Source organism: Pseudophryne corroboree, chromosome 4 (genome assembly GCF_028390025.1).
Source record: "Pseudophryne corroboree isolate aPseCor3 chromosome 4, aPseCor3.hap2, whole genome shotgun sequence".
In the NCBI taxonomy this organism is placed as follows: Eukaryota; Metazoa; Chordata; class Amphibia; order Anura; family Myobatrachidae; genus Pseudophryne; species Pseudophryne corroboree.
Genome location: NC_086447.1, coordinates 805472331 through 805544419, shown reverse-complemented (window position 1 = coordinate 805544419; position 72089 = coordinate 805472331). Strand labels below are relative to the sequence as shown.

At 42.1% G+C, this 72089-nt stretch overlaps 1 non-coding gene and 1 pseudogene across 1 annotated transcript; one reads left to right on the top strand and one right to left on the bottom strand.

Moving 5' to 3' along the window:
- Positions 1–41380: 41380 nt before the first annotated feature.
- On the bottom strand, positions 41381–41499 carry LOC134912462 (5S ribosomal RNA; annotated as a pseudogene).
- A 17531-nt stretch (positions 41500–59030) lies between these two features.
- Positions 59031–59100, top strand: TRNAR-CCU (transfer RNA arginine (anticodon CCU)). Its single transcript has one exon. It is a non-coding gene; the product is annotated as a tRNA-Arg (tRNA).
- The last annotated feature ends 12989 nt before the right edge of the window (positions 59101–72089 follow it).

Here is a 72089-nt window from a genome sequence, read left to right as displayed (position 1 = left end):
TTGTGTCTGTCAACCATTTTTCTGCAGATATTCCAATACCCCTCTTAAAACTATGGTGAATGCTGTCATTTCATGGTCCTGGCTTTCTTAATAATAATAGTCGCTTTATCAGTATATGTTGTGATAAAATGGGGTCTAACATAATTATCGGACAATACATGTAGCCTCCTTGTGCGTTAAACAGCCCTACTAGTCGTGCCATGCCGTGGCTTGACTCGGTAGCACCAAGCGTTGTTTTGTGCGACTTTTTCCATTAAAATGCATCTTATTCGCATTGCAATGTGAATAAGATGCACAAGCACCTTGCTAATTAAAATGATATGCGGCATGCCTATATTCTGTGTGCAACTGCAGCTCTCTCTGCATACAAAATGCATAGCGATGCGAATAAGATGCATTCTCTGCATAAAAAGAGGCCTATCGTTAGCAGAGTTGCACGGGAACTGCCTACTCACGCCACACATCATGCTGTGCATGGCGTATTGAGGCTAGATGTATGAGGACGCATCTGTGTTTACCTAGTACTTTCTTTAGGAAAGTGTATACCTAGTAATAAAAGGACAAAATATATCCTCATTCTTATTTATCGCCTCCATATTTTTGAATTTTTTATTTTTACCCTGAGAAGACTCTTGTCTACAAGTGATCATGGATACCTCCATTCTTCAAATAATTGTTATTTCTATAATTTCTTATTAAATACTTAAGTATCTGTACAATTTTCTCATAATGCTTGCAAATTGGAAAAATTCCAACCAGTGGTGGAACTAACACCACAACAGGAGGAGCAACCGCTTTTGGGTGGTGAGATGACTGTGGCCTGTATTCACCACACTCTGTGAATGGTAGCAGTCCTGGCACTGCCTGCAGTAATACTGAAACTGAACTTCACTATATTTTCAGGCCCCCACACACACACTCAGCAGAGAAAGAGCAAGGGCCACGTAAACACAAATTGCATTACTCCCCCCCCCTCCCCCCCACACACACACAAAAAGAAAACTTTGTGGATTGGCCGACCGAACCAATTTGTTAGTATACAGTATGCACACCAATCTGCCGGCTGACGTGTCTGGTCCTAGGAAGCAATGGTGATGTCATTGTTGATGGTTCCTGCAGCAGCATATCGACTGGTCGGTCATCAGTACACACAGGCAGATGTACACAAGGTGCCGGATGTAATGACGCCCGGGGTTTCGGCGGCAGTGCGGCATGCCGGCCGAACTCGGACATTTTTTCAAAGGTGCAATCACAAGGTCAGTGTGATAGATCTGTGAACAGAAATATCGGGTGTACACACTGGCTGATGTTCTATGTGAAATATTGCTTTTCAGCTGTACGTACAATATATCGGCAAGTGTGTACCCAGTAGTAGACTATTGCAAATAACTATTGATATCCACTTCTTTAATGTGAGTAGATATTTATATGGCTGACAATCATCAAATACATGTCATTCAACATAGATAAGTAAGCGTATTGATAGATGCATTTGTACGTGTTAGTAAAAGTCACAATTTTAGGTTTAACTGTAAGTAAGGACATATGACTTAAATTGCACCCCTACTTCTGACCTTTATGTTTAGTGGGGGGTTGATACTAGCTGTAATGACAGCTAGTACTAACCCTTTTGGCTGTAAGTGTTGCAGGTCTCATTTCTACATTCCAGTAATGGCGACGTTGAGACTTTGGGGGTCATTCCGAGTTGATCGCTCGCTAGCAGTTTTAAGCAGTTGTGCAAACGCTAAGCCGCCGCCCTCTGGGAGTGTATCTTAGCTTAGCAGAAGTGCGAACGAAAGAATCGCAGTGCGACTACAAAAAATTTTGTGCAGTTTCAGAGTAGCTCCAGACCTACTCCTAGCTAGCGATCACTTCAGACTGTTCAGTTCCGGATTTGACGTCACAAACATGCCCTGCGTTTTTCCAGGCACGCCTGCGTTTTTTTCAAACACTCCCTGAAAAAGGTCAGTTGACACCCAGAAATGCCCCTTTCCTGTCAATCACTCTGTGGCTGCCATTGTGACTGAAAAGCTTCGCTAGACCTTGTGTAAAAATACTTTGCCCGTTGTGAAAGTACGTCGCGCATGCGCACTGCGCCGCATATGCATGCAAAGAAGTGCGGCTTTTTCACTTAATCGCTGCGCAGTGAACATTTTTATCTAGCGATTAACTCGGAATGACCGAGTACACCTCGGGTACACCTGAGGAGGCACCTTCAACAAGCAAGGGATGTACGAAGGTGTAAAACATAACTAAGACTTCATTCACAAAGGCATTTTTAAACCTGTGAAAGGTTCCTCACCATCGGTCAAGTACCTTTAGGAACAGCAAGATCTGTTCACATGTGCACACAACCTTACATTGGCAGATGACGTGCTCCAGTGTGCCGTCTGTATAGAAAACACTAGCATACGCAAAAATGTGTGTAGTCAGGCCATGGGCGGAGATTTGCCACTTACCCCTTGGGCCTACTCCGTTCTTCCAGATTACTAGGTCACCCCCAACCTTCCTCTATTTTTCTAAAAACACCATTGATTTGTTGCAATCTGGCATGTGCAAAATCCACTCCCAATTTTCCGCAAATCAGGACAAATTATTAAAATCGGCACTGTCCTGCTGAAGTCGAGATACTTGGTAAGTATGTACTGTATGACATGCCCACATTGTAGGGAACACAATCTGGCTCCATGTTTCCTGATTTGACCCATTATCTATTAGTATGGACCCCTGAATTCCTTTCACACACATTTTATTGTACACTAGAGGAAGTTCTACTGCACTAATTATTTTCCACATAAAGATATTTGTGTATGAGAAATAAACACATGCACACACTATATATGCAACAAGATAAAGATACATATTGAGTGTTCAATGTTAAAGGCTGTTGCAATAGTTATTTCTCCCTTTGCATACAGTATGCTTTACGTGAGGAAGAAGAAACCTTGAAATGCCATCAAAGCAAATGGTCTGTGAATGTTGTTTCAAAGCTTATCATTAGTTGCCTGGATATTTTGCCACAGAGCTTGTTAAAAGATTTCCTCTCTCTGAAGGGGAAGGTATGACAAAACGCACTTCTTGGCACAAAGAAATATGCTGAAACTGAAAGGCACATTAATTCTTTCTTGATACATAGAATTAATTACAGGATTAACATCCGTTAGGAATTTTTGCCAAAGATTTTTTTTTCTTTACCAGGAACAGACCCCGGGCTTTTTTATTTTTTTGTACACTAATGAAATTGCAAATTGAGTTCTGTTCAAATGATGCTTGACTAAAATGAACAATTAAAAATGTATTGGTCTCAATGAGATAGATCAACTGATCATTTTAAGGATTAATTAGTCTCAAGAATCATCTTCATTATGAAGCGTCCATGAGGCAAAATACTTAACATTGCCTTGTTTTTCAAATGAGCTGTTTATGCATTAAAGTGGAACACAGTCAAAAACGTGTATATACAGTATATATAAAGAGAGAGAGCGAGAACCCTGTGATACAGTTCAGATGACTTTCATTTATTTGGTGTCCACACCCTCCCACAACTTTTTCTATAGACTGTGCTATATTTTTCTGGTTCGATCTGAACTTTTCAGCCACGGTTTTACATACAGTATTCAGGTATGATTGTTTATTTCAATTGCCCTGTGATACGTCGTAAACATCTAGATGCAATATATTGGCCTGATTCAGAGATGGACGCAATGGTGATCTTGTATGCAGTAGAGCAATAGTTTTGCTACTGCTAGAAAGGTCGGAATAAGGGGGGGACAAGGTGGCAGCATGCTCCACCCCCAAACATGACAGAGGCGCAGGCGCTGGGGAGGGGAACTCTCACCCCCAGATCACCACGGATTCAAAACTCCGGCACCACAACGTGCTGACCCGTGTCCTGTCCAGCCAGCTCTTCACAGGGGCATTACTGTCCCAGCAGGCTCAGCATGGCCATGCCTTCTCCCAGTACCCAGTAATGCATCTGTGAGAGCCGGCTGGACAGGATTCGGGGCAGCATGCTGCGGCGCTGGAGTTTTGAAGTCAAAGTCTCCGCGGTGATCTGGGGGTAAGCGCTCCCCACATGGGGTGGGGGATTGTTTAATCGTGGGGGGAGCGCCAACATTTATTTTTATCTACGCCTCCCCCCAACCACAACACATTCTGGGGCCCCTGGCTACTGTGCATGAGTCCAAGTTGCAGTGCTCATGTGCTGCAACAATCTTGCAATGTTGGCCACAGTAGAATTTATATGCAAAGTGATTGACAATCAGGCAGAGTTTGTGGACGGTAATGGGTAGTGACACAGGCATATCGTGACCGTATTACAGCTTGCAACTGCAAGCCCATACGCAGTTACAATGGTTCCAGCACCTCATTTCAAACAGCCATGTAGTTAATCAGAAGGTCAGTTTTTGAGTGATTTGCAGCTGATGGTTGTGTCTTTGTACGGAAGCAGCGGTACAGAGATGCCGCTAGTGGACATCTGAATACAAATTGCCATGGCTGCAACATTTGCATATTTTTGCACAGCTGCTGCATACAAATTCACAGCTGTTAGTGTACATCTCTGAATCAAACCCCTATATACCGTGCAGAGTTTATTACATCTTTCTCCTTTTCCGAGAGCATGAATATAAATAATACTGCTTGATTGTGCAAATTATTGTCTGTAAAGCATGAAAAGAAGCTAGCCAGAAAACAGGTTAAGATATTTTTTTGTTCCCGTTTTTATCCATTATTTACTGTGAGCTGACATTATGGTCACTGTAAAGTAAAAGAGTAGTCCTGCACCCACTAGGCAACTTCATTTGTACAAGTGTCCCTAGATTTCTGTTGTGGTGTATGGGTTTAGGAAGCAAATAATATGGACAATTTTACAGATGAGCAGCAGTTTGTGAAGGGGAAGTATTGGGCACGGTACTTCTAGTGAAGTACGGAATAGGCGTGCTGGTGCAATTCACTAATGAGTTTCCGTTTTTGTACCAAAATTATTGAAATTAGATATTGGGGTGGAGAGACATCATTATCGGGGTGAGACTTGCCTTGCGGGTGCACAGACTGTTTTTTTTTTTTGTCCACGATTGGATTCCATTTATCAAACCTCCGTAAATGCAGTCCGGATTTTGGGGGTAATTTCAAGTTGATCACAGCAGGAAATTTTTTAGCAGTTGGGCAAAACCATGTGCACTGCAGGTGTGGCAGATATAACATGTGCAGAGAGAGTTAGATTTGGGTGGGTTATTTTGTTTCTGTGTAGGGTAAAACCTGGCTGCTTTATTTTTACACTGCAAATTAGATTGCAGATTGAACACACCACACCCAAATCTAACTCTCTCTGCACATGTTATATATGCCTCCCCTGCAGTGCACATGGTTTTGCCCAATTGCTAACAGAATTCCTGCTGCGATCAACTTGGAATTACCCCCTTTGTTTGGAATGTTCAATGTGGAATTTTTGCAGCTTCATATTACAGGGGCATGCAGTGCCGGATTACCAAATTGCCAGATTAGGCACCGGACTATGGGATGCACGCCTTTTAAGGGCCCCCCGACAGCGAATCAAAATAATATTGATTTGATCTTGAAAGAAATATACAATCAAGATTTTTTAAATTGTTTCCAGAAGATAGAAAAACGTAATCAAATCAAAGAAATGAAAACTCTACATTAATTACTAATAATTTTTTGTTTACTAACATATTATGTCAATTTGTTTAATCACATTAATGATTGTTAACTGTTGTTTTGGGTAATAAAATTGGTTTATTAAAATTGTTGGTTGATAAAATAAAAAATGTATTAGGAGATAATTTGCGAGAGGGCCCTGAGATTTCGTCGGCCTAGGGGCCTCCTCAGGGTTTCATCCAGCACTGTGGGCACGTCAAGCACTGTTGTAAAAAGGTTTACACAAAATTGCCACCTGGAATAAAAGCAACTATCAGGTCAAGCAGCAAGTTCAGCCCATGTGTGACCACTATCAAAGCTGGTGAGCCATTTGGAGCTCATCTTCAAAGCCTTTTATCTCAAAGTGAAAGATATAGAGTAACTGTACATGCTTGAACCCACCTCCAAGATGACTTGTCCAGTGGCTCAGCACCTTAGAATTCACAATGGGGCCTGGCCATGTCCACACTCACTTAGCTACGCCCCTCTTGGCACCAGTGCTTGAAAAGTCTCTTGGTGCATTTAAGTACTGATATTTTGTTAGTAGATTATATTACTTTACTTTAGAGTTATGAACCCCCATACATCAGGAATTAATTGCTGCAATGTCCTGATCCCCTGACGGCCAGGTTGGACAATCGGGAATATTAAAACATGTTTAAAGATCCCGAAACCTCTATCCCAACCATTTTTGGGGAATCAGGCACTTTACAATTGAAAACAACAGTGAAACAAAACTTGATAATAACATTCATAGAGGTAGGAAGGCCCTGCTCGCAAGCTTACAATCTATAGGAAAATAGGCATTGATACCCAAGGGTAAGTGTTATTAATTGCATAATGGTCCACCAGATTACAAAGATTCTTGGTGGGGTGTATGATATGGTCACACAACAATGTTGGCCAGGGGTCAGAAGGATGGGCGAGCGAAGAAATAGAAAATGTAAGGATATGAGTGGACTGTACAGTGGTGGATGCAATTGGATAGGAAAGTTTATGAAGGAAATGTGGATAGTTATTTAGCGTAATACAGGGTATTTCTCTGATATCTCCTACGTTAAACCCTATAAGTAGCCTCGAAACCTAAATAATGTGGAAACTGCCATTTCCACATGATGTTAAGGGGCTTGATAAATAGGCCTCTTAGACCTGACCTGTCTTGCACAGTGCAGTGCATGGGATTAGGTGGTAAGACTCACAAGTCTGTACATCAGTGCTAAATTAAAAGAACCTATGGAGCCCTGGGCGATAAACTGGTTTGGGTTCCAACAAATTATTTGTAAAGAAAAATAAAAACAATAAAAATACAGTAAGCAAGAACATTAGCTGAATAAATTTACTGGTATACTGATTTTTTGAGTTTACAACAGTTACTTACAAATCTACAGGACAGAGTAATTTAGATATGTGATTTCATGAACAGAAGGACAGTAAACACTTTTTTTTAAAATGTCCTTGTATATTTGACAGCTTTAATGGGAGCCAAAAGTAAGTCATACCGTTTTTACTGGCAGGAATTTTACATTTATTATGATAATCTCCTGTATTATAAAACTATGAAGTTAATGGGTATAATTATTTCTCTTTACTTATGTGCATTTATAAGGCTTATAGATGCTATTAAAAGAGTACAAAACTCCCCCCAGCCTTCAAGCAAATGGGGCGAGATAACAATGTATATCACTTATGGCTCCACTGTTGTGAGCTAGGTCGTGGTATAATTTCCTATAGTTGGGGATTAGGGTTTTTGTTTTTTTGGGTTTTTTTATTTGCAAATATTTGATGGATCTTGGGTGAGATATATCAAGCCTTCTTAAGAGTGGAGAAGATGCCCATAGCAACCAAACAGCATCTACCTATCATTTTTTATAATTGTTTTTTAATAAATGCTACCACAAAGCTGATCTTTTAGAAAGCTTAATACATCTTTCTGTAGATATGATATGCAAAGTAGAAATGTTTACATATACAGCATAATAATTATTTTATTTCTATAGTGCTTTTCTCCTACAGCAATCCTTTACATACATCAGAACATGGTACATTGGGGGTCATTCCGAGTTGATCGTAGCTGTGCTAAATTTACACAGAGATGTTCTCAAATATGGATTATAGAAGTATTGCTTTTATGCCATGATACAGAATTTGCTGGTGCTATATAAATAAATATTAATTAATGAAATAATCCATTTTCTTTTCCATGTACACAAAAGTTTCCATGGTTCCCAAAGTTTTTTGAGTAACGGTGCCCTAGAGCAGTGCGGTCCTCAAATACCCCCAACAGTTCATATTTTCCAGGTCTCCTTACGGGATTACAAGTGAAATAATTACCTCCACCTGTGGGTCTTTTAAAATGTGTCAGTGAGTAATGAGTAATAACCACTGCCCTAGGGTATCAACAATCTTTTTACTGCACCCAGAACCCAAAAGTTTGTTATTGAAAAACACGTGATGGTGGTTGACAGGGTTGCATTTCTATTGGCCCACATATTTTATGATTGGCAGCTACTACTCTGGTGTAAAGATGCAACGACATTCGCATATCAGTCAGTTATCAAACTTATGAGTAGCTTTATGGTGGCACAGCTTGGCCGCAAGAAGTAAGAAGCCAGAGATACTTTAACTATGTATGGGCTTGGAGTTATTGCAGGCTCAGAAATGCCCTGATATACCTGCGTTTTTGACGCCACTTCCCCGTTACCTCCCCCAAATGTTCCAGTTGCAAGACCATTGTGACATATGTGCATTGCAACACAGACGCATACGTAGTCGCCGATAATCACTCAACTGCAAGTAAAGTTGATTTTGCGTCCATCTGTGACTCAGTACTTATGTCTGAATGCTCAACTTAATCCATAAACCACTGGAGCCCACCAGGCTAGAACTATTGTTGCTTGTGATTCACTGGGAAACCAGTTTGAAAATAGTGTATCCATGGTTTTATGTAGAATGTAGGACATATAGACTCACACAGGGTCGTAAATACAAGAGACAATGGAAGGCATTTACCTCCGGACACTAGCCCTAAAGTTCTGTTTTATGTGCGCCAGAGCAGGAATAATCAGGGAGACCAGGGGGCATGTGCCACAGTCCTTTTTCTCCCTGTCTGGGTGGTGGAAGTGAATATGGAGAGTGAATGTGATCTGCAGGAGGCAGGGTCCCTCCCTCAGCAGCCGCACCCATGGCTGCACCCTTTCCCCTCTGTACAGAATGCAAAGGCAGCCGCACAGTAGGACCATGTACTCCTTAGCAGCTGACCCAGGCTGTGCCCCTGTAACAAGCCGGTGCCCAGGTAATTAATACTCACCCCTCATCTCAGCACACCAGGGAAGAGTGTGTGTCTGGGTGCTACTGGGACGGAGTGTTGGCAGTGAATGCAAGAGTGTATGTGTGTGGGGGGGCAACGACTATCTAGTGTCCAGGCTCCTGGTGGTCTAGGTACTAATCCTAAGGTTATAAAGTGGACGTAGATAAAGTACCAGTCACCCAGCTTCTAACTGCCATGTCACAGGCTGTGTTTGAAAAATGACAGGTACTGGTTGGCTGGTTGTTTATCACTCTCTACTTTATCACTTTTCAAGGCTTAGTACATCTGGCCCATATGATCTCATCTAGTTTCAGTTGCTGAGGAGTGAGGATGGGGGTTCCTGCATTTTATATCTTATTTTATATTCTTTCTGCTTTTCCCCTTTTTTGCTCTCTCCGTGCAAAGATTAACTTTCCCTTTAATAACAAGTATTCATCAAATAATATACAGTCAGAAAGATGAAAACGTAACAAAAATGCTTAAAAAGCAAATGCACCTTGGTTTTTATTCCTCAACAGTCTTGTACCTAAAAATAATTGTTTCTGACTCGTAATGTCAAAATGTGGTATGGCGCTGAAACTGATAATGACCCCTGCTTGTAATGATAAACTGGTTTGGGCATATCCCCTATTTCTAAAGGCACAAAATGTTATAAGTAGTGAAATATATCCACAGGTTCTCTGAAATACGCACAATTGCTGCCTTCCCACAAACCACATATCTCCAGCCAAAGATATTTGTGAAACGTCTGTCTAAGCATGTTAAATTGCCTTGCAAATCAGCACATTTACTCATTTCAGTGCTTTGGCTGATGTCACTTTCAACCTCCTTTTTCTGGGAACCCTTTGAATTTGAGGTAGGATTCAAACACAGGAATGCAAAGTTACAGCTCTGGAGCACGACCCACAAAACCACACTCCCTGTGCAAAGATGTGCACAGCCTCTTACTTTCCATAAATACCTATGTTTTCTTGTTGCATTGGTACCTAGCACAGAAAGCAGGTTAATCACTGAAGACCCACCCACTTTGCAAATCCATTTTGATATGTTTCAGTAGGTAGTTGTCATAAAACTCAAAAAGCGTCCTAAGCATTGCCAAGCTAAAAGAACATCAAGTACTGTCAAAGTTCTTATATTTTGCAACTACTAATCTTATGCTTTTACTGGTGAAACTGTTCAAATATGTTTTTGTTTCTTTATACAGGTTGAGTATCCCTTATCCAAAATGCTTGGGACCAGAGGTATTTTGGATATCAGATTTTTCCGTATTTTGGAATAATTGCCTACCATAATGAGATATCATGGTGATAGGACCTAAATCTAAGCACAGAATGCATTTATGTTTCATATACACTTTATACACACAGCCTAAAGGTCATTTTAGCCAATATTTTTTGTAACTTTGTGCATTGAACAAAGTGTGTCTACATTCACACAATTCATTTATGTTTCATATACACCTTATACACACAGCCTGAAGGTCATTTAATAAAATATTTTTAATAACTTTGTGTATTAAACAAAGTTTGTGTACATTGAGCCATCAAAAAACAAAGGTTTCACGATCTCACTCTCACTCAAAAAAGTCCGTATTTCGGAATATTCCGTATTTCGGAATATTTGGATATGGGATACTCAACCTGTACTGTATTTGGATAACTAGAAAGTGTACTTACACCTGTCATGGGTAGATATTTGTTTCTACCCCCTTGCTTACAAGTGTGTATCCCAGTGTGTAGTATATGTGCCATACAGCACTGTAGCTTGTGAAATGTGTGCACCTCCCCAAGTTCTTCAAGCAGTAGTTACTGACCTGATATCTAAATTTGTGTCGACTAAAAAAAAATAAACGTTACTCTTCAAGCTTGCTACCTAGATGTCTTTCTTGACTAGGGAGTAGAAACTGTCCAATTGTGAAGCGCAATGGGAATGGCTGCGCTAAATAAGAAACTGTTAATAACTGTCCTTTGCTCTCCACATTCAGGGAGACATTTACTAAGCAGTGATAAGAGCGGAGAAGTGAGCTAGTGGAGAAGTTGCCCATGGCAACCAATCAGCGCTGAAGTAACATCTGTAATTTGCATACTATACAATTATATAAAGCTGCTGATTGGTTGATGGGGCAATTTCTCCACTGACTCACTTTTCCGCTCTTATCACTGCTTAGTAAATGTCCCCCTTAATTTGTATGCAAATCACATTACATAGAGCTAAGAAACATAACCAGAATATGCACATATCTTACACAATATACAGGTTGAGTATCCCATATCCAAATATTCTGAAATACGGAATATTCCTAAATATGGAATTTTTTGAATGAGACTGAGATAGTGAACCCTATGTTTTCTGATGGCTCAGTGTCCACAAACTTTGTTTAATGCACAAAGTTATTAAAAATATTGTATTAAATGGCCTTCAGGCTGTGTGTATTAAGGTGTATATGAAACATAAATTTATTCTGTGCTTAGACATGGGTCCCATCGCCATGATATCTCATTATGGTATGCAATTATTCCAAAGTATGGAAAAAAATCCGATATCCAAAATACTTCTGGTCCAAAGCATTTTGGATATGGGATACTCAACCTGTACTGCAACACCTTTATTTCAAGCAGTCATTATCTCAAACCTTCAAGCATTCACTGAAAACTCACCTCTTCTGATGATCTTATCAATTTCCAGAACCAACCACTTGACCTCCTTGCACTAATCTACCCTGCTAGCTTCCCTTTATCCAGTCCACACATAACTTTACCTACAGTATGTTCTCACTTGCACTGACCACCAACATTGTGTTTCAGTTGGAGAGAACTACTTTGCATACTCAATATTCAGGTTCCTACAGGGAGGCTTCAAATCCTTAACCAAGATGGACACCGACCTTATTATTGCACATGAGCGGCACCATCTTATCACTGTGTGAGATGGACGTCTTCCACTTAGCTCCAGAGAGATTTGCGATTACTGCCATTCCACAATGCCAGAGAGCTGCTTCAACCGCCAGAATGCCTGGTACCTCCTGCATTCTGCATCCCTACCCAGATTCCTTCACCGGCTGGTGACCTGTATCCTCCACTCAAGCTCCACTCCATGCAACAAGTCTGTGTATTGCATAACTATGAGTATGGCTAGACAATCACATTGCTACTAAATAAATAACTCCAATGGTTAAGTACCGGGCCGTTCATTGTCCAAGGGCATCTGCTGGGGTGTCCAGTATACTCAATCTGCCATACCACCGTAATCTGTACACACATATTCCAACACATTGCTCCCGCCAAGAACCTTTGTATCAAATGCCCTATAGATTGTAACTTTGTGGGCAGACTTACCTCTCTGTGGGTGGTAAGCATTACATTTAAAAATTCAGTCAAACTTCTAAAAATGCCATTTTAGAAGGTTTGTCGACATTTCTCATAAGCACCAAGCTATAAAATGTGATACATTCCGGAGCTTGGACCCGGTAGGCAATGCCATCTGTAGATGGCGTTGCCTAATAAAAGTCTATAGGCGTCTCTTCGCATTGCTCACTATTCACCAATCGGATCCCTCCCCGTTTGAGCCATGTGGGATGTGTGTCATTTTACACATGCACAGAAGAACTCCTGGATCATAAATCCGAAGTCCTAGCATCGCAAAAACAGGTGCTATTATGAGGGGTTGGGTATGATATGCCGGCTGCAGGATCCCGGCAGTCAGCATACCGACACTGGGATCCCTGCAGCAGATCCCGGTGTGGGGGGCGAGCACAGCAAAGCATCTTGCAGGCTTGCTGCGCTCACCATGCAGCAGGATCGGTGGCTCGCTGTGCTTGCAACAGGTTTTATTCCTACTCTATGGGTGTGTCGTGGACACCCACGAGTAGGAATAGACCCTGTGGGTCGGCATTCTGACTGAAGGCATTTTTAGCGTTCGGGATCGCGGCGTCGGCATGCTGACTGTCGGGATCCCGAGTGCCGTTAACATTACCACATCATATCGTGAGAGCTGTCCTTTTAGATTTTTTTCAAGCATACAGTGTTACTAAACTCCGCTGTACTTGTGATGAGTGGACAGATGCATCTCATGCAAAATGTGGTGCTTGATGCTTGCTGCCCTCTCTGTCTGTTATTACCCAGCCTTGTATTATTACTCTACACAAATTTCCAAGGAGACCATTTGGGTGCGCTATCCTATATACTGAACTTTTTATTGGCTGTAAATTGATTTTTTGTTATTGTGAAAATAAGCATGGTAAAACTTTTTACATTATTTTGCCAACATTATCTTTCATATGTATTGACCTTACAATCATATATAAGACTCTGCACTATGAAACAAGAGCCAGAGTTACACTCAAGGGAAGTGATTTTTTGTTGTTTTTCTTTATACATATTTTGTTTCAGATCTGGTGATAGGATAGTGTCGCCAAATCTGGTCTCCTTTGAAATTTGTGCACTTTACTGGTTATAGTGTGTAATTTAGCCCAGATTAAGGCTGCTGCTTCATAAATCGCCAGTGGTTAACCCTCCGCCTCTGAATATAGACTTGTATTACAGTATTACTGTGTTTGCTGCCAATTGTAAAGTGCTGTGAAATATGTTGTTGCTATAAGTAACTGTGAATAATAAATGCATTTTGCCTTTAAAATTCTGGGTGGATGCAAAATATTCGTCAGTTACTATCCACCCAAAACTTATCCTTTACCTGCGATATCTGTGATACAGTAAGTGAGTGCACGTTTTAAAATATTATACGTTCTTTAGCCCACAAGATGGGTTACCACTTACTAAGAGACTAACAGCACCAGATTGAGAGAGGGCCAATGTTTTACTACTAATTTCTAGTGGAATGGCAAGTCTGTGGGAGAAAATCTGTACACTGTAGTTAATCCTTCCTCAGGCTTTCATATTAATGATATTAAATCCTAATGATATATTTTCCAGATCTACATGTCAAGAACATTTCGGAAACATACATTATCACAAAATTATAGCATTAACTCATAACTTAAAAAAATAACACCCCATTTCTCTGAAAATGCAGTTATTAAAACTATGACTGTACATTTCAGAAAATTGGAGCTGAGTTAAACTTACCTCCCAACAGTCCTGCTGTGGAGACCTCAGATGTTGGGAGCTACTGTATGGTTAAAGCAATAACTGAATGGCTGCTAGAAGCTACAGTACTTTTTTCCTCAATACTTATTTTTAGAAAAGCTCCTGTTTTATCAGCCAACGAATCACAAAGTGATCCTGAATTTTGTGCATTTCATCTACGGTTTCCCGACAGTGAGGATGCCGGCGTTCAGAATACCGACAGCGGCATCTCAGCGGTCAGAGTCCCAACATTTTTTCAGCAAGTACAGTGTGCTAACTCTATCCCTCACCCTACACCTAACCCTCCCTACCCGCAGCCTAACCCTAAGCCTCCCCTCCTGCAGCCTAACCCTCCCCTCCTGTAACCTAATCCCATCCCTCCCGCAGCCTAACCCTCCAGTCTCGCAGCCTAACCCTAACCCCCTACACAGCCTAAACTTAGCCCTCCCCTAGTGCCTAACTCTAACTCCCCCTTCCCCCGCAGCCTAACCCTAACCGCCACCACCCGTCCCCAACCCTCCCCAGCATACTTACATTCGGGATGCTGATTGTCTGGATTCCGTCTTCAGGATTCTTAGCATTGTTGGTATTCCATCGCCAGTCTTCTGATCGCTGGCATCCTAACCGCCAGGATGCCAACTACATCCCGAACCAACTGGGGACAGCAGTTTAATTAATACTTTGCCATTCTGACACTAGAAAGCACTGTTCATACATAGGGGGTCATTCCGAGTTGTTCGCTCGTTATTTTTTTGTCGCAACGGAGCGATTAGTCGCTAATGCGCATGCGCAATGTCCGCAGTGCGACTGCGCCAAGTAAATTTGCTATGCAGTTAGGTATTTTACTCACGACATTACGAGGTTTTTTCTTTGTTCTGATGATCGTAATGTGATTGACAGGAAGTGGGTGTTTCTGGGCGGAAACTGGCCGTTTTATGGGTGTGTGCGAAAAACGCTGCCGTTTCTGGGAAAAACGCGGGAGTGTCTGAAGAAACGGGGGGAGTGTCTGGGTGAACGCTGGGTGTGTTTGTGACGTCAAACCAGGAACGAAACTGACTGAACTGATCGCAGATGCCAAGTAAGTGTGGAGCTACTCAGAAACTGCTAAGAAGTGTCTATTCGCAATTTTTCTAATCTTTCGTTCGCAATTTTGATAAGCTAAGATTCACTCCCAGTAGGCGGCGGCTTAGCGTGTGCAAAGCTGCTAAAAGCAGCTTGCGAGCGAACAACTCGGAATCATTTACACTTTTACAGATATCCCGTTGAATAAAGTCCATTTCATATGTATTATTGTAGTATGATAAAAATGTGCTGGATTAAAATAAAATAATGCAAAAAGCTTTGTAGACTCACTGTACAACTTCTCTAGGTTATTTACTCTCCCTGCATGCTACAGAAAATGCTTGTAAAACAAAAGTGGAAATGTTGATGATTTTTCTTAATTCCATCATTAAAGTCTGTCTGGTTCCATCAAACTCGCGCCCAACAGGAAATAAAACCCGGAATTACATTTTCGTCACGTCTTCCATTAGACAGCTAGGCGCAATCACTGTAAACACTCCGAGGTTATGGGGCATTGTTTATCACTGAGCAGAGATGACAACTGTTATATAAAAATGCAGATTGATCTGTTCTGCATATTTTAAAGATTTTTTTTGCAATGCTTACAAAACCTTTTAACTAATATTCTTGTCTAGAATATCATTTTCTATTTGAAAAGCTTTTATGATTCATAATGAGACTTTGCTTGTAAATCCATAGCTATGATTACCCCATGTGTTAATGCTTTCATTGTATTTAGTCCAATGTTTAGCATCTGGAATTGTGCGGTACTTATGTGTTGATTCATTTCTTGTATAACTTATATAATAAAAAATCCCGTACAATGGGGGTAATTCTGAGTTGATCGCAGCAGGATCTTTGTTAGCAGTTGGGCAAAACCATGTGCACTGCAGGGGAGGCAGATATAACATGTGCAGAGATAGTTAGATTTGGGTGTGGTGTGTTCAATCTGCAATCTAAATTGCAGTGTAAAATAAAGCAGCCAGTATTTACCCTGCACAGAAACAAAATAACCCACCCAAATCTAACTCTCTATGCACATGTTATATCTGCCTCCCCTGCAGTGCACATGGTTTTGCCCAACTGCTAACAAAAATCCTGCTGCAATCAACTCAGAATTACCCCCATTGTACGGGAATTTTTATTAAGGTTGTTGTTGGACCTATCACAAATTTAACATAGTGACTGTTCAATAAGCTAAAAAGGAACTCTGCTGGACATTCCAAGTTGATCGCTAGCTGCATTCAGGAGGCAAAAAAAGTCACTTCTGCGCAAGCGTATGTGGCGCAATGCGCACGCGCGATGTACTATTACATCAAACGTTGTAGTTTCACACAGGGTCTAGCGATGCTTTTCAGGCGCACTGGCTGCCGCAGAGTGATTGACATGAAGTGGGCGTTTCTGGGTGGCAACTGACCGTTTTCAGGGAGTGTTCGGAAAAATGCAGGTGTGCCAGAAAAAACGCAGGCGTGGCTGGGCGAACGCAGGGCGTGTTTGTAACGTCAAAACAGGAACTGAATGGTCTGAAGTGATCGCAAGCGCTGAGTAGGTTTTGAGCTACTCTAAAACTGCACGAAAAAAAGTTGTAGCCGCTCTGCGATCCTTTCGTTCGCACTTCTGCTAAGCTAAAATACACTCCCAGTGGGAGGCGGCATAGCATTTGCACGGCTGCTAAAAACTGCTAGCGAGCGAACAACTCGGATGACCACCTCTGTGCATGACTGTCTTAAAGTCAGATGAATTCATTATCTGTAGCATATAGGGGTCATAGCATTTACATCAGGAGCCCACAATGAGCTGAGTTTACTGGACAGCATCATGTAAAATGGTAGCAACTGCGGTGTCACAAGCCAATAGCCCTTGGGATTCTCTTACTTCAATTAATTCCAACAGCTAAACTCCACATTTGAGAACATTAAGACAAATCACAACAAAGTCACTTCTGGGAATTTACACCCATGATTTACATGCAACTCAGTTTGCTCAACAAGTGGTTCCAGAAATGTATCTTTAAGTAAACCAGGCTAAGTTGGAATAAATGTGGTTCTTACTGTACATAAAATCACATTGTATTTTAGAGAAACAAATGATTCTCTCGTAGAGCAAGCAATTAATAATAAATCAACTAACACTAATGAGCTGCATACCCTCTTACAAGGGCAAAGCTACCACGGACTGCAGCTGGTTTGGGGCCCAGACCTGAGAGGGCCCCACCTTCTCTGTCACAGTTACATTTTTCACCATTAGTAGATACAAACTTTTACCATGGGGTCTACAATATATCTAGTTATGCCCTTTAACCTTCTCATTGTGATGTGGTATAAAATGAAATGCAGGGCATTATAATGTTACATAATATGAACTTGGGACACTGTAATGTGGCACAATATGAAGTGGAGGCACTATAGTGTGGAATATTATGAACCGAGGACACTGACGTAATGTGGATTGGGGATACTATGTGGCATAATGTGTACCAGCAGCCCTATAATGTGACATAATGTGAGCTAGGACACTACCGTGGTTCATAAAATAAACTAGGGCACTACTATAGAGCATATCATTAACTAGGAAAATACTATAGTTCAGGAAATGAACTAGGGCACTATTATGGGGCATAAAATTAACATGAACTGCAGCGAGGTGTTTCTCTAGAAGCATTTGGACAGGTCACCTTCAAGTGTTGCTATAGGACCCACAGAGTTCTGGCTATGCCCATGAGATAGGTATCAATTCAAAGGTTCACTTGGTAATATAATATGATATTGGTTTTATTATTTCCTATAGGAATGCATTCAATGTAACCTCCATAGTGCCCCTGAACATGTGGCATCATAATGTCACAACGGGCATGCAGGGCAGCTGGACCAGAGAGAAGTTGAGATCATCCAGAGTGTTCTAAGGATGCTGCGGCAGCACCATAGACAGATGTACAACAATTTAAAAGACCACGGGCTGTTGTAGTTTCTGAGATCAAGCAACCAGGAATATACCTCTTTGCCATCAAAGTCCTGGGTCCGACCCAGGATTTTAAACACAGTTCCAATCCAGCACCGTGTGCTTATGGGGAGGGGCCGACACAAGGTGCTTCTGAGCCCTGTTATGCTTCTGATCATTTGTGTAGCTATAATGGGTGTAAGGTGTGCGATGCACATGGGCCCCTGACTCTGCACCCAAATAATTATACCTACCACTTGGAAATCCTGTGTTGGCCACTGGGAAAGTGGTGGCCATTTTCTCTGAAAAATTTGTGCATGCGCAATAGAAAAGTCTCAAGGAACATAACGTGGGCGCCATGTTCCTGGAGACATGTGCATGTGCAGTAGTCTCTAGCACAAAGTCAGAGAGGAGGTGTCCCATCTTGCCGCTGATACTGTATACCTTTAGGATCCAAAACAATATTGGCAAGCCCCTTCACACTAATGTAGCTAACAGCGCTGGTTGGACTTGTACGGTTCCTGAAATATCATCTTTGAAATGTATTTGTTATATTCTATGTGCCGCAGCTATTTTCTGATGCAGCAATAATTTCCACTTCAAATACAACTTAGTCACATCAAGCAAATAGCTTTGTAGGAATGAAAAGAACGGCCAATCAGGACACAAGTACAATTACTTTTGGGGAAAAGGCATCTTGTGAACCTTTGCCATGCAAAATCTTAGCTTTAATTTTCTTTTCAGCTGCTCTTGTAATTAAATCTATAAATAATGTGTTTTCTTGAAAGGCTGTATCCAGCATTACCTTGACAATGCCTAAGCTCCGAGCAGTCACTATCTACAGTGCAAAATATATTCTGAAATTAATTATCCGTCAATAAAATATACTCTCACCCTCATTAATTTCCCTCTGCTTAGTCTCAACTAATGTGCATTGTGCCATAATCCCAAGCCAATACAAATATGTTAGTCTCAGTTTGTGACTATGAACTATTATTATTTTCAGCCCTCTAATTTTCTTTCTGTTTTTTCCAATTGGCACAGACAAACAGCTAAAGAATATAATTGTCTGTTTTATTTTCCAGTGTCTAGTCTTATTTTATGTCTTCATTTTACGTTTCTCAACTGTATCCTTTCCCCATTAAGTTACTTCCAAACTTTCAACCGATACCCCTTATGGGACTTCATACCGTGGTCATACTAATTCTTTTATTCTGTTTCCTATTGCTCTCTTCTCTAACTGAATTATTACATTTGACTTCTTTTACCAAACAAAACACAGACCTGGAGAGGATCACTGCACTGTAAAGTGAGATATCCTTTTTGTTTTTCTTGGACTCATTAACCTTTAATTTGCGCGGACTTCAACACCTTTCGCGTACACACCTCTAAGCAGAGAGTTGGAAATTAAATAGTGAGGTGTGAAGCAAAGACATTTACATTTAAGCCAGTTTCATGTGTTATAGTTTAAAAGTGCTATAATTTGTGAACCTACTGAGCCATAAACTCACATTTTGTGGCGTCACGTATATAATTGTTAAGTTATTTATATAACGCATACATTATTATATTCTTTACAGATATTATGTAGTCATTTACATTGGTCCCTGCCCCATTGGAGCTTACCAACTAAATTCTACATGTACGCACATACAAATAAATACAGTAGGGGTCATTTTATTGTCATAATCTTATTAACCTACTGTACCAGTATGTTTTTGGCTTGTGGAAGGAAACCAGAGTACCCTGAGTAAACCCACGCAAACCCGAAGAGAAGATACAAACCCCACAGCCTTGATGGGAACCGAACCTAGGACCTCAGTGTTATGAGCAGTGGCGTTTCTATCATGGGTGCAATGTGTGCGGTGCACACAGGCCCCTGGGTCCAGGGGGCAGGCCTGGCGACAGGGGGGGATAAAGGGGACACCTGTATTGGGCCCCAACATTCACTGGGGCCCCAGGGTACAGGAGCACAAAAACTGAGTCACAGTGCCTAACAACGTATTATTCCAGAGTCTGGCCACCCATGTAATGAAGTGAAAAAAAAATACTGACAATCGCACAAACTTGGAAGGGCCCCCTACCCCCCCTACCTCGTCACTTGGTTCAGTCTACATAGTCAGTGCTGCGCTACTCCGTCATGCCGCTGGAGGCGCCGCCAGAACCCCACACATGGATGGTATCCCATGCATTTGGCCTGGGCAGGTACCGCATGACAGATAGGAGGTACTGGCGTACTGCATCACGGGTGGGACAGCGGGAGAAGTGGCTGTGCACCGATGCTCCACTCTGCTTGTTTCCCCTCCTTCCACCCCCGGCACCCGCAACAACCAAGCTGAAGCAGAGTGCCCTTAGGGGAGATGCGGATCCTATAAGTCTGGCAATGGAGGCAGAGCGGGAGGAGGATCAGGAGGACCAGTGCTGCAGAGAAACCCTGTTGCTAATGCCGGTAAGAGAGTCTTTCTCTCCAGTGCTGATGTGCTGCATTGTTACATTAGATGTGCCCCACCCCTGCAATCGTATATAAGGGATAGTGTCAGTGTGTGTGTGTGTGTGTGTGTGTGTGTGTGTGTGTGTGTGTGTGTGTATGGACCCCTGTAGAGTGTCAATGTGTGTGTGTGTGTGTGTGTGTGTATGAACCCTTGTATAGTGTCAGTGTGTGTGTGTGTGTGTGTGTGTGTGTGTGTGTGTGTGTGTATGGACCCCTGTATAGTGTCAGTGTATGTGTGTACGGACCCATGTATAGTGTCAGTGTATGCGTGTGTGTATGGACCCCTGTATAGTGTCAGTATGTGTGCGTACGTACCCCTGTATAGTGTCAGTGTGTGTGTGTATGGACCCCTGTATAGTGTCAGTGTATGTGTGTACGGACCCATGTATAGTGTCAGTGTGTGTGTGTGTGTGTGTATGGACCCCTGTATAGTGTCAGTGTATGTGTGTATGGACCCTAGTGTCAGTATGTGTGGTGTGTATGGACCCCCGTATAGTGTCAGTGTGTGTGTGTGTGTGTGTGTGTGTGTGTATATGGACCCCTGTATAGTCTGTGTGTGTATGTGTGTATGGACCCCTGTATAGTCTGTGTGTGTACATGGCCCCGTGTATAGGGCGCGAGTGTGTGTGTATGGACCCCTATATAGTGTCAGTGTGTGTGTGTGTGTGTGTGTGTGTATGGACCCCTGTATAGTGTCAGTGTAGGTGTGTATGAACCCATGTATAGTGTCAGTGTGTGTGTGTGTGTGTGTGTGTGTGTGTGTGTGTGTGTGGACCCCTGTATAGTGTCAGTGTATGTGTGTACAGACCCATGTATAGTGTCAGTGTATGTGTGCACAAACCCCTGTATAGTGTCAGTGTATGTGTGTGTATGGACTCCTGTATAGTGTCAGTATGTGTGCGTACGTACCCCTGTATAGTGTCAGTGTGTGTGTGTGTGTATGGACCCCTGTATAGTGTCAGTGTATGTGTGCACGGACCCATGTATAGTGTCAGTGTGTGTGTATGGACCCCTGTATAGTGTCAGTGTATGTGTGTATGGACCCTAGTGTCAGTATGTGTGGTGTGTATGGACCCCCGTATAGTGTCAGTGTGTGTGTGTGTGTGTATATGGACCCCTGTATAGTCTGTGTGTGTACATGGCCCCGTGTATAGGGCGCGAGTGTGTGTGTATGGACCCCTATATAGTGTCAGTGTGTGTGTATGTGTGTGTGTATGGACCCCTGTACAGTGTCAGTGTAGGTGTGTATGGACCCATGTATAGTGTCAGTGTGTGTGTGTGTGTGTGTGTGTGTGTGTGTGTGGACCCCTGTATAGTGTCAGTGTATGTGTGTACAGACCCATGTATAGTGTCAGTGTATGTGTGCACAAACCCCTGTATAGTGTCAGTGTATGTGTGTGTATGGACTCCTGTATAGTGTCAGTATGTGTGTGTACGGACCCCTGTATAGTGTGTGTGTGTGTGTGTGTGTGAGTGTACATGGACCCCTGTATAGTGTCAGAGTGTGTGTATGGACCCCTATATAGTGTCAGTGTGTGTGTGTGTGTGTGTGTGTGTGTGTGTGTGTGTATGGACCCCTGTATAGTGTCAGTGTATGTGTGTACGGACCCATGTATAGTGTCAGTGTGTGTGCGTGTGTATATGGACCCCTGTATAGTGTCAGTGTATGTGTGTATGGACCCATGTATAGTGTCAGTGTATGTGTGTGTACGGAACCCTCTATAGTGTCAGTGTTTGTGTGTATGGACCCCTGTATAGTGTCAGTATGTGTGGTGTGTATGGACCCTTGTATAGTGTCAGTGTGTGTGTGTGTATATGGACCCCTGTATAGTGTGTTTGTGTACATGGACCCCTGTATAGTGTCAGTGTGTGTGTATGGACCCCTATATAGTGTCAGTGTGTGTGTGTGTGTGTGTGTGTGTGTGTGTGTGTGTGTGTGTATGGTCCCCTGTATAGTGTCAGTATACTGTATGTGTGTATGAGAATTCAGACAGAATTTTAAATGGCAATTTAAGGGGCACCATTATTTTTTTTAATTTGCCCTGGGCGCCTTTAACACTAGTTATGCCTTTGCCCTCTTCCTGTCACCCACTATCTCCCTGTCACCCTCTATCACACTGTCACCCAATGTCTCTCTGTCACCCACTATCTCCATGTCTCCTCTGCCTCCCAATCATCCACTAACTCCCTGTCACTTACTATCTCTCTCACCCACTATCTCCCTGTCACCCCTGCATCCCCAGTCGCCCACTATCTCCCTGTCACCCTTTCCCAGTCACTTCTATCTCTACGGGGGATGGGAGGGGGGGGAGCACCCACCAGAGTATTGCCTAGGGCATCAAAATAGTTAGGGCCGGAGGTGCAGACCAGATTTAGATCTGATTTTCTGTTTGGGCGTTATCGTTCACGCAACGCAAGCCATGCATCGGTAATGATGTCATTATGTCAACCCCCTTTTCAGCCCCTTAGGGAAGGTTGATTAAAATTCTGATTACGTAGTTTTCCTATTTCCCACCTGAAGAATACCTACAGTATGTTACATTTCAACTTCCTAACATATCGAGTCGTAAGAGAATTAGTGATGAGTCAGTCAGTGAGAGAGTGAGGGCTTTCGTGTATATATATATATATATATATATATATATATACACACACACACACATAGGGGGTAATTCTGAGTTCATCGCAGCAGCAATTTTGTTAGCAATTGGGCAAAACCATGTGCACTGCAGGGGGGGCAGATATAACATTTGCAGAGAGAGTTAGATTTGGGTAGGTTATTTTATTTCTGTGCAGGGTAAATACTGGCTGCTTTATTTTTACATTGCAATTTAGATTTCAGTTTGAACACATCCCACCCAAATCTAACTCTCTCTGCACATGTTATATCTGCCCCTCCTGCAGTGCACATGGTTTTGCCCAACTGCTAAAAAATTTCGTGCTGCGATCAACTTGGAATTACCCCCATAATTAGAGTGTTTAGGTGTAAGTATAAATGTTATTCATGTGCACTTTGTATTCACTATGCTGTCCCTGACGACGGGGTATGGACCTCGAAACGTAGGACCTGATATAGGACTTTCTTTGACACGTTGATACAAGACTTGTGAGTGCCGCTTATTTGCCTATACTTTATATATACACACATATATGTATATATATATATTTATTTATTTACAGTATATTGGGGGTATTTCCAAGTTGATCGCAGCAGGAATTCTGTTAGCAACTGGGCAAAACCATGTGCACTTCAGGGGAGGCAGATATAACATGTGCAGAGAGAGTTATAGGCCCTACACACATGCCGATTTGTGTGAAAGATATGAACGATCTCGTTCATAAATGAACGAGAACTCGTTCATATCTTTCAGTGTGGAGGCTCCAGCGATGAACGATGCGCGGCCCCGTGCTCGTTCATCGCTGGTGCCCCGTCGGCTGTACATGTAGGCCAATATGGACGATCTCGTCCATATTTGCCTGCACTTCAATGTAGCCGCGTGACGGGGGGAGTGAAGAGACTTCACTCCCCCCGTCACTGCCCCCCCTGCCGCCGGGTCGCCCGTCGGCCGTATCCGCCGTCGGGCAGCTCGGCGGCGGATCGGCATGTCTGTAGGACCCTTTAGATTTGGGTGTGGTGTGTTATAACCCACCCAAATCTAACTCTCTCTGCAAATGTTATATCTGCCACACCTGCAGTGCACATGGTTTTGTCCAACTGCTAAAAAATTTCCTGCTGCGATCAACTTGGAATTACCCCCATTGTACACACACACACACACACACACACACACACACACACACACACACACACACACACACACTTTTTTTTTTCAAATATACCCTCTGCTTTAAAAGTGCAGGATCATTGGGGATTGAGGGGGCCCCAGAGATATCAGTGTACCGGGCCCCAAAATTTTTATTGCCGGCCCTGCCAGGTGGGCCCACACCGCACCCATGTTGTTTTAATATCTACCGTTCCGGAGTCCCGCAACGGGCGCTGCAGCCACAGTATCCTCAGCAAAATTCTTACCCAACATAGCTGCTGGGCATGTGCAGTGTGAAATTTGTCTCCGGACCATGGCGGGCGACATGTTTCCGGACATCTGCGCATGCTCAGTAAACTCTGGCACAATGCCGGAGCCTACAGCACCCTGGAGAGGAGCAAGCCCACCCGTAGCTCCTCTCTTAAAACGCCCCTGGTTGTGAGGCAGTGATGCTAATCACTACACCAATTGTGCTGCTCAAACTTTCTTTGTAAACAGGTAATTTGTCTTAAAAGCAATACTGTCTTAGGACCATATTCAGTAAGGTTTGCAATTTCTGCTAAAAAGCAGTTGCTGCGATCAAATATTTGCCGCCCAGAAAAAAGAGAAATACGCCCATTGCAGAAATTGCGAATTCATCGCAATATGCGGGCTGATTGCAAAACCATACACAATTTCCGGAACAGCAAAGATTTTTACTATCTGCTCCAGGCAGGGTCATCCACAATTCTTGCAACACAAGAGGCTGGAAGTGGTCATCGCTGACGTCAGAGGCCCTCCTTAAAAACGCCTGGGCATGCCTGTGTGTTTTCAGACACACCCAGAAAACGGTAGATTTACACCCAGGAACGATGTCTTTCTGTCATTCAAACAGCGGATGCATTGCGATCACGATGTGTACGCAATTTCTGTTGCTATTTTTACTCATACGTGCGCAATGCAAATCGTCCGGATTGCGATTCGCAAATTTTGGAATCCTTACTGAATGAGGACCTAAATCATCACAGACTTCAAATTTTCATATCCATTATTTAAAAATTGCAGTTAGCATTCGTATTTGTTATGACTGCAGGTGATGCTATAGTAATCACTGTATATGGAGAATACTAATATATTCCTCAATCAGGCAACATGACAGCTCTTATCCCTATATAACAAACACTTGAGATATGTTCTCTCCAGAAAGTTTTTGGAAATGAAAAAAATAAGGAGATTTTAAAGAATAGGGGTCTACAAGTTTATAAAATACTCGCTGTCCATGTATAAATAAAAAAATAGATCTTAAGTCTTGGAATAGCGAAGATGGATCAGATCAGATATACATGCCTTTAGCAATGTTACATAGTTACATAGTGAGTGAGGTTGAAAAGAGGCAAACTGCCCATCGGGTTCAACCTGTATTCTGTGTTAATCTATTCATATTATTATGTGCCTGCTGAAGTAATGGCTTAGTACCAAATGAAAACAATGATTCTTACCACTCCCGCATTATGTAATGTCCATATGTTAAATTCTATAGCTCTGGATACATTTACCAGTTAGGAATTTGTCCATTCCGCTTTTAAATACATTTACAGAGTCTGCCATTATTACCCTCTCCGGCAGGGAGTTCCAAATCTTTATTGCCCTTACCGTGAAGAACCCTTTCCTACTGTATGTTGTGTATGGAATTTCCTCTCCTCTGACCTAAGCGAGTGTCCACGCATCCTATATAGAGTTCTTTTAATAAACAAATCTACTGCTAGCTCCTTGTAATTACCCTTTACATATTTGAAGATATTAATAATGTCTCCTCTTAGACGCCTCTTTTCTAGTGTATACATATTTAACCTATCAAGCCATTCCTCGTACTCCAAAGATTCGAACCCTTTTATCAATTTAGTAGCTCTTCTTTGAACTCTTTCTAGTTCCCCGATATCTTTTTTTATAATACGGTGCCCAGAACTGAACACAATATTCCAGGTGTGGACGTACCAATGATTTGTACAGTGGCAGTGTTACATCCTCGTCCCTTGTCTCTCCGTTTAATGCACGCAAGCACCTTACTTGCCTTCTTTACTGCACTTTGACTTTGTGTACTGTTATTAAGCCTATTATCTATGAGCACCCCCAAATCTTTTTCCACCATAGTTACCCCTATATTTTCCCCATCTAGAGTGTAGGATGCATGTGTGTTTTTTTCTCCAAACTGCATAACTTTGCATTTGTCTATATTAAACCTCATTCCCCATTTAGACGCCCGGGTTTCCAGTTTAACTAAGTCATTCTGTAAAGACTCCACATCGCCTACTGAATTAATTACCTTACACAGTTTAGTATCATCTGCCAAGATTGATACTGTGCTTTCCAGGCCTATTCCTAGATCATTGATAAATATAGTGAAGAGCAGTGGTCCAAGAACTGACCCTTGTGGTATTCCGCTGACTACTGGTGCCCAGCTGGAGAACATCACATTGACCACTACTCGTTGCACTCTGTTATCCAGCCAATTACTTATCCATGTACAAATAATATAAACTAGACCAAATACCCGTAATGTGTTTACATGTGTAGAGCTGACATTATTTTGGTTATTATTATCCGTTATTTATATAACGCTGATCATTATGATACCTACAACAATCGGTTTCGACTCCATGCTGCACAGGAGATCTTGCAATAATACCGAGATGCCGTGCATGTGTAGTGGAGCCAACCTGGCAGAGAGACACAGCACATCAGTACTAAGCTGATGTGCTGTGTGCTCAGACAGCCATCGCCGGAGGGGGGCGTTTCCACTCTCCCGCTACGGCAGACAAGATGATAATACATTATTACCAAGGTAACAGCGCACCTGGGGGTTAGAGGAGATACTAATATAAGTAAGTAGTAAGGTTGATAATGCAAATAAAAACCTTGATTGTAAGAAAGATGACAGTCACTCTGGTAATATACTAGTATGGAAATATACCTGGTCAGGGCTGTAGCAAGACACTTCCATGCTCATAGTGTTTCTTGTTCTTTTAAATACAGTACATTCCAGAATACAGCCAAGAGACACTTGGCCTTAAGAACACAACATGTAGCAAAATCTTTAATAATAGGTAGGAGGGAGGGAGACTATCTGACAACTAACTATTGATTTGTGGTAGGACTGCTTATTCTGCATGAAGTTCTAGCACTGCTTCATTTGTACAAGACTGCACTGGTTGGTGATGGCAGCAGCAGCACTACTGTGAGACGGGAAAGGAGGGACATGATAGAAAATTTCAAATATATCAATGATTTCAACAAAGTCCAGGAGGAAAACATTCTTCAAATGAAGAGAAGTATTAGAACACGAGGACATGCACTGAAACTGGAGGGGGGGTTCAGGGGAAATATGAGGAAACATTGCTTCACAGATAGGGTAGTGAACAAGTGGAATAGCCTACCATCAGTGGTGGTAGAGGCTAAGACAGTAGAGTAAACATGCATGGGATAGACATAAGGATATCCTTACAAAGAAATAAGGATCAAATAAGGTTTGAGGTAAAAATATGGTAAAAAAGGGGCAGACTAGATGGGCCAAGTGGTTTTTATCTGCCGTCAATTTCTATGTTTCTATGTAAGCCATGAGCTATGGTCTGTTGCCTAGCAACTGGTCTTCAGTTGATGGACTAATGTGTGTAAAAAAAAGTGATAATGTAGCAGTGTATAGGCCGTAATGGTATGCAGTTAACATACCGCTGCACAGGATCCCGGTGATCACAATGCCGACACTGGGATCCCGCACAGCGGTACAATGCCGGCGCCACATGCTTTTCTCCCACTATGGGTGTCCACGACACCCATAGAGGGAGAATATAACATGTGGCGAGTGCAGCGATCCACCGTGCCTGCAGCGTGGTGACTGCAGAGTGGCGACCGCAGAGATCCAACAAGGGGCTTACTAGCGCTTGCCACTCTACCGAAATCCTAGTGGCCACGATGCCAGCGTTGGTATAATGACGGCCGGCATCCCAGCCATCGGTAACTCATACTGATGCGGTTACAATGGCTGACACATCTCAAGATGGCTTTAGCTCTTGTGGGATCAGTAGGCCCCTTAGTGAGAAAAAAAAGGAGAATGGAGAGGCAAGGAACTCAATATTATGAATGCTGACTAACATCCCACTGAAAGTTTATGCCAGACAGCACCATGGCCTGAGAAGCAGAAATCCAGCATAATAATCAGATTATAATGGAGTAAACAGAGGACATTACGTATGGTTACAGTTGTGACACCGTATGGCACTGGCTTATCTATTACTACTATTGAGCTTGTTCATTGCCGCTATTGGTAAATATCCTTTACGTTCAGCCACATTCCCAGAGCCGGGCTGTCCCCGCCTGCCTCTACCCTAAAGACATTTCTACCAAATCATAGTTTCTTTGGAAACTTTTGCTGCCAAATTACCTCACAGTGAACTTCCCTCACCCTAAAATGTCTGCTAGGAGCTTTTTTTATAAGAGCATTCTTCTCCCCTATTGTCTTCTGCACTCTTACCCATCGTCCTGGGAATCTCTCTCTTTCCATCTATAGGTCTCTCTTGGCTCTTTTTTTTTTTATCCACGGATAGCTGCAATAGGCTTTGTGAGTGTAAGCCTGTGTGTGAAGAGGCAACACTATGTGGTATCTGTATGGTGTAATCCCATGTAAAGAAGATGATAAACAGACTGGAGGATGAGGCACCTGGGTATTGTATGCTGAGGGGCAAAGAGAGGCAGAGTGTAAAATGATCCCCTGTGAAGAGTTGTACATAGTTATTTTCACACTGCCGCCTAAGTCATGTGAAAGTGGAAATGTAGTGAAATGAAGTAATGATGGGGATTATGGTAGTGCACTGTATTAATCAAAAGCTGGGTAAACAATACAGTATATGATATATTGGAAGAGGTGATCAGCGACAGATCACAATGACCATCCACCCAAATCCACACAATTCATCACCTGATGTGCTACACATCAGATAGGAGGATGCCACAGACAATGTGGTGTTGTTACATTACGCATGTAACAATATATTGCTTTGTGGTGTGCAGTATATCGCAACCAGCTTAACAGACAGAATGTTCGGTGGGCATGTTGGTATCAGTGACTATGTCTAAAGACTCAGTTCCACTGACACCGGAGGCCATGGTTTGTCAGACATTCTATGAATGCCATAGACAGGTACAATGGCCAATGGCATGACTGATGGTCCTCGTATACTGCGTCTTTGTGCGTACATCAGCAGAATCTCACCACAGCCTGTGAGCATCTCAATAGGATGTCCATAACCCATTCATTAACATTAACATGCAGTTACAGCTGTGACAAAAGTTGCAGTCGCTCCTGCAACTGTGCCCACCTCTGAATCATCCCCTTTGTGTCTACATTACAGCCACTGTTTACATGGCTGCAGGGAGGCATACAGTACCTACCTATTATTTCATGCTAGCATCCAGTAGTTCTACAGGTGCTATATCCATGTTGGAGAAGCTGGGGATGTGGGCCAACGTTGCAGCTCAACCCTCGCTGTTTAATGCATTGGGTAGTGTGGCCATGATGACATGACTGACAGTGAAGCGGGCGGTATCTGGGAGGGTTATCTACTGTGCTGGGAGCCAAGGAGAATTTCCCAAAATGTGTGAGTCTGCAAGAAATTCCAGGAGTTAAGGCAAGTATGCTTGAAGGCAGGACCAGAATTAGTTTTGTGAGGTCCCAACCAATAAAATTGTCTGAATGATATATTGGTGATGTTGGTAATGGTGGTGCTGGACATCCCTCCCGCTTGCACGTTTTCTAATGCGATATGGTTTCTTTAATTACTTACTGCTTTGCCCTCTCCTTTCTTCCCCTATATATTATTCTAGAGCTTCCATCAGGGCTCATTAAAGCACCCATTGCAGATAATGACAGGTAGGGACAACCGGTAGCTTGGTATTTTTCCTGACTGGCTATGTATGGCGACCTCCCGACAGGTAACCTGGTACTGCTTGAAGGATGTTTTTTATTTTGTTCAGTATGTGTACCACTGCATTAAAACTTTACACAGCAGCAACTTTTATTTGGATACACATTTTCAAAAACAATAAAAAACAATATAGTAATAGTGGTGGCCATATAAGTGGCTCCGTGTCCCTACCAACCACCACCATTCCAAGATGCAACTTTATATGCTTATTTGAATTGTGCTAGGTAACCTGCAACTTTATTTATAATTAGTTATTCCTAGCCACTACTAAAGTAGGAAATCACTGTGTACTAGTGGGGGATGTACTGGTCTGTTGATGTTCACACCTCGTGCTAACCTTTTGTTGTGGGCGGAGTTTCAGAGGGTGGGTGCTGTTAGCAATCAAGCCTGTATCCATATGTGCATTTATATTTAATCAGTACATATTTGGCTGCAAAGCCACTGGCTACAAAGCATCGTAGCTGCTAAATATTTTAGTGTTAAGTGTGAGGATATGAATTTTGGAGATACACGGAGATAAACAGGAGAGAAACAGAAGGACAGCAGACTATCTTTCCCACCTCCAAATAATAACTGCAAACAAAATACTACAGAGAGTTACCTAATCCACTACCACCAACGCCTGCAGTCTGCACAGCCTGGACACTGAACTACCTGTCTGATTAAGTAACAGCCCTACTGCTCTCACACGCTTTCTGCACCTCATTTATACTGTCTACAACCACTGTGTAACATTCTCAGCCTTTCCGTTCCTTCCATTATTTACCAAAAATCCTGTTTGCACTGTCTCTGCTTTTACTACACCCCCCTTCTCATTGTTCATTCTATATTACACCCACTCCATTCTGTATAATTCCTCTGAACAACACTACTGTACTGGAATTATGTCTCCTTGATCCTGTCCCATACCAATCCTCACTGCTAGGTCACCCCCCCCCCCCCCAATTTCCAGACCACCCACACGCATACAGAACCCAACCAACCTGATCTCCAACTCCCCTGTCCCTTCCCTTCCTTTCTCCTGTGCACTCTGGAACGCTAGATAATTCTGCAACAAGCTGCCAACTATCCACGACCTCTTTATCTCCAACTCTTTTAACCTTCTTGCCATCACTGAAACCAGGCTCTCCCCCTCTGACACCACCTCCCCTGCTTCCCTCTCCTATGGAGGCCTCTCCTTCACCCACATGGTCAGACCTGATGACCACCAGGGTGGAGGCGTGGGCATCCTTCTCTCCCCAAACTGCACCTTTCGTGTCATTCCACCTGAGCCCTCCCTCACCTTCTCCACCTTTGAGGTCCACACTATCTGCCTCTTCTACCCCATTCACCTTCATGTGGCAGTGATCTACCGCCCCCTTGGCCATTGTTCACCTTTCCTTGACAACTTTGCTGCCTGGCTTCCCCACTTTCTCTTCTCCGACCTCCCCTCTATCATCCTTGGTGACTTTAACATCCCTATTGACATCACTAATGCAGCTTCCACTAATCTTCTTGCTCTTTCCACCTCATTTGGACTTACCCAATGGACCTCCACCCCTACTCACAATCTCGGCCACTCCCTTGACCTTGTCTTCACCCACCGATGTGATCTCTCTGATTTCTCAAACTCTTCTTTCCCTCTCTGACCACCATCTGCTTTCTTTCATCCTCTCATCTTCCCCTCTACTCTCCACGCCCAGACCCACCATCACCAGATGCAATCTTGGGTTACTCGACCTCGCTATCCTGTCCTCCCTCAAGACATTCCTCTCTCCTCTTTCCACTATGACTTGCCCCAACCAGGCAGCCTCCTTCTATAACTTTTCCCTTACTGCTGCTCTTGACTATGTGGCCCCCCTCTCCTCTGTCCCCCTCCACCGCTTCAAACCCCAACCCTGGCACACCAAACTAACACGATTCCTACAAAACTGTTCATGCTCCGCAGCACACTCCTGGAGGAAATCTCACTTTCTGGTGGACTTCCTCCATTTCAAGTTTATTCTCTCCTCCGACAGCTCTGCTCTTTCTCTCGCCAAGCAATCCTTTTTCCAAGTACTCATCTCTTCTCAGTCCTCCAGTCCATGCCGTCTCTTTGAAACTTTCAACACTCTCCTTCGCCCCCTCCTCCTCCCCTCCCATCCTCCCTCACTGCCACTGACTTTGCCTCCTTCTTCATCTCCAAAATTGAGGATATCAAACATGACATCTCCTCCCATCACACCTCTGCTGCCCCCCTGCCCCCATCATCTCTCCCCTCCATCTATCCCACCCTGTACTGCTTCCGTTCCTCCTCAGACAAGGAAGTCCACTCCCTCATCTTATCCTCCCCCCCCTCAACCTGCCCCCTGGACCGCCTCCCCTCCCATCTTCCCCCCCCCCCCCTCCCAACTTCTGTAATGTGAGTAGCAGGAAAGTTAAATCCTATATCTTATGGACATTTTTTAATGTACGTTCTATCAATTAATATTGTTTTTATTTAGATTTTTTCTTTTTTTTTTCTTTTTAGTCATTGAAACTTTGAGTATTTTGTATATCCATCCTACCTATGTATCGTATTTTTAATATTAAATGAACCCGTTGGACAGATGGAAACTTATCCCCCCTTTTTTATACCGATGAATGAATTTGAGACGTATTTGCATAAAATGAAAGGTGGAGCTTTCTTTGTCAGCAGAGAACAGTCTAAAGATACCTTTATAGGAGTCAATATTACTTTATTTCGTGTGAGTTGGGGTACGCAATATTATTCACCCGTGGCTATTAAGTGTAAAGGTACCTTTATAAGAGTTCCTATTCTAGCCTCGATGCGAGTGTTGGGTACGCATAGTTGCCTTCTCTTATTATATCCGCTTGGGAGTGTTGAGACTGATATGAATGCATAAAGGCCCATTGGCGTGCATAGCAAATATACCATGATGTGTTTATACTTACCTATCTTTTTGTGAGTGGGGTATGCCCATATATCACCTTTCTAGGATTACATCTGTATTTATTTTGTCTATTTGCTACAAAACAGGACTGCACATTGTTTGTTTGCTTTTTGTTTCTTCTATATGAGTCTAACAGGGTTCCTTGGACCAATGAAAAATTGAGAGAAATCATCTACAGTATATCTACTATCAAATCTCTACGAAGGACTGTACCATCTCTTTCCTTGAATACAAAAGGAACGTAATATTACTTGTGATTTATATATTTTACATTTATTTGTGTCTATTTATTTAATGTCTACATTTCTATTTTCCAATTTGCTATAAATGTGGTAACATTTATTTTGACACCTCAGTTTACAGGGCTGCATTGCGCCAAATAGGTGAACCCTCCACTCTTCTGTTGTTTCACTCCCCCACTGCCTGCTCCCACCTTGCTCACCTCTTTGACCTATTGCTCTCTACCGGCATCTTTCCCTCACCATACAAACATCCTCTGGTCTCACCTATTCTCAAAAAACCAACCTCGACCCTTCATCACTCACTAGCTATCACCCCATCTCTCTTCTCCCATTCGCCTCCAAACTACTTGAACGACTTGTCTACAGCCGTCTCACAAGCTACCTCTCTGACAACTCCATCCTTGATCCACTACAATCTGGCATTCGCCCACTCCACTCCACCGAGACTGCCCTGGTGAAAGTCACCAAGCCTTTATCATGATGCCTTACTGTAGACACATCACATGGTCCTATGTGGGCACTGCTATTATGTAGTGTTAGGACTGCTGATATCTGAGAAGCCTTGGCGCGGCTTAGCAGCTAAAAATGTCTTTGCAAATACGTGTGACCAATTCTCTGAAATTCTATTACTAGATAGGTTCAGGTATGGTTACAGGTAATTTTTTAGTGTGCTGGGGGGATTCCAGGGGGGGAAGCACCCCCTCTCTGTCTGCTGTTTGTCTGTGACTCCTCCCCCTTTCTACCACCTGATATATAGTTATCTCCAGGAATGATAGAGCAACTGCCACTGTTTGTCTGCATGTGAGAAAGGCACTGAATAGGAGCAGTATTTGGAAGGCATGCTGTTCCTTGTAGTGCTAATGGGAGATCCTGGAGGTGGCTCCCGGGTAAGTTAGCTCTCTGTCTGGATGTGTTTTAGTTTGAGCCTTTATCATGAGGCCTTACTGTAGACAAATCAAATGGCCCTATGTGGGCACTGCTATTATATAGTGTTAGGACTGCTGATATAGGATGTCTTTGCAAACACGTGTGACCATTTCTCTGAAATTCTATTACCAGATAGGTTCAGGTATGGTTACAGGTAATTTTTTTAGTGTGCTGGGGGGATACCGGGGGGGGGGAGCACCCCCCTCTCTGTCTGCTGTTTGTCTGTGACCCCTCCCCCTTTCTAGCACCTGATATATAATTATCTCCAGGAATGATGGAGCAGCTGCCGCTGTTTGTCTGAAAGTCACCAATGACCTGCTTTCAGCCAAATCCAGGGGCCACTTCTCTCTGCTCATCCTTCTGGACCTTTCTGCTGCCTTTGAGACCATGGATCATCCTCTCCTCCTCCGCACACTACAAAACGTTGGCCTCTCTAGCACCATCCTTGACTGGTTTACCTCTTACCTCAGTAACCGCTCCTTCTCTGTTTTTGCCTCCGGCACCACCTCACATCCTTCCTGTTGTTCTACCTCAGGGTTCTGTCCTAGGCCCCTTCTGTTCTCCCTGTACACCTCTTCCCTGGGTGCACTCATTAACTCCTTTGGCCTTCAATACCACCTCTATGCTAATGACACACAACTCTACCTCTCATCTCCTGATCTGACCCCCTCCGTCCTCTCTCAGGTTTCCAGCTACCTCTCCGCCATCTCCTCCTGGATGTCTGAGCACTCTTTGAAGCTCAACATGGACAAAACTGAACTCATTATATTTCCCCCAGCCCGAGCAACATCCCCTACCAATATCTCTACCACTGTTGACAACACCATCATCTCCCCCGTTCCCCAACTCCGCTGCCTGGGCGTCACTCTTGACTCCTCCCTCTCCTTTGCACCCCACATCCAAGCTCTGGCACAATCCTGTTGTTTCCAGCTACGCAACATTGCTCGAATCAGGCCATTTCTCTCTCAGAGTGCAACTAAACTTATCATCCACTCGTCATCTCATGACTTGACTACTGCAATGTTCTCCTCACTGACCTCATTTGCTCCCATCTCGCTCCCCTCCAATCTGTCCTCAACTCCGCAGCTAGGCTTATCTTCCTCTCCCACTGCTCCACATCTGCCACTCCCCTTCGACAAAACCTACACTGGCTCCCATTCCCCTACAGAATCCTCTTCAAACTCCTCACCCTCACATACAAGGCCATCTCTAATTCCACTGCTACCTACATCTCTAACCTCCTCTCCCTTCATACTCCCTCCTGCCAACTATGGTCGGCCAATGACCATCGCCTCTCCTCTGCCCTGGTCACTGCTTCCCATGCACGAGTTCAAGATTTTGCCCATGCTGCACCCCTTCCATTAGACTCTCCCTGACCTTGCAAAGCTTCAAACTGGCACTTAAAACCCACCTATTCATCAAAGCCTACCCTTCCGATGCATAACCTAGTCCTGAGGCTGCTCCTCCATCCCCCTGCCTCATGCCTTGAACATCTCTGCTTTGCTTACATACTGCCATCAGGCTACCTCCCTCTTGCTTGCACCTCATGTGATCTGTCTGTCGCCCCTTCCCACTAGATTGTTAGCTCTCCAGAGTAGGACCCTCTTTCCTCTTGTTGTCAAAGCTCTCTTCTCAACATTTTACTCGCAGCTCTCTCCTACTCAGTGACCATCTTTACCCGCTTTTTCTCCTGCTGGTAAAGGCTCATCTCCATCTATGGCCACCAGCCCCAAGTAGTACGATGATTACTGCCTCACTTCTTACATCTTAGCTGTATTATGTTATGAGACTTGTGGTGCTCTTTGTTACTTGTACTTTATTTTTGTTATTTATTTACTGTAATGCTAAGTTTTGTCTCCCTGTACTGACCTTTGTACGGCGCTGCAAAACACTTGTGGTGCCCTATAAATAGAATGTAATAATAATAACAATAATAATAATAATAATAATAATAATAACAACAACAATCTACTACTCTAGTCCTCTGTTATTGAATGCATATGGTGGAACAATGTGATGAGTTCTTAGGCAGCATCTCAGCAATGGGTAACCTGCCCTCTACTGGTTAAAACATTTTCCTTGTTTTTTCAGTTTTTTTTTGTATTTTATAATTTATTGTCTTTGTTGTTGTATCATGTACACCAGTTTATTTATTATGTATAACAGAAGATTTAAATACAAACATTAAAGTCTGAGATGTGTGACTTGAAATGATGTCAGTGTTGGGTATTTGCTGCTCCATAAGAATACTTGTACGATACTTACAAGATGTAAAAGATTCCTACACCTCTTTGATCATAATGACTTTTAACAATGAATATAGTTCTTTTTTTACTGCTGGAACCAGGATGACAGGTCACAGGATGTGAGTGTAATCTGACTCTGAACAACTGACTCTAGAGATCACTGTAGAGTTCATTAAGGTTAGGTTGTCCTCGCAGATATATTGCTGCATTTGTTGACCTCATTTAAAGTAGAGCACAATTTGGGGCTAACTTTAAACTTTAATTGCTCTTTCGGATAGTATTTCAGCTGTGGTGCCCTTTATAATATCCTACTCGTCATCGTTGAAATAGTTTCTGTATTGCTTTGCAAATAACACAGAAATATACATTTTCATTGCTAGTTACTGCATTTATCAGGGTGATATATTGTAAGTGTTTAAGTTCAGAATGATTTAAGTACCTTCAGGTGCAGTGATGAGGGGCAATCATTTATGCTGATTTGTTTGTAACAATGTGCTTAAAAACTGTCCACACCCACTTGTGACATCATTCATTCAAATTTATGTTTGGCATACGGAATTAGTGAAGACGCGAATACCTTGACTGCTAGGAATCCTTAGTCTATAATTAACTTATATATCATTGGTGGAAATTGCTTCCAACTAATAAAATAGTCAATAAAACTAAAACATTTGAACAAAAATCATTGTGAGGCTCGTGTGTAGGAGTTTATTGGTAAAACTTGTAGTCTTACACAGTACTTAACTGACAATGGGGGTCATTCCGAGTTGATCACACATAGCAACTTTTTGCTGCCCGTGCGATCAACTGGACGCCGCCTATGGGAGAGTGTATTTTTGCATAGCAAGGCTGCGATCGCTTGTGCAGCCCTGCTATGCAAAAAATGTTTTGTGTAAAACAAGACCAGGGTAAGAGTTACTTACCCTGTGCGATGAATTCAGCGTTGCAGGTCCTGGAATTGAGGTCAGACATCCGCCCTCCAAACGCCTCAACACGCCTGCGTTCGGATCTTCACGCCCAGAAAATGGTGAGTTGACGCCCCAGAACACCTTCCTCCTGTCAACATTCTTGCGGTCGCCACTGCGTCCGCTTTCTTCGCTAGCGGCGTCGCTGCCCGGCGACGACCATTGCCAGGCAATGACGTGATGCGGGCGCAGCACATGCACAGTTCCGACCTGATTTCACGGCTGCAATGAAGAGCAGCGTGCGATCGGGTTGGAATGACCCCCCCATTGATATGGAGGAGCTAAATGCAGGATAATGCCTGCAGAGGTCAAAAGCACATCATCTTCTACGCATCATTTTATAGGGTGTACCGGATAGATGCTAATTCAAAGCTGATTGGTTGCTATGGGCAAAAATAGGCAAACATCCATAAATTACAATAATTTATAAAGTTTACCGGACATTATGTATTTTTGCCTATTTTGCCCTTTAATTAAATGCTATTTGTTAGGAAATATAGACCCCGAATTATTTTTAAGTGGAGGTAAATATAGATGGGTCCTGTATTGTGCCAGGTATGGAAAAGTGTGGGTGAAGACACTACTCCCAGAGTGTAATGCTATGCTCCCATGGAGTTTATCTTTCCACACTTTGGCCCAAATGTATTAAGCTTTAACAAGAGATTAAGTGGAGATGGATAAAGAGTGATAAATGACCAGCCAACCAGCTCCTAACGGTCATGTCACAGGCTGTGTTTGAAAAATGACAGTTAGGAGCTGATTGGCTAGTTACTTATCACGCTTTATCCATCTCCACTTTATCTAATGTTAAGGCTTAATACATTTGGCCCTTTATCTTCTATCTAGAATTTTATAAATACTAAAGTTACAGTATGTAATTCATACCCAATATGGTATGTCTATGTCTGGAGAATGTTGTTAATAAATATATACAAATGTAAATTACATTTAAATCCAACATTAAATACATGATACTTATGAACACTAATTAAGCTCAATCAAATTAAAACATCTGCCCCTTTAGAAGATCAAATGCAAATCTGCTTTAATGCTGCAGACTGATTGCAAATATCAATTAAATTATGGACAGAGAAGAGAGCATCCACACACTAATAATAGTAATAATAGTATCAGGGTTAGGACGCACTCAGCCAATCAGAAGCGTACGCTGATTATCATCACCACTGTGTGTTTTGCAACAGGACTCAAGTCACGCCCTAACTGTACTTTGCCAGCACTTACAGCCCCCCTTCCCCGTCCATCCTTGTAATGGGACATAAGAGCAAAATGGGACTGATTCAAAGGTGGCCAGTGTGCATGGGCAGGAGCTGCACTGCCCATGTGCAGATCTGGAGATGCGATTTTGCTAGCAGTACCCCAAACATCACAACAAGATTAACATGTTGCTGGCAGCATCAGGGCGACATCAGGAGGCATTCCAGAAAAAAACAGGGGCATGGTGGCCTCATTTTATGGGCACAATGAAGCCAATTGTTGCTTCCTCGATGCAGCTTCACTGGCCCAGGCAGCGTGATTTCACCAAACATCCTGAGGAACCTCATTGTTACTCAGCTTTCCCATTTTCACACTGATTGTCTGAAGCCTCCATTTCCATAGAGGTCTATGGTGATGCGGGCAAAATTTCATAATCTCTAATTTAATAATAATATTATCATGCTTTTGTAGGCAACATAATTTATATTAATTTAAAACGGAACTGTTGGCCTTGAAATCGAACAACTAGGCCGGGATTTACTAAGCTGTGGTTTTGTATGTGGTTTCTAAGTGCCTGACTTGGGATGCGGTTTGAAACTTAAAATTGTGGTATTTATGATACCACAGTATGTATGCCATCTCAAGCAATGTATAGTGAACTGTAAACACCCAAATCCCAGATTACATGTCACTTGCCAGTATAACAGTCCAGATTGGTTTCTTCCCCAAGGAAAAAATAATAATAATAATAATTAGAAAATGTAAATAAATTGTGTGTCATGGTCCACCACCAAAAATCCTCAACCAGTATCTGCTCTAATTGGCTGATTTTCATTTCAACAGGGGGACCACAAGCATGATCTTCCCCAGAGTCTTCAGGCAGGTCAGTGTAGGACTGGTTCCTCTTTGGAAAGAGAAGGTCACAGACTATGTGATTACTCTAATAAAGTTAACCAGTACCATGCACACAAATGTTTTAGCAAAGTGGAAAAGGAAATAATCTTTAGAATGTAAGCTTTCACAAGTAGGGCCCTCTTCTCTCATGTGCTTATCCTTTTTCTTACTTTAATAGTCTTCAACTGCACCAAATCCAGCAATCTTCTGCCATCTGATACTTATTCCAGTGTTATCTGCTGATGTAGTTATGTTTATTTACCCTGTACTTGTCCTATATTGTCGTCAACTGTAAGTTTTCGGTTTTCCTGTTTTGATTATTTGTTTATGTATTCTGTAATTGGGTGCTGCGGAACCCTTGTGGCACCATATAAATACAGGATAATAATAACCAGTATTTCTATTTTCAGGTGCTAAGTAGGGTTGCGTTTTCTCTGCAGCTGTTTGTTGTCAGGGGCAGTCACTCCCCAAAATGCACATAAAGACACAATACAGTAGAAACAACGCTTGTGGGGAAAGGATAATCTCATACACCAGATAGAATGGATCAATAACACCTGTATTTAATATATATGTTCATATTATAAAAACACATAGAACTGTAGAAAAATTAATAACAACATATTGATGAAATTATATATATACAGTATATATATATATATATATATATATATGGCCAATGGTGTCTATAATAGCATAAAATATCAATGTAGATATAATAAATCATTTTAATCACAGATTTAACAATACAATTCTCTTTTTTTTTTTAAATGGGATAAAAAGTAAATACACAATAAAATAACAGTAAAAGTGTAAGATAAAAAAGAGGTAGTTCTTATCTGGATCAGAGGTCAGTATCAATTGACCAATGCGTTTCGTCACACAGACTTCATCAAGGGGTAAAGGCAGACTGGGACTGGGCATCCATTTATACTAATACTGCTCAAACACTTAATTATGACATTATATCCTGCATAGGTAAAACCAATTAGTACTGAACTATGTTAATATGATTAAAATGATCATTCACCTCAGTGGGCAAATAGTGCACCTATATGTACGTATTCCCTCTGTGCGCGTGCTCGTCACTTCCGCCCCACTTCTGGGACACTGCCGCGCATGTGCTCGCTGTCATCTCTGGTGGTGGACATGTAGAGCCCGGACTCCTGCAGCGATATGTCTCCTATTGCAGCTGCCATTTTCTAATAGTCTCTCATATAGTATTCAGAGCGGTGCCCATTTTACTGGAGGCCATAGTACAGGACAAACTTCTTTTTCCACAGTTTCCATGGAAAGGAACAACAAAGAAAAACAAAATGTAAATAATCGGAGCACAGAGAATTGCTAATATAATCATTCTGCAACTAATAGAAAATCAATGAATAATACTATTAGGTGTATTAATTGTATAACCTGCGCTGACATTCATCTAGAAAGGGGTATTCAACAGTGAAAATACTGGTGTTAATAAAGCTTATTAGTATTATTAAATAACAGACCAGTGAATATTGATAAAGATATTTAAAATCTGTGCCATTATTACTACTTAAGTGTATTAAGATTAAAGATATTATGAGCCTTATGGGCCAGTGATATTGTGAACCTTATGGGCCAGTGAATATTAATAATAATAAAATGATCGTGCACTATAAAATGCAATTAACTAGTAAGTTACTTGGGTGTATTATATTGGCACACTTATGAGAGCACTTGGTACTTTCTAAAATACAGTACATGATCTTCCCAGGAGGTCCCCCTTTCTGGTACTGATCAGGCCCAACACTGCTTCGCTTCCAAGATCGACCGAGATTGGGCCTTTCCAGTGTGGTTTGACTGTAGAAATTTGTTACTGTGCTTGTGTCAGATTATGCTAAGTGAATAAAAACGTGATGTATTGTATGGAGTACAGGGCTGTGGGATTGGAGTGAGGATCAGGAGTGGGGAATGGGAAGGGTAGGGTATGGTGTGAAAGGGGGGAAAGTTAGAAAAAGGGGTGAAGGGTATAAATGATGCAGTTAATTCTTTGGTAAGATGTATCTTCTCAAAAAAGGGGCAATTTCATAGTTCTTGTTGAACCCCATTGGATGTAGGGTCCGTAATTGAAAGATCCAGAACATTTCATGGCGTCAAAGTTTGTTGGCTAAGTCTCCACCTCTCTCTCCAAGCTTAACCAATTAAATTGCTTTAAAAGTCAGTGATTCTGGATTGGAATTGTGTTTGATGTTGAAGTGTTTGGACACCGCATGATTTTCCACCTTGTTCTTTATATTCCGGACATGTTCTTGTATCCTCATTTTAAGTGGTCTTTTGGTTTTCCCAATATACTGTTTTCCACAATCACATTCCAATAAATAAATAACAGATTGATTGTTACAATTAATGAAGTCTTTTATTTTATACTCCTTCTTTTTCTCTGAATCCGTGAACATCTTCCTGACCGGGTGTAAATATCTGCAGATGTTACATCGGCCGCATTTATACAACCCTGTGCATTTCGGCAGCAGTCGACCCTCATCATATTCAGTGGTTAGCAAGCTCGGTGCAAGGATGTCCTTGAGGTTTCGTTGTGATTTTTCTAAAAATGATTTCAGGGCGTGGAGGTAAAATTTCTTTAAGAATTGGATCCATCAGTAGAATTCCCCAGTGGTTCCTAAGTGAATTTCTAATGGACATCTCATGTTGATTGTTTGTTGTGATGAATGCTGTGGAGTCTTTTTTATTCTCTCTGGTTTTGTATTCTAGCAATTTCGATCTCTCCAAGGCTTTGGCTTTAATAACGGCTTCTTCTAGGATTGGCTCTGGATATTCTTTTTCTTTAAACCTGTTTTTATACATTTCCAGTTGGGTTTCGCATTCTTCCTGGTTACTGTAGTTCCTTTTTATCCTATTAAATTGGGGGAAAGGGATGTCGTTTTTCTATCTCTTCAAGTGATTGCTTTAATAATGAAGGTAGCTATTTGTGTCTACTTGTTTCACAAAGTTCTTAGTCACGATTTTTCCATCACCACCCGTTAGGACCAAATCCAAAAATTCTATCAATTCTTTGTTGATATTGGATGTGAACATAAGATTACTAAGGTATTCTAAAAACTTGTAAAAACGCTCAACTGTTCCATCCCAAATTATTAAAATATCATCTATGTAACGTCGATAAAAAACAATGTGGTTGTTAAAATCGTGGTGATCATATATAAAAGTTTTCTCCCAACATCCCATGAACAAGTTTGCGAAACTGGGTGCAAAAATTGTACCCATTGCTGTTCCACAGCGTTGTAAGTAAAATTGATCTAAAAATGTAAAATAGTTGTGCTGAAGCATAAAATACATACTACAGATAAAATCCTTATGAGTAGCCATTAGTGATACATCCTTGTCCAAAAATTCCCTACATGCTGTGACGCCTTTCACATGTTCTATACGGGTATATAAAGATTGTACATCTATCGTTACCCACATGTATGTATCCTTCCATTCCAAATCTTTCAATAAATTTAATACTGATGTGGTATCTTTCAAGTAGGATGGTAGTTCTTTCACATAAACTTTCAAAAAGACGTCAGCATATTCTGATAAATTCGAAGTAAGTGAATCAATGCCTGCCACTATAGGTCTTCCGGGCGGGTTAGACTGATTTTTATGGATTTGGGGCAAAAAGTAGAAAATGGGGTAGTGGGGTCTGATCTCATTTAATACTGGAATTCTCCTTTAGTGATAATGTCCGTACGTAGGCCATGCAATAATAATGTTCTCAAATCTTTAACATATGAGTCCTTTGGGTCGCCTGCTAATTTGGTGTATTTGGTGTCATCTCCCAATAGTCTCAAGGCTTCCTTAGTATATTTATCACGGTCCATGATTACCAGACCCCCCCCCCTTCCTTGTCAGCTTGTTCTTCTGTAAGTTTTTTAGGGCCTCACTTTCTCAATTAGTAATGTTTCTTTCCTTTATCATCTCCTAATTAGTTTCACAGTGGTCCTTTTTGATCAGTTCATAAAAGATGTTAAGATTGCTCCTTTTGGATTCTAGTGGGTAATATCTGGAGGTCGGTTTTAGACCCGATTTGGGTTGATTTTCATAATTATTGATAATGGCATCTTCCTTTCTTAAAAAATGTCTTTTAAGCGTTAATTTTCTTACAAATTTGTTCAGGTCAATGAAGGTCTCAAACTTTTTGAGACCTCCCGTAGGTGCAAAAGTTAGGCCCTTGGTGAATAAGGATACTTCTTGTTTTGTCAACGTATGTTGTGATAAAATAAAAATTCCTTTCTCTCTTAAGTCAGTCACTGCAATGTTCTTTTTTTGGTCTCTCTCCCATCTGTCACCCCGTTTTCCTCTTTCTCTGTGTATCATCTTTTGGAATTAGAGATTGGAGGTCTGGTTCAGGTTTGAATGGATTTTCTGTACATCTCAATAGGTCAGAGGATTGAGGTGTGTGCTGGCACCTAACGTGTTTTCCTGTGTTCCCCACAGCTTTAATATTTATCAGAAAATTGAGTACAGGGGCATGTGCTTATGTTATTGGTTTATATATATATATATATATATATATATATATAAAATTTAATTAATGTTTTAATTGTGAATCCATCTGGTGTATAAGATTTTATCATTTTCTCCTCACTAGCGCTGGTTCTATACAAATGTTTCACCATGCTGGATGAGAAAGCTGTCGGATAAGGGGAGCTCAATGTACATTCATATGCATTCACCAGCAGGCAATAGTACTGTACTGAGGCACTGAAGCTGGGCTGGGATCCTGGGGATAAGAATGCCATCGGGCATGAGGGGGGAGGGGTCGAGTGAAATGAAGCCCAATGGGAATAGTCCCTTGTTAGTTGGCATGCCGACTGTCAGGATGTTGAGGGGGCAGGATGTAGGCGTCGGTATTGTGACGGTCACATAGCTACATGCCTTAAATTATGCCAGAACAATAAGAAAAAATAAAGATTGTGTATTTAAATCAAACAGTGAATGTCGGATTTGGGGTATTGTTTTATTAAACCAAATCTTATTATTGTATATGTTCTATTTAGTCCTTTTTTTTTTCTTTTTTGCACTTTTGGAATAATGGACAACTACCACAACTGGGATCAGGAAGCACTTTTTAGCACAGGGCTGGTTACATCAGGTGGGGTGTGCTGGGTTTTTTGTGGCTTTTCTTTTCATAGATAAATGGTATGATATATTAAACATGGACAAATTTATATAAAATGCAGAAAATATCTAAACTGGGAATACCTGGATTAACAATAAGCATTTCAACAGTGGTGCGTATTTGAAAAAATATTATTTCTATACTAGTGAAGGGGTCACCCAGCATATACCATGTCACCTCACCCTGCTCCATTCCATCCTCCACTCTGTCTGACTATAGCCCTTCCCCAACGCTCTTCTATCCCGCTGATCCATCCTCCCACTCCCCCATAGTTCCCCATTCCTGTAGCCCTGCACATTCTGCTCCCCTCTGTATATCTCATCTTTCTCACAGTGGGATGTTGGATACAGGCAGACAAAATTATTAAATAGACCTACAGTATACATATATTACACTTTCATAATTCCAACCTGACAATGAATAACAATAGTTCCTTTTTCATAAAAAAATCATACAATTTACAGTTCGTGATGGAACTTTTCATTCCATAAAATATATTTTACCATATGACACCAGTCACATTACAGTAAATAATATTTCACTTTTGCTGTGTTGGCATCTTGTTTAATGATATTTTGCCTTCAGTTAAGTAAATAATATACTTGTGTAAATAATAACCAAATTATGTTTTTTTTAGATTTAAGCTCTGGCTTATTATAATAATTATAGGTATTAGAAGCTTTTGCCGCTGTAGTGCCTAAAGGCAAAGTGTAGAGAGACTCAATCCTTTCCAACCCCTCCTTTAACACTGGGTTTAAGGAAGTTTGCTGACTGTGAATGGTATTTATTTTTTATGGTGTCATACTTTAATCTCTTGTTTTGCATTTTGTTGCATACTGATTTTTAGATCAACATTTTATTATGACAGGGAGTCATTATAAGAAAATGTTTCTCTGTGTAAAAAGTCAAAGAGCTTTGTGTTTGCAACTTGACTATTGGGAACCAACGCAGTATGATGTAGTCATCATCACACCTCACCTTGAGAATTTTAATACAGACTTAACTAGCAGAGGGAGTGGAACACAAAGAACACTTGTCGATGAATCCAAAAGTACGTTGCGTGATTACTATGTGATGGGATTATACATTATGCTATCTGAACCATCTATTCAATATTTTGTCACTATTGGGGGAGGTGGGAGCGGTGCAATGGAGTCCGAGATCAACAAAGGTGCTGGATGCCGGCTGATCTTGGGTGTTTTTTTAAAGTGGAAATCACTTACAAGGCATGGTTTTGCCTTGTAAGTGATTTCCCCCTTTAAAAAACTTCTGAGATTGGCCGGTATTTCGCACCTCCGGCGATCTTGGATTACACTACATCCCGCCGTATAAGTTTAATAAAGTGATTGATTGATTGATTGATTGGTAGAAGGGAATAACTGAAAGATCATGGAGTAGAGCTTACTCTGGAATAGTACAAAGTTTGAATGTTAATTATCATCAGAAAATCATGAGAATACGTTCTACAGAAACACACTGGAACTCGTCATACTAAGCACTCAATATACGTAGTGTAAATGAGATTTTTTTTTTTACCCATTTAACTAAATAGTCTGCCCAGTGTTTATCAAGTTGCAGAGCCAGATAAAGTTTGTGGAAGCCCCACTGCAACTAACTTGTTGGGGTCTTTACCAGTAAAATTGTCAATGTTGTTCAGTATGCCGGTGACATTATTTAAAGGTAGAATGTGTTACTACTCCCAGCACTACAAGTGTGCTAAAAATGGCCCCCGTTTACATTATCATTAGATGTGACCATGCCTGCAAGCGCTTTATCTGACCTGGTCGCACAGGATGCGACCAGTCAGATAAACAATGCTAGCAGCATCAGGGAAGGGAAACTTCACTCCGCTGCTGCTGCTGTCAGAGGGACTGGAAGATCCCTCTGCCTCCCTGCACTCTCCCCTACTGATTGCCTTACTGCCGATCACTGCTGACAATAGCAGCCGCTGGGGAAGTGTAAATTAACCCCCCCAAGTCCCCCCTGTGTACCTGGAGGCTGTCCTTGCTTTCAAAATGAAAGCCGCGATGGTCGCAATGTTTCAAATTGTCGCGATGTTCCCGATCGATGTTCCGATGTTTGAAGGGAAAAAATATTTTTTTAACTAAAATCATTTTGGATAGGGTTAAATTCATGTTCTTCATCTAATTCACTCATAAACAAAAAAACGACAAGTTCTGAGCAGTTTTTTGGGGGAAAATGATCAGTTAAGTGGTTAAAATATTCCTCTACAAACCTTGCTGTATCTCTCAATGCATTTAGCAGGTTTAGAGCATTCACTGTAGGATGCACAGCAGTGGTGGTGGTTTTCCCTTACTTAGAGTTCCATGTATACTTTCTATGGTATTAAGCGTCCATTAGCTTTGTGTTTGTAGCACTTTATTATAACCTGAAAATCATGGCTTTTACACGGCATTTCAGTTTTGTCGGCCCCTGCCTGACCCCTCTTTGTACACAGTTAAGCAAACTACTGGTTCAAGAATTTCTACCCGATAATTTGCGGATTAACACGGGTATTTTGTCTGTGTGAAAGGATCAACACAGGTCATAATTCATGGTTCTCCAACCCTGGTAAATTCCTGGGTCAAAGTCCCGGGAATTTCAACCTGGGTTGACTCTTTCACACAGAAAAAGGACCCATGTTTATCTGCAAATTACCGGGTAGAACTTCTTCACCCAAGAATTAGCCTTTCTGTGTGAAAGGGGTATCACAGTGGTAAGCATGCAGCCCACATGTAGGAAGTGATTCGGAATCCCTGTGGCAAATACCATCTCTGTTAAATTGCTGTGCACTTGTGGTGTGCCCTCTGCCTCCGATGAACACAAGAAACCCCATGGGTTTACTGCAAGAGAAAGAGAAGCTGGGGGCCAATGCTATGTTGGGTATGCTTAGCATAATATGGGGGCCCGTGCTAAATTGTCTGCATGCTTAGCTTAATATTCACACATTACCCATGCACACAAAAAATACGTAAATATGCATTTGCAAATTTGATTCTTGTGTCTTATTATACTTGGGGAAGCAGTACATGGGAGTGCATGGTATGCAAACACTGGCCTAGTACAGTAAGGGCATGTATTTGTGATAATAATCTAAGGCAGAAGCAGAGGCATATAAATAACAGTCAGTAGCTGGTGCCTGAGGGCTGGTACAAATACCCACTAATGATGATTATGATGACGAGCATGATGATTATGTTCCAGCACTAGCTAACTGCTTCTGATTGGCTAATTGCAAATTCAACTCTGAAGCTGATTATTCCTATTATGCATATTGTGCGTGTATTTTTCCCCCTGCTTTTATTCGTACACAAAGAAGAAATATTCTCTCTGCTTTATTATAGTTTTGGTTTTTTAAACCAAAACTAACAACAAATGCATATCTGGGTATAAGGGGTATGATATTTGTTTGACATTCATTATTTTCACATGAGAATGTCGACATGTGTGTAATATTGACACTGAACATGCTGATATTCAGCCTCTTGACTTGGATGTTGACATTGTTGAAGTATTAACACACTGTACTCTATTTCCTGTTATTTTGCCACAAACTACGGGGGTCACGCAGACCTGATCGCGCGCTGCATTTTTTGCAGCCGTGTGATCGGGTCTGAACTGCGTATGCGTGCGGTCTGCAATGTGCAGGCAATCGCAAAAAGATTGACAGACAGAAGGCCTTCCTGGGCGGCAACTCACCGTTTCCTCTGAGTGTCCAGAAAAACGCAGGCGTGTCCACCCGTTCTGGAGGAGGATTCCTGACGTCACCAGCGGCCCGGATCATCGCAGCGGCTGAGTAAGTCCTGGGCTGTGCAGAAACTGCACAAACTTTTATTTGTGCAGCTCTCTGCACAGCCGTCCGCACCCTTGCGATGCGCTTACTCCCTCCCCTGTAGGCGTCAATTACCCGATCGCAGCAGTGCAAAAAATAGCCTGCGTGCGACCAGGTCTGAATTAGGCCCTACAACCTTAACCTTAATGCTAACCTTAAGTTTAATGGAAATGTCAACATTTTGTAGTTGACAACATTAATGATGTTGATATTTTAACCATGTTGACATCATCAATGTTCTGCTGTCAACATTTAGAATATCGACATTTTAACGTGGAGACATTCTGACTGCATACCAGACATATGGGACTTCTGTAGAGCTTTATCAATCTTAAAGTGTCTACATCTCAGCAAATGGGCATATATACAGTATGGTGGTTTACTTTAACTTATTTTTGTAAGGCATTTAATGTATATCTAACTCGGCATCAGCCCCTGGATCTAGTAAAAGATTGCCTCTTCCACTACACCCTTGGTAAATACATGTAGCATGGGTTGGTATGATTATATTGCCTGTTAAAATCCAAAGTTAGTTTACAAAAGTGTGAAATAATAAATAAAAAAAATGGCTCTTCAAAAAGTTGAAAAAAGTGGCGCATATCCTTCTATGCACAGTTTTTGTGGCCAAGACAGAGACCAGTCCTTGGGCTGATTGGAAATAGCTAACTGTATTTTTTTTTGTTCACTCAAACAGTGCCCATAAATGATAACTTTCATTGAAAACATAATTTCTTGAATGTTATACCAAAGGAAAGCCCAGTCTATTCCAAAAGCAATACTATATACACGGTTGAGTCATATTATTATGACCACCAGCTAATAGCAGCATGGACAGCAGCAAGACGGACAGTACTGCTGTTTTAGACACACCGTCTGGTAGCCCCAAGGTTAATTTTGATGGTGAGCTGCTCCACTGTAGCATGTCGGTCGGCCCTCACACACCTTCATAGCTGACGTTCACCTTTCACATCAGTGGCACGTGGTGTTCCGAAGTCAGTTATTCGGAATGGTGGCATTTGTCCAGTTACGATACACCTTCACCAGTGCAGCAAGCAAACAGTTCACAAACTGCGCTGTTTCAGAAATACTGCCACGCTTGGCCCAAAAGCCAATAATCATCACTTTATGCAACTCAGATAAATCGCCCCTTTTACCCATGACAGCAAGGAGTGATATGTGTGCAGACGGCGTATCACACATCTTATGTACCTACCAAGCCAGCGCACAACATGTGATGTACTTCATGAGCTACGCAGTGCCGACCCAAATGTAAGAGGAGGTCTTAATAATGTGAATCAAACGTGTAATTTGGTACAGGATAGTGGTGGAGACTCATATAATAAAATAATTCCAGAATGCATGGAACAAACATAGAACCATTGTTAAGGTTTAAATCTAAAGAATGTGTGTAGTACCTCTAACATAGGGGGTAATTGAATACCTGATCGCTAGGCTGCGTTTTTTCACAGCCTGCGATCAGGTCCGAACTGCGCATGCGTATGCACCACAATGCGCAGGCGCATCGGTCAACTGCACTGGGCATCGGTGCATAGCGACGGGATGGTGCGAAAAAAATGATCGCATTGGCGATCGCAAAGAGATTGACAGGAAGAGGGCATTTGTTGGTGGCAACTGACCGTTTTCCTGGAGTGTCTGGAAAAAACGCAGGCGTGTCCAAGCATTTAAAGGTAGGGTGCCTGCTTCAGTTTCCGGTCCTGAATAGCCTGATGTGATCGCAACGGCTGAGTAAGTCCTGGGCTGCGCAGAGGAGTTTGTGCAGCTCTGCAACACATGCGTTCGCACACTTGCACAGCTAAAATACACTCCCCCAGTAGGCGGCGACTATCTGATCGCAGGACAGCAAAAATATCTGCCCAGGTCTGAATTACCCCCATAATACTGTACCAAATTATTATTATTTTCTCCCAGGTATATTACTTAGGAATAGTCTGTTATTATTAATCTAATAATAAAAGTTATGTTTACTCAAAAAGCTACTTTACTATAGAATAACAAAACAAGCGCCATTGCATAAAGACCTATATACTGTAGAATGAGTTATTGTAAATTATTTGATGAGTGACAAGCATGTGGGAGCATGGCCATGTCCTGTTGTGAATGCCAGGGTCCTCTTTGCATGCTGCATCACATGTTGAAAGAGGCATGGTCACATCAAATTGAGACATGGCTGCATCTCTTTTGCAGCATTGGTCTTTTAACCCCACCCCCTTTCAGCAACCCTGAGACTGTGCGCATCCATAATCGGAAATACTAATTTTAGCTATTTCTACCATTCATATCAAGAACATATACAGGGGGAAGAGAGTTGTTACACCTTGTAGGAAACATGTACACAAGATTCAGACCTGATCGCAGCAGCAATATTTCTCTCTAATGGGTAAAACCATGTGCACTGCAGGTGGGGCAGATATAACATGTGCAGAGAGAGTTAGATTTGGGTGGGGTGTGTTCAAACTAAGATTTAAATTACAGTGTAAAAATAAAGCAGCAACTATTTACCCTGCACAGAAACAATATAACCCACCCAAATCTAACTCTCTCTGTTAATGTTATATCTGCCCACCCCTGCAGTGCACATAGTTTTGCCCATTATAGAAAGATTTTGCTGCTATGATCAGGTCTGAATTAGGCCCTTTATTAGAATAGGTGCTTTCAGTAAGTAACGTACAGTATGCTGGAAACACGCATTACTCCAAACAAACTTAACACATATAATATCTCCAGATTGCAGAGGTACAGTACCGTAGTGTTTAATATTTCATTATTCCATCTTAGCTAATGTCACTTGCACATTTTATTTTAAAGGACTCCATCTTTCAAGTGTGGGTGCCCCCATGTGTGCAGATACCATTATGGGGGTGATAGGGCACATCTACCACCCCTATCTATGGAAAATCTATGTTTTTCGCATTGGTGGGTAATAATATCTGGGATATACAGGTGTTCACCAGATAGTAACCACTAAGTGTCCATATCATTTAAAAAGGGTATTCACATTTCCATATGCATGTGCCCCTGAATATATGGAAACCAGGATGGAGCAGATCTTCCCCCATCCTTGGACTTCATGAATTGTTTTTAGTGTAGGAGCTATTGTCTGGAGATCACACTAATCACTACACAAAAGCTTCTTTAGGGACACAGTTGGAAAAATGGTACTCAAGCCCCAATCCCCCCCCCCCCCCCTCCTCCATTTTCTTCTATTAATTTACAAAAGTGATGTCATCACGCGTAGGCATGATAGCATAATTTCAGTAAGCATTTTACCCTAGCTGCCCAAAACTCCCCATCGGTATTCAGTACTGTTGGGAAGTACAATTGCAATCCACAATATATTTAGATTTTTTAGGATGTAAAAAAAAAAACTAGGATAATTAGGATAACACATTTATCTCTGCTTAAAATCTTTGTATATCATATGCTAGCTAAATAAAATTTTCTGAAGACTTAGCTATATCTCTAGCAGTTTTTTGCCATTATTATTATTATTATTATTTGTTATTATTATCGTTTTCTGTCCATACCTGTATATCCACATATTATTTTCCTTCTCAGTCTACTACCATATTACTATAATACAACAGGCATAATTATTCTATGAATTAACTATTATCTATCATTCAAGTATCCAAAAACTTTATTGTAATTACACTCCTGTCCACTCTTTTTTCCAAACGTTATGAATTCATTTTTGGGAAAAAACGTCAAGTGAGAAATAAAGAAGAATACTTTTAGCTCAGTTGTTTCATCTAAATAATTAATTTTAGACCATTTTTAAAGCACGATAAAGTGCAACCATAATATAAAATATAGTATTTATAGGATTTAATTCTGATACTAATTTATAATGTTATTGTACTTTTAAATTAAATATTTTTTATTAACTATTATTTTTAATAGATGGTGTAAAAAGTAGCATTTGGTATTTTTTTGGTATATAAAATATCAATTGCATATGCTTTGCCTCTTGGCCATTATAGAAATGTCAAGGGTTTAATTGACAGCTGTGAATTGCAGCACCTGCAAACAGCTCAGGGCTTGTTCCTGTGGTCTAGCAACATTCTTACTTTATGCTTTAAATAAAGGCTTACTCAGTGAGACAGAAATAACTGACAATGGATGATTGATGATTGCCCATCACGCAATGGCTGACATCTACCATTCACTCAGCCCATGTACAGTCTTCCATTAATTACATCCTTACCTCTTGGAATGGGTTTGATAGGAATCAAAAGAAATGCTGACTAAATACTAAAGTTTTTACAGTCATGATTATATGGTATAGTTATCAAGCATGAGAATACTTACATGAAAATACTTACATGAGAATACTTGCATTTAATCAATAATGAAAACCCTGCACAATTTATTAAGTCTATACTGCAGTTATTGCAAAAAAGTTTACATTTATAAATCAGAAAATGGTACAGGAGAGCAACAGCGCAAATGTAGCTTTGGAAAAGTCCTGTGCCTCCATATGCCTTCATTTGGCTGCATTAACCGAAGTGCTCATAGCAAAGTATTATTGTTAATATTATTGCTTATTTATATGGTACTACTAATGTATGTACTGTACCATTTTACAGATCATATTGTTATTCATACTGTATCTGTCTCTGCTCCATTTCAGCTTACAATCTAAATTCCCAAACATGCATGTGTACACACACGCACACACACACACACACACACACACACACACACACACACACACACACACACATACATACATACATACACACATACATACATGGGCTGTAGTTATGTCACTGGAGGTCAGTAGACCACCGGTCACATTACTGGCACCTACATCCCACACCCCCCTAATCCCAACAGTTGGCATGCCGACTAGCAGGGACTATTCCCACTCGTGGGTGTCCACGACACCCATAGTATCAGGTCTGTGAGAGCCAGAAATCTTGCTGCTTGGTAGTGTCCAAATATTTATTTTCCACAAGAATATACAAGTAAATTGTTTAAAATCATACAATGTGATTTCCTGGTTTTTTTTTTCCAGATTCTGTCTCTCACAGTTGAAGTGTACCTATGACGGAAATTACAGACCTCTCTCATCTTTTTAAGTGGGTCAACTTGCACAATCGGTGGCTGTCCAAATACTTTTTTGTCCCACTGTAGTATATAACAGATTTATAATCATAGTTTTGCTGATCCAGGGTCTCATTTATGAAGTGCAGCATAAAATCACATTTGGTAGTTTGTGCAGGTACACACCTATATTTCCACCAAAATGAATATATGTTTGTGGAGGAGCAGAATTTTGCCTCAGCTGATATATATATATATATATTAGAGTCTCACATTCTAAAAAAAATCCCTTTCTGATTTCCAACTCCCTATCATGATTCCACGACCTCTCTTCTTCTATTTGCCTCCAGATTCTTGAAGCAATTTGTCTTACAATTCCTGACCACTTTACTTTCCTTACACATTCTTCTTCACCCAATTCAATAGCTTCTGTAGCTGTTGCTCCCTTTATTCCACAAAATCTGCGCTTGCTATGGTCATCATTTACCTTCTCACCACTATGTCTACTTTTCCATTCTCATCCTTTTTGACCTGTCAGCTGTTTTTGACACTATTGGCCACCTTCTCTTTCTCCAACCTTCCACTCCTTTGGGCTCTGTGACACTGCCAGGCTATGCTCTTAAATTTGTAACTGTTTGTTTTCTATATCTACCTTCAGCTGTATCTCCCCCTCTTTTCCTTTTTCTGTTTATATTCCTGAAGTCTCTGTCCTTGATACCCTTCTCTTCTGTCTTTACATCTCTGCCCTTAGTGGTCTTATCAGCTACTTCAGTCTTCATTATAACCTTTATGCTGATGATACTCTAATCTACTTCTTCTCCCTTGACCTCTTCTTCTCCACCTCTCTCATCTTCAGCTGTCTCTCTTCTTTCTCTTACTGGATGTCCCATTGATTTATTAAGCTCAATTTGTATAAGACTTAGTGTTTTTCTCCCCTGCAGAGTTCATTTTCCCTCTCACCTCACTCTTTTTGTTGCTAATACTACTCTCTCTACAGTACCTCAAGTACCCTGCCTGATAGTCATCCTTTTCTTCATCCTCAACATTCATTATATCTCTAAATTTTGCTGCTTACTCCTCCACAACATTTCCAGGACCAGACCCTTCCTCACCCTGCATGCTCTTTCAGTCTCCCACCTGGACTACACCAACCTCCTACTCTCTGGTTTTCCTCTCTCCTGCTTCTCTACTCTTAAATCTGTAATCAAAGTTGTTGCTCATCTTCCTATATGGTCACAATGATATGTCCTCATCTTCAACTCCTTTACTGGCTTCCCTACCCCTACAGAATCCAGTATAAGCTCCTCACTCTCACTCAAAGCACTCAATCGCTCTACCCCCTCCTGCATCTCTCATTTCAGTCCACACCCTGTTTGTCACTTTGCCTCCCAGCTGTTTTATCACTGTTTGTTTTTTTTGTTGTTGAACCTTTTTATTTTGTATTGTTTGTTATTAATAATGTAATTTTGCCTGCACAGCACTCTGGACACTTGGTTTAGCCACATTAATAAAAGATAATTCACAGTTGCAAGCAGTTACATGCATGTTTTCATTCACAGTGAACTTGCAGAAATATTTGAATGAATCAGCCACTGTCTTGATTACAGAGATGCCCACTATCAGCATCTCACAGCTTCCACTAGCGTACATAAGTGTAAATATTGGGAACATTGCACATCGATTGGACCATATGACCTTTGAGCAACGCTATGCTGTCTCAGATTGAGTAGCTCTCCTTAAATGCCAGGGACCCTCCAGTTGTGAACATATATGCAATGGCTGACTAGGCAATGTCCTGAAAATGTTCCCGACTTGCCTACAGTTTTCTAGCCACTGCCCCAAAATGATGACTACCTACCACTGACTATATGAAAGAAGAATCCTCTGTGTCCACAATTGTTAATCAATTGATGTCCACTGCGGCTTTAGAGCATGTGCAGTGGCATAAAATTGATGTACTGCATCCGACATTGACATTCTGTGTACTTGTGAACAAGGCCCAATATCTTTACACTGATTTATGGGCATGTTATTAGTTTTAACAATCAAGCAGTGCAAAAAAAGTACAATTTCTAAATTTTGTGCTTGGTATGAAGTATTAAGCTAGTTTTAATGTGTGATAGAATTTCCTCCAAATTTAGTTCATTCCAGGTATTGCTTGCATGTGTTGGTTTTCCCAGGAGAGTCTACTTTTTTGGTCCACCTAAAATCACTCATGGTGATTTTTTTTTTGTCCCTTATTCAACTGCATCCAAATTAACAAGACAGGAGCATAAGATTTACTTTATGACCCAGATGGCAGAATAGAGTAAAACAATTTAAGGTCATACTGGTGTCCCCTTTTTTATTACTAGACAATTTTTGGAGCCTTACAAAACCTACAAACATGCCAAATATAACAAAATCAGGACCTACCAGACCACTCCTGATCAACCCTGGCAATATTCTGATCCGTCCAAATCCTTCCCTACACTCACTAATTGCTAACCTCTGATCCTTTGCTTTACATAAAAAGAGCATGTCCGGTTAAAAAATATCAATATGGTTTTATGGGGTTTTATGTATTTTGTCTTCTTCTTGTTTTTTTATTACATTAAGAAAAAAGTTTGGAATTACATTTTAAAAATAATGTTCATTTTAAAATGTTGTCACAGATGCTTAACAAGGTGTCTTATTGTGGAGTCTGTTCGTACAAATGCTGTCCTGGCCCATCAATTTGAGGGTTGTGTGTTGCATACACTGCCAGCCGCTGTGTATAATGTATGCAGCATGCGGATGTCTCAGCTGATGTCTTGGCTCTCCTTTTCCTCAGCCATTAAGGACCCTAAATGAGTCATCTTGAGTCTACTCTGTAAGAGCTCAGAGGAGCTGCAAATCAGAGCCAGTCAGCGAACACAGTGAAGTGTTTTAAATATATATATATATTTTTTTCATGCACCCCTATGTAAACTCAATTATCCTAAACCTGTGTCAGCTGTTCCTTAGTAATTTATCATGTAAAGAAAAAACCAAGAAACAATTGCGCAAATGCCTCACATGCAGCCCAGGTCAGCTCAGAGCAGGTTCACCACACCACAACAATAGTACAATAGAAAGAAGAGAGACCCAGTGGTGCAGAAGGATTGACTAAATGATAAAAACAATACAATTCCCTGTCCTTATAGGAAAAGTTCGATCCAGGTTTTTTTCATTCTCCTTTCAATGTTTCCACATCAGGAAAAGTGCCTCAAGGAGAAGAGAGAATATCCTTAGTGCAACACTGTTTGAAATACTTGGTCACACTCTCTAGATTTATGAGTTATGCACTCACATTTGATAAATGAATAACAGGCTCATCATCCTCAACATTTGTTTTCCTTCCTTCACCGCAGTATATAAAACTCAGAAAGAAAATATATTTAGTGCAACACTGTTTTCTTAAAAGCAAAAGAATTTATTACAGAATAGCACTCACAATTTTTAAAAGACACTTTTAAAAGCTTTACGCGTTTCGGACACTGACAAAGGACCGGAGTGTCCGAAACGCGTAAAGCTGGTGGATTCTTGGACTTTTTGGACCTCTCCTGGTAAACATCGTGGGGACATTGACATCTTGCTGCGGCTGGACTGGCTGGATCCGATTCCTTCTGTTTGTAAGAGTCATTCTGTCCTCTGAGGAGGTCCTATACTCCCTATTTTCTTTTAAAAATTGTGAATGCTATTCTGTAATAAATTCTTTTGCTTTTAAGAAAACAGTGTTGCACTAAATATATTTTCTTTCTGAGTTTTATATACTGCGGTGAAGGAAGGAAAACAAATGTTGAGGATGATGAGCCTGTTATTCATTTATCAAATGTGAGTGCATAACTCATAAATCTAGAGAGTGTGACCAAGTATTTCAAACAGTGTTGCACTAAGGATATTCTCTCTTCCCCTTGAGGCACTTTTCCTGATGTGGAAACATTGAAAGGAGAACGAAAAAAACCTGGATCGAACTTTTCCTATAAGGACAGGGAATTGTATTGTTTTTATCATTTAGTCAATCCTTCTGCGCAACTGGGTTAGTAATTTATCAGCCAGTGTCAGGTGACTAATGTACCTTTAAAAGCCATAAGGTGTGTGGCAGGTACACATTAAACCAAGTAGGCATATTTGCAGTTATGTTATGTGTGATACAGTTGCCAGGTTTTAATTTTTAAGACTCTGTGATAGTGTAAGACCTGCATGAAGGTGGGGTACCTTAGCAAGCAGTTTGCAGGCTTCTGTGCATTGGCCAATTCACTAACTAAACCCCCATCATTTATTTATTGATTTTGTGTAGATAAGTGAGCTTGCTTTGGTGATGTCACGATCCTGACTGTAGTTCTCGTATTTGGCGACTTACCTCTGCCATCTGTCCTGGATCCTGTGCCTTTTTGCTCACTGAGATAAACAGCTTGTCAGCACCATGAGTTTCCTGAGTTTCCTGAGTTCTCTGCCTGGAAGGTAATAGTTAACAAGCTCCACCTGTGGTGATCTTCTGTGTGAGTCTGAATTCAGCAATCTGAAGTTTAGGCCTAAAAGCCAGCATCCTCTGTTTGCAGAAGTTCAGGCTTCAGTGTTCTCTCGGCCTGCTAGGCCTCGCTCCACTTTACAGCTTAGTCTAGAGTACTCACATGACAGTGACTGTTCACCTGACCCAGAGCTGTCCAATCCTGTGCCAGCCTGAGACTCTCTGAATCACCTGACACTGCTCACCAATCACCAAGGACCAGGAAGTATAAGTCTGAAGGCTGGAGTTGGAAACGCTGCCAGTTCCTCGTGTCACACACAGCTCTGTGTGAGCTTTGAAGCTGAGCTCCCTAAAGGTAACCCTTGTACTTCAGTTCCTGTAAAAACTCTGTTCCTTTATTACCCAGTTTGGATTACATTTGTGTTACCATTGATATCCAGTATTTCCACAAGTCTCAACTTAAAGGCACAGTTGCAGTGTTTCATCTTAAAGGCACAGTACAGTATTCCACAGTCTCAACTTAAAGGCACAGTTGCAGTGTTTCATCTTAAAGGTACAGTCACAGTATTCCACAGTCTCAACTGAAAACCACAGCTGTAGTATTCTACCGTCACAGTCGCAGGGTTCTTCAGCCTCGTACTAGAGTTACAGCCACAGTCATCGTTCTACTTTCAGTTGCGTTTCCAGTTATATCCGGTACCAGCCCGCATTACAGTTGCATCTCAGTCTCACCAGTAACCAGTCTGTCTTACTATCCTGCCAGTAACCTTGAGTACATAAGCACCTACTCCTGTGACACTATATCCAGTACAGTCTCACCTATGCATTCATCATCCTGCTATCAAAGTCCCTGGTGATCCAGTGGTCAGGATACGGCTTCCTCTGCCGAGGCCCGGGTTCGATCCCCGGCCAGGGATAGCTCCTTCTTCTCACTGATTCCTACAGACCAGCCTCATATTCACATAGTCTTCCAGTTGCCCGCACAGACTTCACTAACACAGGGTTCACAAAACCACAGTCATGACAGTAGGAACTGGCCACATGGACCCGGCCGAAAGTGTTTGTCTGACGCAGGACCTCCTAAGCAATATTGCAGGACGCTTGGAGGGTTTGGAGTCGACTCAGCATCAATTGGCACAGTGTCTGCAGTGGAATTCATTCTCCAGAGATTCTCTGACTTTCTGCACTAAGACTCCTGACCAACTGCAGATTTTCTACCAGAAGTTATTACAGTTACAAGAACTTTTGTCTAGTACTCTTTCTGTGATGCCTGATCTCTTCAGGAATACTACCAACGTTGTTGATCCTGTTTTGTCCCATCCAGTTAATAAAGTCTCTTCCTCTGTGCAAGGAAAAGTTGTTCATCAGAACTATCCACGGCCCAAGCTCTCTGAAGCTGAACGTCAGCGGCGTAGGGAGCTACACCTCTGTCTTTACTGTGAAAATTCCAGTCATTTTGTTAAAGACTGCATTCTTCGCAAGCCAGGGAATGGTGACAAATCTCAGTATCATAGCGCTCATGTCTACAAGTCATCCACAGTAGCCGATCCTGCTACTGCTGATGGGGGTGTCAAGAAGACTCAAATTTATGACTCGGGTCCGGTGATTAAAAGACCTTATCCCAAACTGGGTGTCCAGAGAAAAATGTTCAAGCCATTTAGAGTCACAGAGGAGTCCGTGTCTACAGCCCAAGGAGGGGCGCCAGTGTCTACAGCCCAAGGAGGGGCGTCCGTGTCTAAAGCCCAAGGAGGGGCGTCCGTGTCTACAGCCCAAGGAGGGGCGTCCGTGTCTACAGCCCTAGGAGGGGCGTCCGTGTCTACAGCCCAAGGAGGGGCATCTGTGTTGTCAAAGTCAGAAAAATATCCCTATACACGCTGCCATATTTGCACCTCACGCTGGTCCGCGCTGCGCATGCGTGCGCTTTCCCGTGATAGCGCATACCCGCTGATGCGTGCACCCGCTCGCATCGGTATGCGTATTTACGGTAGAGTTTATGTAACCGTAGCGTGCGACTCATTCGTTACATATTTTCACAATTAATGTAGTTTGTAGACCATGGTCCCTTTGATAGATTCTGAAAGTTTGGTTAATATGGAATGTCCCTGAACGGAGGAATCCCTCTTTGTATTGTGCTAAGGGTCTAACAGGAATCATACAGCAGTGTTTGGTACCCATCGGAAGAGTATTTAATTAACAATATTCCGGTGTTGGTTTGGAGCGTATTAATCGCTCGTGCGGATAGTTATGGACATAAGAAGTTTATGTCCATTTCTATTATTTACTCATACTCAGGTATGCGGCGGGAAACCTAGTTTCCCACCCACCTGAGCTGTTTGAAATCGTCACAGCCCACCTGTATGAATCACCCTATGACCTTTTGTTATAATGCGAAGCCGAATTCCTGCGTCCAATGGACAATGAGGTTGTAGGGACCATTAGATTGCATTGTGTGAGTAGCATAAAAGACGGGCCTGTGGCATCCAGCTTTGACCTCTCATCAACGGTTTTCTTGCTGATAATCGGGAGCTGGATATCGAGGCGCATGCGATCATACCCTTTGTGCGTAAGTTTTCTCTCCGTAATCATTGTCTTACTGTGAGCCAATTTCTCTCATCTCTCTCCATTTCTCTCTCTCTCTCTCCCTTCTCTTTTCTCTCACATCTCCCCTAGACTATTATCGTATTGTATTAGATCAGCATAGTATTGTATTGTATTTCTTGTATAGTTATTTGGTTAGGAAGTCTCTGTTATATTGTAGTGTATCATTTGTACTGTGATTCTTTTTGCGAGTATAATAGTTATAATACAGATAATAGGCTTTGGACCCTAAACAGGTATCTGTGTATTTTTCTCATAGTGTTAAGCGTTCACTTGAGCGTCGGTGACGCTCAAGCAGCTTTGTAGTTAGTCAGGTTACACAAGGTTGCACTTACACCCTGTATTCACATTAAGGTATTCTGTGTATTCATTGATAAAAGGTTTAGACATAAAGGTATAGCGTTGTGAGCGTCTGCGCCGCTGGTGATCTCCTCGTGGTCTCGAGCGTCCGCTACGCCATAGCGAATCATTACTCTAGTCATAGCCAATAACGTGTTGTCCTGTGATCACTGGGCCGTGAGCGAACGTGACGCTTGAGCGTCTCGCCTTCGGCTGAGCGATCGTTACGCAACTAGCGTACCCTTACGGTACTTCTTAAAGTAAACAGCGTACTGTGTTCTTAGACTTCATTAAGGGTTGTTTATACGACAAAGGAATTTAACATTGTCAATTGGGGACTCGTCCTGTCCTTCTCATATCTGCACTAGGTAGATCAGCAGACATTATCCCCCAGCAAAGGGTGGGAGGTTGTCTCGCAGTGCTGACGGGATAAGCGTCTGCTTCACTTAGATAAAGAGTGCTGAAGGAATCCGGGAACCGGAAGTAAGAACAAAACGCTTGTGTCTTTTAAAACTGTTTATTTCTCTTCTGTCTTGCGTATACACGCACGCATACATATATATCTGCATTTCTTTTTCAATTTCGTATATCACTATTCCTGTTTGCCAATTTTTATAGTTGATAGAAAGTACTAAAAGAGACTTGCTGTTATTTCATAGTTTAAGAATAGAGGTAATAGTTAAAAGTGTAGACAAACACACAGGTTTGCCTGGGAGATAAGGCAAAGCCAGTGGGGTACGCGGTAGATGATCAGGGATCGTTTACATTGATAAAAGTATATTGTGTTACGGTGGATCTTTGTTTTGCGTACACGTGTCTCTAACAAAGACTAGCGTACGCAATCCAAAGGCCGACGCACGCAGCGTTCATTACGCAACGTAGCGTCCGGTTACGCCCACGTAGCTCAAGTAACGCAAAGGCGATAAGAAACGCACAGCGGTAGATAACGCGACGCGGTAAATAACGCAAATCTATTTTTGGAAAATTTGAAATTTAGTTTAACAGATCCTGCTCCTAATTGGTAACACAGCTGGGCTAAAGAAAATTTCTGCGCAGAAATAGATATAGAAACGAAAGTGTACATGTGTTGAGTGAGTGTGTTTTTATTACATAAGTTTATATAACTTAGAGGTTGAACCAAAAAGAAATCGGGTAGGACATACGTGTAAGTGACATATACGGTGGCTAAGGAGGCATCCTTGGTTAAATAAAATATGAGCATTAGAGTATAGCGGACCACAAGGTAACAAGACCAGGAGGTCACAAGGACAAGGCCAGGAGGTCACAAGGTACAAGAAGGTCCGCTATAAAGGTACAAGAAGCACAACCCCGGGGGTTGGTGCTAAAACCCATATAGGCCATTGGAAGCTCTGGCTGAAGGAATTCGCAGCCGCAATTTTCGATTCCATTGATCTCTCAGTACATAACAGGTAGTGCTTATGTACTGAACGATTGTACCGCACGTAATTGTGTGCAGTAGTTAGTAATCTGACCTAATACCATTAGAGTAAAGTGGTCACAAACGCTATTTGTACATTCTGACGTGATTTGTGTAATTTTTTATTTTTAAAGGGAAGTTCGCTGGTCACTCAGGAACTATCTAACAACCCCACCTTTACTGGAAAGAGTAAGTGTCCTGCGGGTAACCCTCGTATGTTCCAGTAAACAGAAGGTTTCTGGTAGGGCCCTGTATCGAGTACGCCAGCACCATATCGGTGTGATCAGGTCGTATTGGTCGAGGTGGGCGAGTGAGTGGGGTACTCGGTAAACCGCCACCGCCGGCCTATTTTGAATAATTTGGTTTGCTGTAAGGGTTCGCTGAAGACCGTGATATAAAGATCAAAGGAGTAGTAAGCAACACCTGCAGATTATGGGGGCCAATTGTTCAGGTAGGGGGCGATCAACCTCGGTTCGGGTTGATTCAGAGAACCGACCAGTCGGGTCGGCAAGGTACATCATGTGTGAAAAATACGGAAGTCACACAGAGGTTTTATGTGATGAATGGGAGAGAATGACTGTACAAGACAGGGAGAAATTCCCAAGAATAGGTAGCTTCAGTCCAGAAGTGTTACAAAATTTAAGGAGGAGGATATGTCTCATAAAATCAACAAAGAGACGAATTCAGCATCATGATTATTTACAGTTGTGGCAACAGGAAGGTGAGATACAGAGAGGTTTGGCTCTGGCGGCGGGATCTGGGGCAGTCAGGAAACTGATAGCCACAGCCCCGCCACCACCATACATAGCAGGAGAGAAGTTGATTACGGAGAGAAACGCACTGGGTTGTAAAACACAAACACTTAGTAACCCTGTAAATGTTAATGATGTTAACCAAGTAACTCATGCAAGTATTAACCCGTGCAAGTTGTACCCTGTTTTGAACTTTCCTCAGGAGTGTGATCAAGAAGACGATCCAGCAACAATTTCAGCTCTCTCTCTAGCGGCCACCATAGCAGAGACCACAGTAGGCACAGCAACACCCACGAGATTAGCGAAGGCCCCTAGCGGAGGGATAGGTGAGGTCGTGTCAACGGGTAAGTACGGCACCATGCATTATACCGAAACAATTTCACCACAAGTTGTAGAATCTACACAGAATGAGGTTGTTAGAGTTAACCCTGTTAGAGTAATAGCAGTTCCCAATGGGAAAACAGATGTATCAGGAGCCACTCCCATAAGGAACATTGCCATGTACACTCCATTTTCCCGAATGGAATTAAGAACAATAGTGTCTGAATTTCCTGACCCCAGGAAAGACTTAGTTGCTAGCCAAAAATACATCAGGGATCTAGGTAACACTGTAGAACCCAACAACAAGGATTGGCAGATACTGCTAAGAGCTTGTTTACCTTCAAATGTCGACTCAGTTCAATTCTTAGCGGATTGTGGACTAGATAAAGATGTACCACTTTCAGATGTGTACAACAAAGATAACGTAAAAAGGATAAATTTACAGCTAAAGGAGTATTTCCCAGCCGTTGTTAAATGGAACAAAATATTCTCCATTAGACAAAAAGAGTCCGAAACGGCAACAGAATATTTTCATCGGGCACTATTAGAAATGGCAAAGTACACTGGAATAGAAGACATTAGGACCAACCCAAACCACCAAGAAGTAGCAGTATCTGTACTGATGGATGGTTTAAAAGAAACATTAAAGACTAGGGTTCAGACCACACAACCATGTTGGCGAGGTCTGTCGGTGTCCACATTGAGAGAGGCTGCTATTGATCACGACAGAAACATCACTAGACACAGGGAGTCGCAAAGTGATAAGTTGATGTCAGTAAGTATACAGGCGCTGACCACAAGGCAGCCTGCGTATGTACCACCGAATCCTGTGGGTAAGTCAAGTGTAATAACATGTTTTTCTTGGAACAAACAGGGACACTATGCACGAGACTGTAGAACAAAGAGTGTACAAAGATCTTTTCAACCCCCTAGACAACGACACGACACACGACATTGGGAGCAGGGTCCACAGAGGCGGAGTTTTGAGCCACATACAGGGGAAACAAAAAGATACCCCCCGAACAGAGATTGGCATGCCTCTGGTAGTTCCCAGCTAACTCCCCCACAAGTAGTTGCTGCCAACGGGATTCAGGGAGGTCAGCATACCCAATAGGGGTGTGGCCATACCTGTAATCTGCAGCCAGTGAAATTGATTGCCAGTCTTGGAAGTGAACCAGAGATTGCAATCAATGTAGCTGGTAAAACCTTAAACTTTCTTGTAGACACAGGGGCGGCCAAGTCAGTGATAAATTCGACAGTGGGCATGAGAACCACTGGTAGGACAGTTCCAGCCATGGGAGTAACAGGAGTAGTCCAGCACTACCCTGTTAGCAAACCAGCCGAGATTACAATAGGGCCTTTGCATACCAAGCATTCGTTTTTGCTAGCTGCATCGGCACCAACCAATCTCCTGGGAAGAGACTTACTATGTAAAATGGGTTGCGTCATTTATTGTACTCCTGAAGGTGTATTCTTGGACATTCCTGAGAATCACGCTCAGGAAGTACGAGACATGTTAGACTCCCCATCAAAATTAATGTCACATCCCATTATGACAAATAGGAATCCATCCCAAATAGAAGAGATGACATCTCAGATACCACAGTCACTTTGGACAAAAGATGGACAGGACACTGGATTAATGGCAAACGTAGCTCCAGTAGTTGTACAAGTAAAAGATGGTAGGATAGCTCCAAAAATCCCACAGTATCCTCTGAAGCCAGAGGTGGAGTTAGGAGTTTTCCCAGTAATAGAGCGCTTGCTACAACAGGGCATTCTAGTAAGAACGTCCAGCACAGCAAATAGTCCCATCTTCCCTGTTAAAAAGAGTGGGGGGAGGGGTTACAGGCTAGTGCAGGATCTAAGGGGGATTAACAAAATAGTTGAGAGTCAGTTCCCCGTAGTGCCTAATCCAGCTGTCATCCTAATGCAAATTCCTCCCACTGCCAAATTTTTCACTGTTATTGACCTCTGCTCCGCATTCTTTTCGGTACCTCTGCACCCTGACAGCCAATATTTGTTTGCATTCACATACAGAGGAGTCCAATACACGTGGACTCGGTTACCCCAAGGTTTCATAGATAGTCCAAGTATATTTTCTCAGGCTTTGCATGATTGTTTACAGTCTTTCCAACCGGAGAGTGGATCAGTATTGATACAGTATGTAGATGATTTACTACTGTGTTCAGATTCGCTGGAAGCTTCCCTGAAGGATACGAAACAGCTCCTGTTTCATCTTTCAGACACAGGACATAAGGTTTCCAAAGACAAGTTGCAATTATGCCAAACTAAGGTAAAATATTTGGGACACTGTCTAACACAAGGACTGAGACACCTGACCGCTGATAGAATCCAAGCCATTAGAGACATGACACTGCCACAAACCCAGCAACAGATCAGGACGTTTTTAGGAATGTGTGGGTATTGCCGTAATTGGATCCCAGGGTTTTCCATATTGGCGTTACCTTTGCAGGAAATGGTCTCCTCAAACAAACCTGATAGGATCTCGCATACAGACGAATCCGAAACAGCATTTGAGAGACTCAAACAGTGCCTAACGCAGGCGCCAGCACTAGGTATGCCAGACTATGGGAAACCCTTTGAACTATACGGAACAGAAAGTGCTGGTTGCGCAGCAGGTGTACTAACCCAAAAACACGGTGATACCAGCAGGCCAGTTGCATACTACAGCGCTCAGCTAGACACGGTAGCGCGATCCCTTCCCACATGCTTGCGTAGCGTTGCGGCGATAGCATTGCTAGTGACAAAAAGCGAAGATGTCGTGCTAGGCCACAACCTCACAATCCATACACCACATGCAGTATCTGCCTTATTGAATTCTGCCCAAACCAGACACGTCTCATCAGCAAGGTTTACAAGATGGGAATTTGCATTAATGGCCCCAGTAAACATCACCATAAGGAGATGCAGCACACTAAATCCTGCAACATTTCTCCCAGGTGTGCCTGGTCAGACACAAAGGGTGGAAGGTGAGAGTGATGGGGAAGGAGGATTTAATACAAAGGAAGATGCACATGATTGTATGGAATATTTGACCCAAAATTTTACCGCAAGGCCTGACATCAGTGACAATCCACTGGAAGATGCAGAACTCACGTTCTACACTGACGGTAGTTGTCATAGACAGTCAGACTCGGGAGACTTGTGTACTGGATACGCAGTCGTAGATGACCAAGACACCATAGAAGCGGAACCGCTAGGTCCACCTCACTCAGCCCAGGTTGCTGAACTGGTCGCCCTAACCAGAGCATGTGAATTGGCTAAGGGTAAGTCAGCCAATATCTACACCGATTCTAGATACGCCTTCGGGGTAGTACATGATTTCGGAGCCCTATGGCGCCTCAGAAATTTCATGACGGCAGCTGGTACACCGATAGCGCATGCAGCTTATATAAAAAGGCTTCTAACAGCGATACAGGAACCCGACAGAGTGGCTGTTATCAAATGTAAAGCACATACATATAGTCAAGACCCAGTGTCACTTGGTAACAGCCGAGCAGACGAAGCAGCTAAGCTTGCAGCTGCTACCCCCATACAGACAGACACCACACAACTGATGGTATTTAATACCATCAACACACAGAAGTTGTGTGAGATGCAGAATTTGTGTTCCACACTGGAAAGAGCAGTCTGGAAGGCAAAGGGATATGGCCAGGAGTCCTCAGGGCTCTGGACGGATGGACATGGTAAACCAGTGGCCCCCAGAGCATATCTTCCATGTCTGGCTGAAGCAGCTCATGGGTTGACTCATCTAGGCAGGGAGGGAATGTGCAAAATGGTAAGAGCATACTGGTGCGCCCCAGGATTCTCCTCTCATGCGGGTAAAAGAGCAATGTCATGCCTTACCTGTCTGAGAAAGAATATTGGAAAAGCAATACCTACAGAACCATCCCATATCCCACCTGCCGGCGGCCCTTTCCAGGTAATACAAATTGACTTCATTCAATTACCCCCATGTCGAAATTTGAAATATGTACTTGTTTGTATAGATGTTTTCTCGAATTGGGTCGAAGCATTTCCAGCAGCTACAAATACCGCTATGTTTACAGCTAAGAAAATTGTGCAGGAATTTGTATGTAGATATGGTATCCCTAGAATAATCGAAAGTGATAGGGGTACCCATTTTACCGGTGATGTCTTTCAAGGAATGTGTAAATTAATGGGTATTGATAGCAAGCTGCACACTCCGTACCGTCCACAGGCGAGTGCGAAGGTCGAAAGAGTGAACAGCACTATTAAAAATAAATTGAGTAAAGTAATGGCAGAGACAGGATTGACGTGGCCAGAAGCTTTACCCATTGTTTTGTATAGCATCAGAACCACTCCCAGGTCCCCTCTTAACCTGTCCCCTTTTGAAATTCTGTTTGGTCGACAACCGCATGTCATGATTAACCCTCAGGATGATTTGAAATGTAACAATGAAGTGACTGTAAAATACTTGATTAACATGAGTAAGCAGTTGAGGAATCAAAATGATTATCTGAAGTTGGTGATTCCTGATTTACCAGATAGTAATTGTCATGACATTGAACCTGGGGATTATGTAATGATACGAAATTTTCTACGCTCAGGTTGTCTTATTGATAGATGGGAAGGACCATACCAGGTCTTATTGACTAGCACCACAGCATTGAAGGTTGCTGAGAGAGAGACTTGGGTCCATTCATCCCACTGCAAAAAGGTTGCTGATCCAGAGAAGTCCCGTGATAAGGAACAGACGGTAGAGGTTGTATCACTGGAGTGTCTGTTCCAGGAGGACTGAGGCGGCACCTGAGCCTTGAAGACCGAAAGCAGCTGTCGACTCCCTTCTCCCTTTTATTGTTTTTCTCCACTCCCCATCCCCTCTCCCTTAAAATTTCTTTTTCCCCCTTCTCATTCTTCTCTATTTCCTCCTCAAAGATGGACTTGCCCCAAGAGACTGTGATCCGGATTTTGATGTTAACCATGATGTTGACCAGAGCAGTCTGTTCCGGCGAGAGTACCATAGAGGTCGAGAGAGGTTCTGGAATGGGTTCCGATTATGATGATGGAGGCGTAGTTTTCCAAGATCAACCAAACCAACAAGCAAAGGCGAGTATCAGAAAACGATCCGATAGAAGAAATTGTGATGGATTGTTAGCTGAAGAAAACTGTATCTGTAGGCTCTGTGACAATTTGATTGAGGATGGGTGCATAAAGAAATGCCAATCCAGTTTTAATATCCATATGGACCGGCATCCATTGAGTGACTATCACTCCTTAGTGGGTAACGTATTAAACCAAACAGATTGTTGGGTATGCTCTCAAGTACCTCAGGGTCATAGCAAATCAGGGCTAGTACCATTTCCTTTAACGTTAGGGGAGGTACTTGAGCTAAGTGGTGGGAGACCGGTGGACCGGAGGTTTAATATCTCCAGCCCTCCTAGTTTGAAGCTTCACCAATACCATGTGGATAGGTCCCTCTTATGTTTTAATATCTCCAATCCCCGTAAGCCGGGAAATTGGGAAGTGTCATGGAGCAACCTTACCATGACCTTTTCACACAGAGCAGATAGAATGCCTACAGATACAGAGCTTGTACGCCACATAGCCAGTAGAGGAAAATCTTTCCGGTATAGATACACCCTAGGAAATAGAATTACTAGAGTTGGAGAAGTATCACCAGGATACTGTGCACATATCGTACAGTCTGATACGTGCATTAAGCAGATGGAAGAATTAGGGTCAGGGGAGTTCACCTGGAAGGTGTGTAATATGGTAATGTCCTTCTCCGTCCCATATGTTCTCCCCGATGATGCATATTTCATATGCGGGAGAAAGGCGTACAAGTGGCTTGCCCCAAACTCTGAAGGATTGTGTTATATTGGAAAAGTATTGCCTGAAGTGATGACTGTAACACATGACAAAATGAAAGACATACACCGTGGTGCCCAAGCTCCTTATACTCACACTCATTACGAGCACCGAGTTAAAAGACAACTGTCAGAAAGGTTAGAGCATCCGGCCTCTGATCTTATCCATGAATCCACCGGGATTCAGGTTCTGGTAGCGTTAGATTTCACTCGCACCGCTCGAGGAGTGATGAATTATAGATACATTTCCGCACTCGCCAATTTGTTAGATAATATCACTGAAATGTATGATGACACGTTCAGATACACTGGAAGAGAACTTCAAGCTTATAAAACAGAACTAGTTCAGCATAGGATGGTTCTTAATTATCTTACAGCAGTAACAGGCGGATATTGTGTTACATTGGCAACACAGTACGGCATAAAGTGTTGCACGTATATCACAAATAGCACCGAGGATCTGGTAGAGGTCATAGACCAAAAGATGGACGATATTCTCCAATTAAAATGGGAATTTCGCCGAAAACACAATCTCACCCTTGCCGCTGTAGGTAATGAGCTGACTAGTTGGGTGTCATGGTTGAACCCGCGAAATTGGTTCTCCGGTTTAGGAGACTGGGCTCAAGGAGTCATAATGGATGTTGGAAAGTTTCTCCTATGTATCTTAGGTGTTGTTATATCTATTGGATTGATATTTAGATGCGGGCAGGCTTTAATGAGGTGCAAACAAAGTACAAAAGTGATGAGCTTGAGGAGTGAGGAAACCGTAACTAACCTGGATTTGATTTATGACCCAATGATAGAAACCATGATGTGATGAAAATGCGATTATAAGGTCCGTTTCTTTCACCTGTTTTTCTGCTTTTTCTCCAAGATACAAAGACCCCCTTGGACAAGGAAGTTGACGAGACGCTATACAGACAACAGACAAGCACCAAAGATGAAGTTTTGACAACCTATGATATGGACACTTGATGAACTTTGCCATGGATCCCCAGTTTCCCTAGTATTTTTTAAACTCACGCTAGCCCAACATTTTTTTGTAAATCTGATGGCACTGACAAAGCTATTTGCTCATGCCCAAGGAGCAATACAGCGCAAAGAAGACGACTCTCAACAGATACCGAACAAAACTTCAACAACAGATGTACATTTCCCTGACATAGAATACCCCCGCATTTACCGTAATTATGTCTTTTCTTCATCTCTACAACCCTCAGGTAATAACACACATAGTATAGGGAATACAGGCACAGATATCAGCAATCACATATTCCCCCATTCATGTATCATCAACTAAAATGTGCTCCCCATTTTGTTCAAAAGCCGAAAAGAGCTCGGTAAAGTTTGACAGCCCATCCACAGACCTGTACCACGGGATAAGAAGGAATTCAAATGTATACTTCGCAATACCTCGAAGCTTGATTTACCACACGTACGGCACGATGATACATGACCCTCCAAACATGGACTCATACACACATGCTTCTGCTTTCTCACTAGGTCATACCCTCTTCACACCTACTCCACTCTTCTTCCTTTCCCCACCATGGAAATCAATTAACCCCTGACTTATATTTTTCTCCTTTTGAAATGTTTTAGAAGGTGGCAGTTATTATTGACTGCCAAAGGGTGGACTGTCAAAGTCAGAAAAATATCCCTATACACGCTGCCATATTTGCACCTCACGCTGGTCCGCGCTGCGCATGCGTGCGCTTTCCCGTGATAGCGCATACCCGCTGATGCGTGCACCCGCTCGCATCGGTATGCGTATTTACGGTAGAGTTTATGTAACCGTAGCGTGCGACTCATTCGTTACATATTTTCACAATTAATGTAGTTTGTAGACCATGGTCCCTTTGATAGATTCTGAAAGTTTGGTTAATATGGAATGTCCCTGAACGGAGGAATCCCTCTTTGTATTGTGCTAAGGGTCTAACAGGAATCATACAGCAGTGTTTGGTACCCATCGGAAGAGTATTTAATTAACAATATTCCGGTGTTGGTTTGGAGCGTATTAATCGCTCGTGCGGATAGTTATGGACATAAGAAGTTTATGTCCATTTCTATTATTTACTCATACTCAGGTATGCGGCGGGAAACCTAGTTTCCCACCCACCTGAGCTGTTTGAAATCGTCACAGCCCACCTGTATGAATCACCCTATGACCTTTTGTTATAATGCGAAGCCGAATTCCTGCGTCCAATGGACAATGAGGTTGTAGGGACCATTAGATTGCATTGTGTGAGTAGCATAAAAGACGGGCCTGTGGCATCCAGCTTTGACCTCTCATCAACGGTTTTCTTGCTGATAATCGGGAGCTGGATATCGAGGCGCATGCGATCATACCCTTTGTGCGTAAGTTTTCTCTCCGTAATCATTGTCTTACTGTGAGCCAATTTCTCTCATCTCTCTCCATTTCTCTCTCTCTCTCTCCCTTCTCTTTTCTCTCACATCTCCCCTAGACTATTATCGTATTGTATTAGATCAGCATAGTATTGTATTGTATTTCTTGTATAGTTATTTGGTTAGGAAGTCTCTGTTATATTGTAGTGTATCATTTGTACTGTGATTCTTTTTGCGAGTATAATAGTTATAATACAGAT